The sequence below is a fragment of the Ziziphus jujuba genome, chromosome 6 (genome assembly GCF_031755915.1).
Source record: "Ziziphus jujuba cultivar Dongzao chromosome 6, ASM3175591v1".
In the NCBI taxonomy this organism is placed as follows: Eukaryota; Viridiplantae; Streptophyta; class Magnoliopsida; order Rosales; family Rhamnaceae; genus Ziziphus; species Ziziphus jujuba.
The window spans coordinates 5841002-5913090 of NC_083384.1; the positions used below are offsets into that span (position 1 = coordinate 5841002).

The following is a 72089-nucleotide window of genomic DNA, read 5'->3' on the forward strand; positions in this document are numbered from 1 at the left end:
CCGAGCTCACACAATCGACAACTCACTGGGGCACTGATCTGATACGGATGAAGACTGGACCGATCACTAGGGCTCAAGCTAAGAGGTTTAAGGACAACCTTGCTGCCTTTATCCAGAGAGTAATTCATTCTCAAAAGGGATTGTCCATACCTGAAGATAAAAGACCTGTTTTAAGTATCCAAGTGGTGGAAGCTGATACATCGGATACCCATACATCGGACATTTTATATCAGACACCCTTGCCTCGGACATCGGAGCCTTGCCTCGGACATCTGATCTCAGACTTCGGACATCGGATGTAACTTAGCTCGGCCAGACATAACTTAGCTCGGACAGACATCAGTTAGCTAGGCCAGACACAAGTTAGCTCAAACAGATATCAGTTAGCTAGGCCAGACACAAGTTAGCTTGGACAGACATCAGTTAGCTCGGATAGGCCATAAGTTAGCTCGGACATCAGGCAGACATAAGTTAGCTCGGTTGAAGACATAATTCAGCCTAGATGTCAAAGTCAACTTGTTACCTAATTTGCGATTGACTTTATTTCTTTTTGGATTTTTATTTATTTATTTTCTGGACAAATAACTTTAGGAAGGTTTTTATTTTATTCTTTCCATTTTAAATTAATTAATTCCTAATTTAATATAAAGGAATTAATTAATCAAACTTAGATTAGGAAAGGAAGTATAGTTTCGGCCAACTAGGTTTCTTTATGTGTGTGGCCGGTTTTACCTAGGGTTTTTTAGGGGCTATTTTGTTTCTTTCAAAGCCTATTTAAATGCTTATTTTTCAATATGATTACAACTTTGATTTGATCAAGAAAATACCTGTGAGATTAATTATCTCTTTGTTCTTTGAGAACACCTAAAACACCATTAGAGAATTGGTTGTTTTAGCTTGACTTATCAATAGGATCTCCATCCCCTATTGTGGCGTCTACATTATACCAAGGTTTCTAACCACAGGTTGATTAGGGGTTGAGGTCAATTCCATTAGAACTTGAACTTAATTAAGATCCGGGTTAATATAATATGGGTTTAGGAGCAGATCGTCCTAGGTTCGTATCACCACCCGCATGCGATATTGTCCTCTTTGGACCTGAGGAATCCTCTTACAACCCAACCCTCAAGGTTTTAAAAGGCCTCACAAGGGAAAGGTATCCACATTCACTTATATGGAGTGTTTCGTTCCCCTTTCCAACCGATGTGAGATTTCACAGTTAGCGACTAGGAAGGTGGAGTTGTGTTTTCCTAGTTTTACGTTCAGTTGTTATTATGCTTATATTAAAGTTGTTTTAGGATTAATAAACATATACAAGTTGAATCCAGAGTACTTTCCTTCCCTTATCTTCCCTCTTCCTTTGTCTAATTTCACTACCCAACAAAGGAACACATTAAGCAGACAAGATAACTATTCTCACCTATCTCCATTTGCTTGTAGCTTGTAGAAATAAATCTTTCAACTCCATGTAAAATACTTCGCTAAAAGTGCTGCACAACATTATCTATAATTAGAATTTAGTCAAAATAACCATTGCTCCATACTACCAGATGTTACATTGCAAAAATACTCCTAAAGATTAAAAATGCTGAAACATAGTTAATATTAACTAACATTCTAACATCATAAAGCTTGGGAACTACACCTTAGCTTCCCTTGTAGGGTTGTACAAATTTTGAAGTTGTTGGTGGCACAAAATTTCAGCTTCATCAACCATAACAGTATCATTATCTAAGCTTCCCAATGGTCTCAATACTGCCTGCAAAACAATGAACATCGAAATCAAATTCAAAACTTATGATGCCTAAAGGTCATATTTGGCATGCCATATTAGACGGTATAAGGACTCTGGATCCTTCTAATACTTTTTGTCATAACAAACAATCATGTGTTATAAGGACTCTAGATCCTTCTAATACTTTTTGTCATAACAAACAATTATGTGTTTGGTATGACAAAAAGTATGCATGAGCTAATAGACCCAACTCAATACAATCCAATCTATATAATAATAGTAATTAGTCATTAATTCATTCGATGGAAAAAGAAAGGCTAAGGATCATAGCAAAACGCATATATATCTGGTAAAATATCGAGTAGTTACAAATAACCCCTCAAAGTACGATACATTTCCCGCATTCTATAATGTAAAATTTCTTTATGATCAAAATCCAAACTTACGTTTAAAAGAATATATATATTCCCTCATTCTAGTGTTGCCAGCCTCTTTGAAAACTAGAAAATTTGTAACATTTACCTCTTAGCACAGCCAAAGTTTGAAATGTTTAATTATTATTCAAGTAATATAAACTTATATATGTGATGTAGACATTATCTCTGCAAGATCTTAAATATTTCATGACATATAGAAAATTTTAAGTTTAGTATAACAAGTTATTTTGTATGATGTGTGGATGTGATCCAACGATGTATTTAATTAAACCAAACTAGTTAATGTATAGATTAAACTGAAATAATCAGTCTCCCATGAATATAACATTTTATTTAAACAATAAGTGAAAATAAATGAAAGACAAAATGACCCAAGAAATAAAAGGTTTTATTTTAGTCATGGTTTCTATAAAACCTTATTCCTTAAAATACATATATAGTTTTTTTTTAAATAAAAAAAGAAAAGAAAATACATTATTCACTCATTTTTCAGAGTTCATATTTTCTAAAATATAAGTGCTACCACGCATAAACTGATTAAGTAGCATTATTTTCCTTCTTTAATGTTTCACCGTATCCAAGCATTTTTAAGAGTCATTATTCCCTCAAATATCGGACAAATACTATTGGCCGTGTTCACATCTATAACATCAGAGTAGCCGGTAATCACACTTGAATAGCATCCATTCCACATGTCGTTGCTATATTGATAAAACTTGCTCAACTTGTAATCATAAATACTGCTCCAATTAATTCCTTTGTAGTGATCAGCTACACGAATCTCAGTACATACCTACAAAATTATCCAAAGGATCATGGTGTATGATTATATAGTCCTGCTATAAGTCTATAATTTTTCCACGAAAAATTTTATTTATATAAACAATCATTATTTAAAATAAAAAAATTATCTTGTATAAAATAAAAAGTCCTAATAATTGTCACATCTTCTCCCAAAAAAAAAAAAAAAAAAAGCGCTACCTACACGGTTGTGGTCGAGCGCTCTATCCCATGGATTGTACCAAGCCAACATCCAGTCAGAAGCATCACCATTCTCATCCTGGCCACAATATATGGTGGTTCCGATGGATCCAGTAAACGATGGAATATTTTGGACGTGAAGAAATGCATTCCATTGACCATTTTCGAGCACCAATGGGTATGGAGAATCCCCAATATGCCCTTGCCAATCATGGGACCCAACATATGTTAATCTGTTTCCTGTTGCGTTGTAAATCAAGCAAGCCGTGGTGACTACTAGAACACCATATTTTGGCTTCAAGCTCTCAACGAATTTCCGGGCGTTCACATCTTTGTCGTCTGCATTTTTCATTAGCAGAGCCTCATAAGCTCTGTCTGTTGCCGTTATCTCCTTCCCTTGATATTTCGGCATCGCCTCTAATGTCTGGTTCGTGATGGGGATGCCAAACACGTTGGAAGCCATTTTAGCTTTTTGAGGCTTTGAAACTCTCAAAACTTTTATGAAAGCTTGGAAGTTGGAATGCTTTATATGACAATATTGGAGATCGTTTGTTTATATATGAGAAGAACCAAAAGGGCAGCATGATCTAACGTCTGTTTACACAATTACAATACAAAAAGTCAATTATTGTTTAGTCTTTCTTTTATTATGAAATAATGTTCTAGTTTTTCAAATTTTACATAGTAAACGCGCATGATGAATATAAGGTCGTCATATCAAATTTATAGTCATTGACTTTTTCTTTTTTTTTTTTTTTTTTTTTGGGTCTTTGGCCGCTCATTGTTCGAGGATAATAGCATCATTCTTGATTTTTCTGGCTAAACAAAATCATTGGGGTTGCAGTTAACCAGCCCTTTATTGGTGAATTTGCTAATTTCTAACAAATTTTTTTTTATCCAAAATTCTATAATATATAGTTTATAAAGCACTTATACAATAAATACTAAAAAATATTTAAATAGTACTTTTAAATGTATTTTTAAATAAAATAAGTATCTTTTCTTAATAATTACTTAAAAATCTTTAAAAAAACAATTTTCCACATAAAATCATGAAAGTAAACTTGAAAAAGAAGTTTATCCTTTCAAATATTTTTAAAAGGACAAACATTTTAAAATATATGTAAATTATTTTTTAAAAAATTATTTTTAAAATTAAATGTCATTTAATAAATTTTCTTTTTACTTCATTTAATTCTTTATTAGACAAAAAATATTTTTTTATAATTTTCTGGAAAATTATAATACAAAATTTTATATATATATATATATATATATGTATTTTAGTTTATATTCTCTTACCAAATTTCAAAGATTTGGTTTTAAATTCAATCTTTAAATATGGTTTTCTATAAATATTTATTATCTATTTGGTGCCCAATAAATCCATACCTACATTAAATATATTATACATGTTCAAGTAAATAAATATTATTTTGATAATTTTATTTATCTCTTCTTAAATAAAAAAAAAATGAAGATTAAAAATACAACCTTAAATAAGTATGTATTTAGTAATAGCATTTTATTAATTAAAATTTGATCATATTTAAAATTATAATTTAAATAGTCATAATCGTATTAGATTGGTTAACACATTTGTTAAATATATTAATTTTGAATTAAATAAGTCAACTCAAAAAATGATATGTTCAACAATTGTGTTATATGAAATGATTTTGGATTTGACTTCAAATTTGATTTGAATCCAATTATAATAAATCCAAAGCCATTAAACATATCTTGAATTCAATTAAATTTGGGTGAAATCCCATCCATTTTAATTTAGAATACATTTTAATTTTTGTAAAAAAAAAAAAAAATTTCTAAGGTTTATATGTTTGTGTATATAGATTAGGGTGCTTTTTTTATTTTTATTTTATTTTGTTTTATTTTTCTGTTTTGTATAATAGGGAGTGTGTTTATATGTGCTACAAGAATCATTATTTCTTTTAGGGAAAAAAATATAAAAAAAAGACTTAACAGCTGACATGGTAGTTAAAAAGAAAAACAAAAGAGTCTTTCACAGACCTGTAAATCGGGAGTAATTAAGCAGACGACTTTGAAAAATAAGTCTTTTTTTAATTATAAATTAATAAATTAAGTTTTGGGGAAAAAATCCTATGTTAAATTTAAAAAATTGATGATTGATAATGTAACACCTCGTACCAAAAAAAAAATATACATGATTAAACAAGTTTGACCAAGTTGACTAAGTTTGACCAAATGAACAATATGTGCGTCTAAGTTGACTTTTTCAATAGCCAATATTTTTTGTTTGAATGAGGTACCATCGTGTAGATTTCATCGATACGAGTTCATAGACTGGTAGCATGCCAAATTCTGAGTTACAGATAAAAAATTTTGGTTCTAAGAAGTTTTAATCATAAGTTTTATATCAGTGTTCAAGCCAATATCTAGTTTTTGTCTGTTAGTGACCCAAGGCTTTATATAAGCCTAGGTAAACGTGTCAAACAGGAAATAAAGCCCAAAATACCCATTTTTTCTCCAAAACCTGATAAATTCTCCCCTCAGACCTATGGGTCCGAACTGGATCGTTTCGAACCCGTTTACCGTCAAACCGGATCACCGCCATTTTGCCCATTTCCAGCAAACCACCACTTACACTAGCCAGCCAACTAGAAAGGTCACTTGAAGGCGAGCTCAGCCGTGAAATTTCATGGCAAGAAGCGGCCGGACGCGCCCAGATCGGGCCGGCAAAATCCGCGGTGGCCGGCGAGGTGGGTCACTGGATTTTCTCATTTCTTGGCCGTTTTAGGCCAACCCATACACCTTTCCCATTATTTTTGACCCCTCTGAGCTCATTTCCCTGGTTATTTTGTCCAAATTCCTCACCATTTGAAAGATATGACAATGGGAAATTCGGCCGATGCTTCAATAGTGTTTTCCGGCCACCGGAGGAAACTTTGGACCAATGTGAGCATACTGGTAGGTTCCTTGTCTCTTGGGCTTTCTGTCAATATAAAGTTTGTGAATTTTGGAAGTCGTTTGATAATTTTTCCATTTTTGGGTCAATTAGTTAATTTTCGGATAAGTTGGAGACTATGTTTGGACAAAATGAGTCAAATTAGTTAAAATTGGAGTTGAATTAGTGAAATTGCATATTATTAGAACCCATTAGGTGGTTCGATTTCAAAATATTAGGCTTCGGGTGAAATCCCCAATTTTAAGTATCGGGTCCTAAGGACATGCGGTATAATTGGATTGTCCGGTGTCCAATTTATGCAATTTTGTAGTACTGTAAATCATTTTAAGACATTTGGGCTATACAAGTGTCTCTGGTTTAGTTGTTTGGAACCTGAGAAATATTTTATTATATTATAGGCACTCGAGTTGAGCTTGGAGGTGATCCTGTAGAGGAGCAGGCGTGAGCATCTACAGTATTGTGTGTGGTTATATCATTTTTAAATATTTTGGGTATCTAGTATAATATATATGTGGTTTAAATATTTTACGTATATACCATTTGATTGAAATGTTGTTTTATACATATATAAATATTTGGCTTCACATATATGTGTTATCATTTTATATGACTTTTGATAATATTTTAAGTGATTTCCAATTTTAATGGGTTCATAAATGGACTTGTGGTATTTAAATATCTTGGTAATTAAATTGAGATTTTAAATCATTTTGGATACTATTTGGTTTGAAAAACCATATTGAAAATCATATGATTTTAAGCATGATCAAATATTTTATAATTTTATGTGTTTAAATTTGGTTTATGGTGAATATACTTCATTGTGGTATTTCTGGTTTTCGTATGAAATGATGTTTTGAGATTTTTGAAGTATTTAAATAAGCGGTGGAAGTTTAAATGTTAAATTATGATTTATGATACAGTATCGTTTGGAAAAGTATATATATAATCTTACAAGATTGTTTCAAAGATACTGTATTGGTTATTTTTAAATTGATGATCATGTAATACCAATACCTTGGATCAGTATTATATTATATTATATTACAGCGCACTGGGTTTACCACGGTGCCGTGAGGTTGGTTTCATCCAACGGTTATCTATTATTACCACGGACTATGAGGTCGGGTTTATTCGACGGTTTATTATTATTACCACAGTGCCGTGAGGTTCGTATTATCCAACGGTTTATTATTACCACGGACTGTGAGGTTGGGTATGTCCCGACGGTTAATTGACATTTCCATGACACCTTTTGTACATTGAAGGTCGTGAGATGGTTGTCTCCTACGGTTTACAGATTGGTACATCGTTTGGTACATTGTGTACGTTTGAACATATTGTTGATTTACAGATATTGTGGTGATTTCTGCATTTTCATATTTATTTGATGGAACTATATTTATTATATTTTATGCTCAAATATTTATATCTTGATTTGAGACATTTTATAATATTACAATGATCATTCATTTTATATTTGAGCATCGGTTTTATGATATAGTAAATTGGGATACAAGTTTGGATTTTATGAAATGATTTTTAAATGGAAAACTTTTCAAACGAGTGAAACGAGAGGCCTTGAGAGAAAGATTTTTCAGAAATAAATTGTTATTTTTCTATTATACTATGCCACTCACTGAGATTTCTTTATCTTACGTTTTATTTGTTTTGAATTCGTTCTCCTAGGCCCAGGCAGCTAGTAGCAGTCTACCTCGCGCACAGCTTATCGCTTGTTTTCTTCCACTACAGCAGCCGTATTATTCCTTTCTTTATCTATTGTTATGTTCTGGACTTATTTATTACTTATTTGTACTCATAGATTTCGTTGACACTCTTAAAATGCTATGATTTTAAATATGGGACTCAGTAGTGACTATGGTACTTATGTGTGTAGTTATGGCCTGTAGTACAGTAGGCCGGTTGTGGACTTTATGTTGTTGTGGACTTATTTATATATATATATATATATATTGAGGTATTAATGTTAATGCTGGTGTTTGATTATCTACGTTTTAAGGTAAGGTTTTATTGGAAATTTTCTAGGGATTGTCCAGTGGAACTTCATTAGACGGGATCATCCGGAAGATCTTGGGATGGTTCCGAGGACAGATCCTGTCAGATAAATTTAGAATGTGCATTGCATTTGGATTTTGAAAAACATTTTAAGTTTTTATAATGACTTTTTTTATAGAGATTTTTTTTATTCTTAGTTTTCTATTATTTTCCTGATGTCTTTTCATGAATGACATGTTATTAAAAGAGACAAAATAAATGTGCATTAGAGAAATCAATTAATACGAATGAGGCTGTGAGTTTGAACGTGGCAAGCTTTATTTGTGTTTTATGGTGCTTGTCATTTTGCGAATAGCAAATGATAAAAGGGACTACAAAGATTATATATTTCTAGTTTAGATCTTCATAGGATTGTAAAAAATGATTAGAAATATATTCATCCAAATAGTTTCTGAATTGATAATTTACTTTTTTTCTTTTTTTTTCTTTTTCAGGTTCAAAACCAGATAAGGTTTTGCTAAGATTTCTTTTTTCATTTTTTGGGCAAGATTTTCATAAGATTCTATATTTCATACAAACATTCATGCTAGAAACAAGTATCAAAGAGAAATAAAAAAAAGCAAAAAATAATAATAATAAATCATACCAGAAAGAGACATCCTAATTGGATTAGCACAGAAAATAATAATAATACTTGCGTAAGTTGCAGGCTTTTTTTTAATTTTTTTTTTTTTTAGAATGAACGGACGGGTTACTGTTAACAATTGATGTTTAAGTCTTTGTATAATATTTATAAAAAAAAAAGGAAAAAAGGGAAAAAAGTCTTTGTATGATAAGCAATCGAGATAAAAATGATGTTCAAGTCCTTTTTATTATTTTTTTTATTTTGTGATCGTTGTTTGTTTTCCTTGTACTAGTTTTCATTGGTCTGGATGTTATCCCCTTGTTTAACTGGATGAAATTTTTTTAAATGAAAAGACAAATTTTCCGCATTAATGTACTTTTGTAAAAAGTTAATTTTTAATAACAATCTCCAATCTATTTTGTATTTTAACGTCACTTTTTCCCCAAACGGTCCCTACTGTGCCAAGCATGCAAAATCTGCGTCACAGAGTTGCTGACTCCGAGACGGGTCAACTCGTTCCAACTCGTCAGGGACAAGGAGGTGAACAGGATGTTTGATTGGATGCGAAATCAGTCCGGGTCGAAGCTGAACTTGAGCAAGGCGTTCTTCAGCTTAGCGAACAATATACTATGCCGCGTGGCATTCGGGAAGAGGTTCGGGAATAATGGTGATCTGCTGAATGTATTAACAGAGACTAATGTTTTGATTTCTGGGTTTTGGATAGGTGATTTTTTCCCCGACTAGAAGTGGGTCAACTCGGTGAGTGGGAAAAGGAAGAGGTTGGACAAGAACTTGAATGATTTGAGAAAAATATGTGATGGAATAATCAATAAGCGTCTACAAAATAATGAATCAAAAACAACAACTGGTAATGGTAGGGAAGATTTTTTGGACGTTCTGCTTCGAATGCAACAACGAGACGATTTGGAGGTGCCCATCATACATGACAACATCAAAGCTTTGGTTCTGGTTCGTGTCTTTTTTTTTTTTTTTTTTTCCTCTCTGTACTATTTTTTTTTTATCATTTTTATCACAATTTTTTAATTTGCGTTTCTCAAATTAACAATTTCATTTAAGTTTAGGTATCAAGAGCATATGAACTGAGTAAGCAGCCTATCTCTATACTTAACAAAGTGAATTAGATCTTTTATATTAAAACCTAATTAAAAGGATATAGCCAAATAAGATATGGATTCTATCCCTGATAAGTACCATTTTTCATCAACTTTAATATATATGTATTTTCTCAAACCTTAAATATTCTGTTTTAAAAATTAAAGTATACTGCGTGTAATAGGATTGGATTGCTTCCCACCCAGCAAACCTATCAGGATGGTTGTCACCCAACATACAATTTCAGGCCTACTTATTTGTTAAAATACGTTTTAATAGTTTTACTTAGCATATAAATTAATTTCCAATACTTAGATTCTTTTTATATCTCCAAATTAATATAAAAATTAACTTCTAACGATCGATGTCCTGATAATATTTCATTTTATTACGTATAGGACATGTTTGAAGGAGGAACGGATTCAACATTGGCCATCCTAAAATGGACAATGATTGAGTTGGTGAGGCACCCAAGAGTGATGAAGAAAGCACAAAAAGAGGTTTGGCTACCGGAAAAGTTAACGAGGCCCATCTTCAACACCTTCATTACATGAAAGATATGGTGAAGGAGACGATGAGATTGCACCCACCAGCACCTCTACTGGCTCCTCGCGAATCCATGGACAAATGCATTCTTGATGGTTACAAAATACCTGCGAAAACTCGGGTTGTGATAAATGCTTTTGCCATCGGAAGGGATCCAAAATCATGGGAGGATCCTCTAGTTTATAATCCAGAGACGTTTATTAATGATCAGGATAATAAGAATGGTAGTGTTGTAGATGTTGATCATGTCAAGCATCAAGAATTCAAGTTTGTACCGTTTGGAGGAGGAAGAAGAGGTTGCCCTGGTTTTGCGTTTGGATTAGCAACCATAGAGATTGCACTTGCTCGCCTCTAGTACCATTTCGATTGGGAATTGCCTCCAGAAGTGCTTGGGCCTCATGATGTTGACCTCGATGAGATTTTTGGGCTTGCCTCCAGAAAGAAGTCTACTCTTGTTCTTGTCCCGAAAACCAATAAAGATTTCCCAGTCGTCCACATTTGAATCAAATTGTCCGATGGGAAATAATGATGAAAACAGGTTTCGGTTTCATCATTAGCAAGTGTTTGTTTGTTGTTTAATTCCACACGAATTGTTTCGTTTAGTCCAAAGTGTCGTCGTTTTGTTTTGTTTTGTTTTGTTTATTTTGTGTCTGTTGTGTTAAAGGCCGGTTGTTCTGGATGTAAATGGCTAGTATATAAGCCATGGTCGTCTTCTCCACTCTCCTGCTCCCCAAACCATAGGAAGATAGATGTTTCGTATTCCCTATCACTTCTGATTGTATTTCCATTCCAAATAAGAAAAACATGTATGCATTGGGCTATTATTATTATTTTTTTGGTTATTTACTTTTCCATTAACTCATATATTACTTCGGATATTTGTCCCACTAGCTCGAGTGCATGGGTATCATTCTGCACTACATTATACATAAAATGCTACGCTAGTTTTGAATATAATTATGTGTTCTACATTTTAATATTCTTCTCTTGTAGGTAAGAAAATGGGTTCAAATTGAGAGTCTACAACATCTGAATAGCCAGTTATTACAGTTGAGTAGCATCCATTCAACTCGGCACTGCCATAGTAGTGATCAAATTTTCTCAACTTCCTCGATATGTCATCATGGATACTATAAGCTTCACAAACCTCGGTATAAATCTACAAATTATATAAAGATCAAGATATGTAATTATATATAAAAGATCGAAAAATACATTCACATTCAGCATAATCATTTAAATTAATATGATTTAAAACTAAAAACTCATATCGGAAAAAACTTTCAATATTTTACCAAATCAATATGGATTTTTAAAAATTAGATTTACTAAGGCAATCGTTGTCATTGTATGGATTGTACCAAGACAACATCTAGTCAAAAGCATCTTCATTCTCATCCTAACCATGATATATCATAGCTGCAATGGATCCAGCATATCGAGACTCCTGGACGTGAAGAAGTGCACCCCATTGACCATTTTTTAGCTGCAACGGGTATGGACAATCCCCAGTTTTTTTTTTTTTTTGGGTTTTTTGGGTCGTTCATGTTGAAATATAAACTTGATTTTTTGGGTTATTATTTTGTGGGCCTTGGTTACTTAGGGTCCAAGTTTTCTTAGAGTCCAAGTTTTAGAAACTTCTTTTAGGGTAATTTTATGATGTTTTATATAGGTAAGGGTTAAGTATTAGTATAAATATTGTTATGTTTTTTTTTTCTTGGGTGTGCTGTAAGCCACAAAAGCTGAGAATCATTCAATAAACCAGCACCTGCAGTTTTCTTTCCTTCTTTCGGGTTTTTCTGTCTATTTTGCTGTTCTGTTTTATTTTGTTTTGCTTCTGGTTATTGTTTCCATTCAACAAAGTGGTATCAGAGCTTGGTTGAACAGTTTCATGAACAGTAGCAACGTAAACAGTATCATAAACAGTAGCGATGTAAATAGTAGCGTGAACAGTATCGTAAACAGTAGCGACGTAAACAGTAGCGTGAACAGTAACATGATAAAAAAAAATGGGCAATAATGGTATGGTCCCTTTCCAAGTTCCAACACTCAACAAGAATAACTATGACAACTAGAGTATCAAGATCAAGGCTCTCCTTGGCGCCCAAGACGTATAGGAGATAGTGGAGAAAGGCTACGTCGAAACAAAGAATGAAGTTAGTTTATCTCAAAGTCAAAGAGAGAGTTTGAGAGACTCAAGAAAGAGAAACAAGAAAGCTCTCTATCTAATCTATCAAGGATTAGATGATGATGAATTTGAGAAGATCTCGGAAGCCAAGTCGGCTAAAGAAGCATGGGAGAAGCTTCAAATCTCTTACAAGGGTGCTGATCCAGTCAAGAAGGTACGACTTGAAACCTTAAGGGCCGAGTTTGAAACGCTGCATATGAAGGAAGGAGAACTCATATCTGATTATTTTTCTAGAGTTTTGATGGTGACCAATCAATTAAAAAGGAATGGTGAAAAATTAGATGATGTTAAGATCATGCAGAAAATTCTTAGATCATTAGATTCAAAGTTTGATCATATTGTTGCCATTATCGAAGAAACAAAAGATTTGGAAGCTATGTCATTGGAGCAGCTCTTGGGTTCGTTGCAAGCCTATGAAGAAAAGAAAAAGAAGAAGGAAGTAATAGTGGAACAATTGTTCAAGACCCGAATTGATGCAACTAAAGAGGAAACCAATAGTGGTTACAATGATCGAAGCCAACAAGGACGAGGCCGTGTGCTAGGACGTGGCCACTGGCAAGGACCTAGATGGGGCTGGAAGTTTGGTGATGATCATAACAGTAACTTTCAAAGAGGAAGAGGATCAACAAGAGGCCGTGGGAGAGATTTTTCAGCACCAAGGTATGATAATAAGTCCCATGTAAAGTGTTACAAATGTAGGAAACTCGGTCATTATGCTTCCGAATGTAGAACCCCTGGCTACAATAAAGTTGAATAGAAGGCCAACTATGTCGAAGAAAGAAGTCAAGAAGATGGTACCTTGTTGTTGGCTTACAAAGATAATGAAAGAAGTGAAGACCATACATGGTACTTGGATACCGGTGAAAGCAATCACATGTGCGGAAGGAGAGGCATGTTTGTGGAGCTTGATGAATCCGTGAAAGGCAATGTATCTTTTGAGGATGAAGCCAAGGTAGCAGTAAAAGGAAAAGGTAGCATCCTCATTCGGTTAAGGAGCGGAAAGCACCAGTTTATATCAAATGTATATTATGTGCCGAGTATGAAGAGCAACATCTTGAGTCTTGGACAACTTTTGGAGAAAGGTTATGATATTCATCTAAGAGACAACCATCTTTGTATAAGGGACAATGCAAGCAACTTAATAGCCAAGGTGCAGATGTCAAGAAATAGAATGTTCATGTTCAACATTCAAAATGATGCTACCAAGTGTCTCAAGGCATGCTACAAAGATGGGTCTTGGCTTTGGCATCTTAGATTTGGGCATTTAAATTTTGGAGGTCTAGAGTTGCTGTCCAAAAGGGGGATGGTGAGAGGATTACCTTGCATTTGTAATCCGGATCAAGTTTATGAAGGGTGCTTACTTGGAAAGCAATTTAAAAAAGGTTTTCCCAAAGAGACAACTTCAAGAGCTCGAAAGCCACTGGAACTTATACATGCAGATGTGTGCGCTCCGATGAAGCCTAGTTGACTTGGTAAGAGTTACTATTTCCTTCTTTTCATTGATGATTTTTCGAGAAAGACGTAGGTATATTTTTTGAAAGAAAAATCAGAGGTATTTGAGAATTTTAAAAAGTTTAAGGCTCTTGTTAAGAAACAAAGTGGCTGTTTGGTTAAAGCTATGAGATCTGATCGAGGAGGAAAGTTCACATCAAATGAATTCCAGAAATATTGTGAAGAACATGGAATTCGAAGGTTTTTCACAGTACCAAGATCCCCCCAACAAAATGGTGTGGTAGAAAGGAAGAATAGAACAATCCTAGATATGGCGAGAAGCATGCTTAAAAGCAAGAGATTGCCGAAGGAGTTTTAGGCAGAGGCGGTTGCATGTGCTGTCTACCTATCTAATCGATCTCCAACAAGAAGTGTGTGGGGAAAAACACCTCAAGAAACTTGGAGTGGAAGGAAGCCCGGTATTTCATACCTAAGAGTGTTTTGGAAGCATAGCTCATGCACATGTACCTGATGAGAAAAGAAGCAAATTGGACGACAAAAGTGAGAAGTATGTCTTCATTGGCTATGACATAAACTCCAAAGGGTACAAACTTTACAATCCTAAGAGTAGGAAAATAATAATCAGCCGGGATGTTATATTTAATGAAGAAGAAGAGTGGAATTGGGAATCACATGATGAAAGCTACAATTTTCTCCCATATCTTGAAGAGGAAGAAGCGGAACAGCCAGGTATGGAGCTAATAAGAGAGGAGCCGATCACCCCACCAGCTTCACCAACAGCAGGTCTTCAAGAAGGCGGAAATTCAAGTGAAAAGGCCCCACGGTTTAGGAGTTTACAAGAGGTATATAAGGTAACCAAAAACCAGGATGATCTCACTTTGTTTTGTTTATTTGCTGATTGTGAACCCGTGAACTTCCAAGAGGCAATGAAAGACAAAAATTGGAAGAATGCCATGGATGAGGAGATAAAAGCAATAAAGAAGAACAAAACTTGGGAACTAGCTTTACTTCCACAAAAATCCAAGGCTATTGGTGTGAAGCGGGTGTATAAAGCCAAGAAGAATGCTAAAGGTGAGGTTGAAAGGTATAAGGCAAGGTTGGTAGCGAAAGGCTATAGTCAAAGGGCTGGTATAGACTATGATGAAGTTTTTGCACCTGTTGCATGACTAGAAATGGTAAGGTTAATCATCTCATTGGCAGCTCAACACAATTGGAAAATACATCAAATGGATGTCAAGTCTACGTTCTTAAATGGAGTTCTTGAAGAAGAAGTTTACATCGAACAACCACAAGGATATGAAATCAAGGGACAAGAAGACAAAGTCTTAAGGTTGAAGAAAGCACTTTATGGGTTGAAGCAAGCACCAAGAGCTTGGAATGCTAGAATTGACAAGTATCTCCAAGAAAGGAATTTTATCAAGTGTCCATATGAGCATGCACTTTACATTAAAATTAAAAGAGATGATATATTGATTATGTGCTTGTATGTAGATGACTTAATTTTCACGGGTAGCAATCCAAGTATGTTTGCCGAGTTTAAGGAGGAGATGATGAGGGAGTTTGAGATGACAGATATTGGGCTCATGTCTTACTATCTCGACATTGAAGTAAAGCAAGGAGGTGAAGGCATATTAATTGCTCAAGAAGGGTATGCTAAGGAGGTACTTAAGAAGTTTAAAATGGATGATGCAAATCCGGTTGGTACACCAATGGAATGTGGAGTCAAGTTATCAAAGCATGAGGAAGGAGAAAAGGTGGATCCAACATTTTTTAAGAGCTTGGTTGGAAGTTTAAGATACTTGACATGTATAAGGCCAGATATCCTCTATGCTATAGGAGTTATAAGTTGATACATGGAGAATCCAACAACAACTCACTTGAAGGCAGCAAGAAGGATTTTTCGTTATCTAAAAGGTACAATAAGTTTTGGTTTGTATTATTCAACTTCCGATGATTACAAGCTTGTTGGATATAGTGATAGTGATTGGGGTGGAGATATAGATGATCGTAAAAGCACAAGTGGCTTTGTGTTTTATTTGGGAAATACGGCGTTTACATGGATGTCAAAGAAGCAGCAAATTGTTACTCTTTCAACATGTGAAGCGGAGTATGTAACTGTCACCTCATGTGTTTGTCATGCAATTTGGCTTCGAAACTTGTTAAGGAGGTTGGGCTTCCACAAGAAGAACCAACCAAGATTTATGTGGATAAAAAATCAGCAATAGCCCTTGCCAAGAATCCTGTTTTTCATGATCGAAGCAAACATATTGATACGCGTTATCATTATATTAGAGAATGTGTTATCAAAGGAGATGTACAACTAGAGTATGTGAAGACTCATGATCAAGTAGCCGATATTTTTACCAAGCCTCTCAAGCATGAAGTCTTTGTTAAATTGAGAAGTCTAATAGGAATAACTAATCAAGTTTAAGGGGGAGTATTGAAATATAAACTTGATTTTTTGGGTTATTATTTTGTAGGCCTTGGTTATTTAGGGTCCAAGTTTTCTTAGAGTCCAAGTTTTAGAAACTTCTTTTACGGTAATTTTATGATGTTTTATGTAGGTAGGGTTAAGTATTAGTATAAATATTGTTATGTTTTTTTTCTTGGGTGTGCTATAAGCCACAAAAGCTGAGAATCATTCAATAAACCAGCAGCTGCAGTTTTCTTTCTTTCCTTCTGGTTTTGCTCTCTGTTTTGCTGTTCTGTTTTGTTTTGTTTTGCTTCTGGTTTTTGTTTCCATTTAACAGTTCACTTTTCTGTTTTTACTCATATTATTTCAGATGTTTATCTGGTTACACTATTCTATCTCCAATGAATCTTAACATGATACGTCCGTTTGTATTAGAAATAAGGCCTCTTTTCCTCCAATCTTATGGTTCTCGAGCTACTCATATAGGCTAGCTGATATTTCTCCAAGTTAAATACACCTTTTGAACACATCACATGTCTTTGTGCCACAAACAAGACATCCGGAACCTGCAAAATGGTAACAGTTCAATCAAGTCCAAGAATTAATAATAGTACTGCCATCAAATTTGGAGAAGTCGAGAAATTGCCAAGTCAATGGAATACTACCATATGGTAAAAGGCACATGATACTTACTTGAGAAAGATTTTATTGTGGACATACCAAAAAAAAAAAAAACAAAAAAAGAAAGGAAAAAAGAAGAAGTTAAAGGCTTATCTTTAATTATTTCTGTCTCTGTTTTCTTAGTCGTCAGCCGATTTTTATACACTAAATCTAATTCAGAGCCACAAACCATAAACTTATTGGAAAAAATGGTAATAATAAACATAAACATTTTTGTTAATACAAAACTCATAAGAAAAAAACACAAAAACAAAAAAATAGAAAATAAGGATAGAACAAAGACTTGTAAGACCCATTGTTAAAACAATTCCCATTTAATTACCTTGTTGTGTCTCTTTTCTTCATCTGAGCAACTGCAAAATGCATAGCCGCACCTTAGGAGCTTTGTTAGAAATTTTATGGATCTAAATATACATAATAAATTTCATAAATCATAAATTACTAACTTCCAAACGTAAAGTTAATCCCAAACGTAAATTACTAACTTCATAAATTACTAAATTTTATGGATCTAAATATACATAATTAGATCTTTAATCCTGCAAAATAGAAACAACGTAAAGTAATGCCTATGGACACACTACTCTCAAACCACTCTCAGATTTCTGAAAACCCTAATCTCCAAATACTGTATGGTATTCTTAATGTCTGCTTGCCCTAGACCCTTTAAATAGTCTCTGCAAGTCAGATTTATCCATTAATCTTGACACACATAAAATAATAATAATTTGATAATATAATCATATTAGAAAAATATGGATAAGTCAATGGGCTTATAAAGAGAGTTGGTCCTCCAGTCCAATGGGCCAACTGGAGTCTTATAGAGAATGTGTGACCAAGGATCCTACTATAAAATAATAAAATAAACCAATTCCATTAATAACATAAATAGACCCATAAAAAAATAATTAATTATGCCAAATACACAAATATTAATTCATTTAACAAGCTTCACTATTTATTTTCATCTGTTCTCTGTGGATGAAAGAGGAAGACGAATCAAACTTTCAAATCATTCACTGCCAAGCTTCCTCGTCTGAGTGGAGGGGATTTACAAATGACGACGCGTGGAGTGCAGAAGAAAGGGAACAAAACTAAGGATTCAGATGCATTGGAGAGCGAGAGAACGGGGAAAGGAGAAGACGTGTGATTCACCATTTAGCAAAAAAGATATAAATGAAATAATAAAATGATATAAATGAAATAATAAATGCCAAAAAATCATTTATCTTTTCATTTAACATAAATCTTAATTATTTTTAAAAACAAAAAATTCTTTATGTCATTTATAACAAATGTCTCATAAATGCTGAAAAATCATTTAAGAATAATTTGTAAATGTAATTTAATAACATTATTCATTAATGTAAGTCTCAAAAATCATCTCATAAATACCAAAAATTGCATTTAATATTTATAATATATTAGTGGCATATTTACATAAAATGTCACCTTAATTTACATTTGTAGAAGTAATTTAGTAACGCTTTATAAAATTGTAACTAAATTGGATTTTATTGATGTCTTCTCAAAAATGTCATTAAATATAAATGATAATGCATTGAAGAAGGCTTTAAAGGAGCGACATTTTTAAACAAATGATACTAGTGATCATTTTATGGCAGTTTCTATTAAATTGACATTAAAATGAATGTCACAAAAATAGGTTTTTCTTGTAGCGGCTCGAGTGGGTAATTTCTGCACTATATATATATATATATATTAACTAGTGTGGCTGGCCCCAGGCTTCTCCACCAACCCCAACACCCCCCCCCCCCCCCCCCCCCCCGCCGCGGCGTGTCACAAAAATAGGTTTTTCTTGTAGCGGCTCGAGTGGGTAATTTCTGCACTATATATATATATTGTTTTTTTTTTTTTTTTTTTTTTTATAGCTAGTGTGGCTGGCCCCCAGGCTTCTCAATACAAATCTTCTCCTCTTGTCTCCAATAATGTAATATAATATTTTAGTCAAACAATAAGTGAAAGTAAATGAAAGACAAAAGGACCCGAGCAATAAAAGGTTCTGTTTTTCCCTAACCAAAAAATAAATAAATAAATAAATAAAAGGATCTTTTTCATTCATGGTTTCTAAAAAACCTTATAGTTTTTTTTATTTTATTTTATTTTAGATACATATCTAGAATGTAGTTTATTCAATCATTCTTGAGAGTTCATATGTTTTCAAATACAAGCGCTATTATGTATCAATTGAAATTCCAATTGAGCATACCCATATTTCATTCCTTGTGTTCATTATATCCATGCATTTTTTAGACTCATGATTCCCTCAAAAATAGGAAAAATCTTACTGTCGGAGTCTATATCATCTGAGTAGCGAGTTATCACAGTTGAGTATCATCCATTCAACGTGGCACTGTTGTAGTGGTTATTAAACTTTGTCAAATAGTTGTTACAATGGATACTACTCCAATCAATTCCCTACAAATATCATGATATGTAATTATATATATAAAAGATGGAAAAATACATTCACACTCACCACAGTCATTTAAATTAATATGATTTAAAACTAAAAATTTATACCGCTGCACCAACCAAACCAAACACAGTTTAGCACTATCTTTTGAACAACAACCAATTACTGCTTTTTTCCTTTTTTCATTTTTTTTTTTTCCATTGATCAATATGATGTTGTGGATGGTAAATCGCATATGTGAGAAATTACTATGAGAGGCTTAGATAATGAATGAAAATTTTATGTACTGTTCCAGAGAAATACCTCGTGGAACAACGCATGGATCATGGCGACCTAAAAAAATTAATATTTATCACATCAATACCAATTTTTCAAAATTAGATTTACTTACGCCGTTGTTGTCGTTCCATACATTCTGCCAAGACAACATCCAGTCAAAAGCATCCCCACTCTCATCCTGACCGCGATATATGGTGGCTGCAACGAATCCACGATATGGAGACGTCTGGACGTGAAGAAATGCACCCCATTGACCATTTTCGAGCAGCAACGGGTATGGACAATCCCCAATATGCCCTTCCCAATCATGGGACACAACAAATGTTAATCTGTTTCCAGCTGCGTTGTAAATGAAGTAAAGTGTGGCGACTAATGAAGCACCATACTTTTTTTTCAAGCTCTCAACGAATTTCCGAGCGTTCACATCCTTGTTGTCCGCATTTTTCATTATCAGAGCTTCATAAGCTCTGTCTACTGCCGTTATGACCTCGTTATATTGATATTTGGGCATCGCCTTTAATGTTTCGTTCCCAATGGGTTTGCCGAACACGTTCAACGCCATTTTTTTAAAAATTTTATTTTTTTATTTTTTTGCCGAGGTTTGAGAAATTCCAAAAACTTTGAAAGTTAAATTTTACCAAAGTTAATTGGGAATTATGCTATGTGAATGGAAATTTGATTTATAGCGTTTATACACATTATATATGGCATGCCATATAAAATGCCTTCATTTTCACGATTAGAGTAACTGTTTTTGACACTGAAATTAGATTGATCTTTTTCTTTGTTCCTTGGCTTTCCCTTTTTATATATCGCCCTTCCCCACGCAATGTAGTTATTCCATGGTGATCGTAGCCTTCCACTTGTCTATTTATTTTACCTTTGTCACTTGTCTTCATGTCTTCACCAATAATGCCAACAAATTTGCCTTTTTCAAGTACACGTTAGACCTTTATTCCACATACTGCCCCCTGTTTCACCTTTATTCCATATGCTCTGACTACATGGAGACTTTTTGGCGATGTCATTTTGTTCTTTCCATGATTGCCCTCCATTGCCATCTTATGTATGTTGTCCCCATCAATAACAAAGTGGATAAGAATGACAAAATTGTTACATTTTTTTGCTAATGAATAACAAAAAATAATCTAGTTAATTTTTCATTAATTTTATAGTGTCACTCCGAACGGGTTTGATGAATACATAAAGTCAACAACTATGGTCAGCCTCTCTCTAAGTTTGGAAATTAATTATATGCATCACTTACCACAATGTCCAAGTTTAAAATGTTTAATAATTGTTCTTTATGTTTTTTTTTATAATTGGGGATAAGGAATTTTAGTCTTAGATCATCACTTACCATAAATAAATTATCTATCTTCTAACAAACAATAAACAAATGCAATTTAACAAATAATGAGTATTTATAATATATTGAAAAAAAATATATACAAAACTTATATTAGACTAGTTAATTAGGTTGGAATCGAAGGGAGTTTTGGATCGGCCTGATAGATAGTCTAATGGATTGAGTTTTGGACTGGATTTATACTAAAACTTAAGAGTACGAGTCTAATCCAAATACAAATTGAGTAGGCTTGGACTTGGATCAGATCGGATTCGAACTTTTTTCGACGAGTTTAATTGGATTTGGATTATCTGATTTTTCTTTTTTTTTTTTTTTTAGATCCTCATGTTTCACTGTATCCAATATTTTTGAGAGTCATTGTTCCCTCGAATATGGGACAAATCCTATTGGTCTTTTTCACATCCATCACATCTGGGTAGCCGGCTATCACACTTGAGTAGCATCCATTCCACGTGTCACTGCTATATCGGTCTAACATGCTTAACTTGTCATCATTGATAATATTCCAATCCATTCCCTCATAGTGATCAGCCTAAGGAATAATTTTCAGTATTTACCTACAAAATTATATAAGATCATGGTATATAATTATGTAGTCCCGCAATGTTTATACAATACTTACACTTAATGATCTAAAATTGGAAATTACCTATATGGCATAAAATAAATTTTTTTAATATTTTTAGGTCAATATTCATTTCAAACAATAAATAAATAAAACATTTACTTAAAAAGTAGATAAAATAATTAATGAATTATCATATTATTTGTCATATTACATTTTTAAAATATTACAATAGTTTTAATTTTTTGAACTATAAATATAAATGACTTATCAACTAAATTAATTTATTTGATATTTATCATATTATGTTATTATTTGATGAATATTTTGATAACTTTAATATTATTCATTATCTTAGTGGCTGTTACTGTCGAACACTCTATCCCCTGGATTGTACCAAGCCAACATCCAGTCAGAAGCATCTCCATTCTCATTATGACCATGATATACAGCAGCTGCAATGGATCCAGTGCTAAACGATGGAATATTCTGGACATGAAGAAATGCACCCATTGACCATTCTCGAGCAGCAAAGGGTATGGAGAATCCCCAATATGCCCCTGCCAATCGTGGGACCCAACAAATGTTAATCTCTTTCCAGTTGCAATGCAAATCAAGCAAGTTGTGGTGACTACTGTTGGAGACAGAGGACTAAAGGAGAAACCAAGAAAATTGATTTTTATTAATATAAAACAATTGGTACACTCTCACGTATAAAGAGAGCAATACACTCACACAAATGAGCAACACACATTAACACACTCACACTCACTTGATTTTTGACTTACACTAGGACACAAAACACCTTTTCACACTCTTCTCACTCAAATGACACACACTCACACTCACACTCACACGTACAACACTCTCTCTTTTTTCTATTGCTATTGGACATAACACTTAACTCATACATCACCACCTATTTATAGAAAAGAAAGTCGGCTATGGATACTTCTAGAAATATTTAATTATAGATATTTTTCTCATCACTTCCAAGGCACTAGTTGTTCTCCATTTTTAAAAGAGAAAACAAGATAACTCTAGATTCTTCTAGGGAGCTAAGTCGGCATTGATATTTATCAATACTCCCCCTCAATGTCGACTCTCTTGATTGATTCTCTATTCACCATGTTGAGCATTTCTCTTAACTTTGTAAGCTTGGTAATATTGAGTGCTTTAGTGAATAAGTCTGCCGCTTGATCTTCCGTTTTAACGTGTTGCATTTTAATTTCTTCTAGCAGTACTTTTTCTCTGATAAAATGATAATTATCTCCACATGTTTTGTCCTTGCATGAAATACCGGATTCTCCGCCAATTGTATTGCTGATTGGTTATCACAATGGAGAGAAACTACATAGTCAACTTGTTGATGTAAATCTTCAAGTAGTTGTCTTAACCACATACCTTCTTGGCCTGCCATAGCAGCTGCTCTATATTCTGCTTCTGTAGTTGACAGAGACACAGTTGGTTGTCTTTTACTGCACCAAGATACTGCTCCTGAACCAAGGCTGAATATATATCCAGTAGTCGATCGTCGTGTATCATGATCTCCAGCATAGTCGGCATCACAGTAACCAACCAACTTGCATTCCTCTCCTCTTTTATACAGAAGCTCCAAGTTTATAGTGTCTTTAACGTACCTTAATATTCATCGGACTGCTTCCAAGTGAGGTTTCTTTGGACTTTGCATATACCGACTTACAACTCCAACTGCAAATGAAATATCTGGCCGCGTCAGTGTTAAATAGATAAGACTTCCTACCAATTGTTGGTACATAGTAGCATCCTCCAAGTCTTTTCCTTCATATGCAGATAGCTTAGCATTCACCTCCATTGGAGTTGATATTGGCTTGCAGTCCAACATTCCAAATTTTTGTAATAGATTCTTTGCATACTTTTGTTGACCAAGAAATAAACCTTTCTTTGTTCGGTCAACTTCGAGTCCAAGGAAGTGCTTGAGCTCCCCAAGTTCCTTCATCTGGAAGCGAACTGATAAATTTCTCTTTGTTTGAGAGATTTCATCTTCATGATCTCCTGTGATAATTAAATCATCCACATATACTAGCACTATTGCTAGTTTTGTTCCTTCAGTCTTCACAAATAAACTAGAATCTGCAGAAGATACTATATATCCACTTTGAAGAAGGAACTCTGCAATCTTACCGTACCATGCCCGCGGAGCTTGTTTTAGACCATAAAGTGCCTTCCTTAGCTTGCACACGTACTCTGGATTAGTTTTGCTTTCAAAACCCTTTGGCTGTATCATATAAATTTCTCTGTCTAGATCTCCATTCAAGAAGGCATTCTTCACGTTCATCTGCCACAACTTCCAGTCTTTACTTGCTGCAAGTGCTAGTAGAACACGTATGGTAGTGATCTTTGCTACTGGACTAAACGTCTCACCATAGTCTAGTCCATATTGCTGTGAGAATCCTCGTGCGACTAAATGAGCTTTATATCTTTCAATTGATCCATCATGATGAGTTTTTATCTTGTAAACCCATTTACAGGATATGGGTTTTACAGTTTTAGGTTTAGGCACCAAATCCCAAGTTTGATTTTGATTTAATGCAGAAATTTCTTCTTCCATAGCCTTTCTTCATTCATGATATTTAGATGCTTCTTCATATGATGTAGGTTCTTTTATATCCTCCATTTCTGTTATTACTACATTAGCGTACTTGGGATTTGATCTTCGTTGTCTGCTCGATCTTCTTGGTTATGGAGTTGTCTCTTCGTCATTTTGTTGAAGATTCGACCCGATGTTCTCTGGTATTCCTTTATGTACACCAGACCGCCATGGACTTTGAGATCATATCATAGGCTCGTCTGCTACAGTCGGCTCGTCTTCTCCTTCATTTGTTGGCTGGCATGCTTCATATTCTTGCTTCCTCATATTTTGTTGCAGCTTGACCTCAATCTCCTTTGAATTTGGCAACTCTGTATTTTGAGGTGTCCACCAAGAAGATGCTTCATCGAACACCACATTTCGTGAAGTATAACATCGTCCAGTATTAGGGTCACAACATCTCCACCCTTTTCTTTGGCTATCATATCCGACAAAAATGCATCTTATTGCCTTCTTATCAAACTTCATGCGTAAGTGAGAAGGCAGAAACACATAACAAACACAGCCAAAGATTCGAAAGTGGCTTACTGTGGGTTTTATGTTCCACAGTTTTTCAAAGGGTGAGAGGAATCCTAACTTTGCTTGAGGGAGCCTATTAATCACATGAGCTGCTATATTCATGCACTCAGCCCAAAATCTTCCTGGAACAATTTTTGCATGTAGCATGCTCCGACATGTTTCTGCAAGATGTCGGTTCTTTCTTTCCTCAATACCATTTTATTACAGAGTATTTGGGCACGTCAATTGATGTCTTATTTTGTATTCTCTTAAATATTGTATAAATTCTCTTGAGGTATATTCTCCCCCATTATCTGTGCGTAGGCATTGTATCCTTTTACCTAATTCTCTTTCTACTTTTTTCTTAAATTGCTTAAATTTTGAAAAGGTCTCAGATTTTTCTTTCATAAAGAATACCCAGACGTACCTTGAAAAATCATCAATGAATGTCACCATATAATGCATGCCTCCAATTGATGACTGCTTGATACGCCCGAAGACATCAGAGTGAATGAGTTGCAGAGGCTCTTTTGCTTGGAACTTTGAATCTTCAAATGGTAGTTGATGTGCTTTGCCGTATTGACACCCTGCACAGATTGTGTCAACACCGACATCGAGTTGGGGAAGACCCTTGAGCATTGACTTTTGCATCATCACCTTCAACTTTTTGTAGCTGACATGTCCTAACCGTGCGTGCCAAAGGTCTGATGTCTCATTCCTTCTTGTCTTGTTTACATAGGTAGACTCTGCTGACATCACATAGATAGATTCCAATCGCCGCCCCTTCATTGTTGGTGTACTAGAGATTTTAAGGTCTCGATACACCTTAACATCCTCAGGTCCAAACAATACATAATTTCCTGAAGATGTTAGTTGAGCTACTGACAGCAAATTCTTCTTCATTCCTGGCACATGAAAGACATCTTGCAGTTGAACTTGATGGCAACTAAAACGAGGCATGATTGCTGCCTTACCAACGTGAGCTATCGGCAATCTTGAGTCATTTGCCGTCACCACCATACGCCCTCCTTTATACTCTGTCATGCTTTGCAGCTTCTCTTTATCTCCCGTCATATGATTTGAACTTCCAGAGTCTATAATCCAATCATTTTTATAATCAATGCGTCTAGGGATAACCACTGCAAGTGCCGTTTCCCTTTCTTGCATTGAACTTGAGCCATCCATGAGCTCAGCAGTAGCCAAAGATGCTTCAACATCCCATTCATCTTCACTTATATTATTTTGAGGCTCTGGGATAACTATATTACTTTCTGTAAATTTCTTCCTTAGTCTACAGTTTTTAATATAATGTCCTTTTCTTCCACAGTTGAAGCATCTTCCATCATCTCTTTTATTTTCAAAAAATCGTCCATTATTTCTTTTATTTTCTAAAAATTGTTGTCTATTTCTATTATTCCTTTGTTCTCCTCTAAAATCTTCTCCATGTTGATTTACCTTATTAAATTTTTGTTGTTTGGGTCGGCCTTTTCTTCTGCCGCTAAAGAGCGCTTCTTCATCGCTCTTTAGTGAGACCCCAGCCATTTGTTTGATCATATTTTCTTGATCAATAAGTAAATTTTCTAATTCAATCAATGAAGGTTGGACTGGCCAACCTTGAATGGCTGAAATAAATCCTTTAAATTCGGGTCTCAACCCATGTAAAATTATTCTCCTCATTCTAGATTCTGTAATAGGAGAACTAGGATCTAACTCAGTAATTTCGCGACTAAGAGTTTTTACCTTGTTGAAATATTTCTAGATTGTCATGTCGTGCTGTGTTGTTGACAGCAATTCACTCTCGAGAAGCTGCAACCTTGTGTCGTTCTTCCTTGAGAAGAGTCTTGCAAACGTGTCCCAGGCCTCTTTTCGAACTTCAATATCCCGTATGTACTCCAACATCTCTTCTTCAATTGTAGATTTAAGGGCAAACATTGCCTTACCAGCTTTAATATTCCACTTCTTCAAAGCCTCAGCATCCTGTGGTTGTTCGACTTCACTGCCAGCTATGATCTCCCAGAGATCTTGGCCCTTCAAATATGACTTCATGCACGTTGACCACGTGCCGTAATTCTAACTGTTGAGCTTCTTAATACCTCCACCAACTTAAAGGTCTCCCATTATGGTTGCTGAAAATTCCCGCAGCACTACGTAAACTTAGTCTTGACTGCGTGACCACGAACAAGAAGCTCCCACAAAGTCAAACTTGGACCAACCTGGCTCTGATACCAAAAATGTTGGAGACAGAGGACTAAAGGAGAAACCAAGAAAATTGATTTTTATTAATATAAAACAATTGGTACACTCTCACGTATAAAGAGAGCAACACACTCACTCACACAAATGAGCAACACAAATTAACACACTCACACTCACTTGATTTTTGACTTACACTAGGACACAAAACACCTTTTCACACTCTTCTCATTCAAATGACACACACTCACACTCACACTCACACGAACAGCACTCTCTCTTTTTTCTATTGCTATTGGACATAACACTTAACTCATACATCACCACCTATTTATAGAAGAGAAAGTCGGCTGTGGATACTTCTAGAAATATTTAATTATAGATATTTTTCTCATCACTTCCAAGGCACTAGTTGTTCTCCATTTTTAAAAGAGAAAACAAGATAACTCTAGATTCTTCTAGGGAGCTAAGTCGGCATTGATATTTATCAACTACTACTACACTATATTTTGGCTTCAAACTCTCAATGAATTTTCGGGCATTCACATCCTTGTTGTCAATATTTTTCATTATGGGAGCTTCATAAGCTTTGTGTACTGCCATTGTTTCCTTACCTTGATATTTCGGCATGGCCTCTAATGTTTGGTTTGTAATGGGGTTGCCAAAGACGTTGGACGCCATTTGTGTTTTTAGAGCTTGAAACTCAAAACTTTTATGAAAGTTTAAGTTGGAATGCTTTATTCGTCAATGGAGATCATATGTTTATATATGCAAACAACAAAAAAGGCAGCATAATATTTTGTCAACTTTTCATCAACTTTATTATATGGATTCTATTACCATTTTTCATCAACGTTAATATATTGTATTTTCTCAAACCTTAATTATTCTGTTTTCGAAATTGAAGTATACCCTGTGTAATAGGATTGGATTGCTTCCCACCCAGCAAACCTGTCATGATGATTGTCACCCAACATACAATTGCAGGCCTAATTATTTGTTAAAATACATTTTGATAGTTTTACTAGGCATATTAATTAATTTCCATTACTTAGATTCTTTTTATATCTACAAATTACTATAACAATTAACTTGTAATGTCGATCTCCTGATAATATTTGATTTTATTACGAACAGTACGTGCTTGAAGGAGGAATGGATACAGCGTTGGCCATTCTAGAGTGGACAATGATAGAGTTGGTGAGGCACCCAAGAGTGATGAAGAAAGCAAAAGAAGAGGTTCGGAAAGTCGCATCGGAGACAGGAAAAGTTAACGAGACCCATCTTCAACACCTTCAGTACATGAAAGCTGTGGTGAAGGAGACGATGAGATTGTACCCACCAGTACCTCTACTGGCTCCTCGAGAATCCATGGACAAATGCATTCTCGATGGTTATGAAATACCTGCGAAAACTCGGGTTGTGATAAACGCTTTTGCCATCGGAAGGGATCCAAAATCATGGGAGGATCCTCTAGTTTATAATCCCGAGAGGTTTACTGATGATCAGGATAGTAAGAATGGTATAGATACTGATCATGTGAAGGATCAAGAATTCAAGTTTGTACCATTTGGGGGAGAAGAAGAGGTTGCCCTGGCTTTGCATTTGGATTAGCAACCATAGAGATTGCACTTGCTCGCCTCTTGTACCATTTCGATTGGGAATTTCCTTCAGAATTACTTGGTCCTCATGATGTTGACCTCGATGAGATTTTTGGGCTTGCCTCCAGAAAGAAGTCTACTCTTGTTCTCGTCCCGAAAACCAATAAGGATTTCCCAGTCATCCACATTTGAATCAAATTGTCCGTTGGGAAATAATGATAAAAACGTCCTCGTTTATGCTTCATCATCAGCAAGAGTTTGTTTATTGTTTAATTCCACACAAACCGTTTCGTTTAGTCCAAAGGTGCTGTCGTTTTGGTTAGTTTTGTTTTGTGTCTGTTTAAAGGTCGGTTGTTCTTGATGTAAATGGCTAGTATATAAGCAATGGTCGTCTTCTCCACTCTCCTCCTTACGAAACCACAGGAAGATAGATGTTTCATATTCTCTGTCACTTCTGATTGTATTTCCATTGCAAATAAGAGAAACATGTTTCCATTGGGTTATTATTATTATTTTTTTGTTTATTCACTTTTCTGTTAACTCATATCTTACTTCAGATATTTATCCCACTAACTCGAGTGCAGGGGTATAATTCTGCACTATATTATACATAAAATGCTATGCTAGTTTTGAGTATAATGATGTGTTCTACATTCTAATATTCTTCTCTTGTACGTAGGAAAATGAGTTGCAATTGAGAGCGAGTTATGTCGATATTGGGACATCTTGTGGATAAGGATGAACCACTTGTCCGGAGAAGGTGCAATATATAATGGTAATTTTTTTTTTTTTGGCAACATTTGAGTTTTTGGACTTATCTGCTTTCTTTTTTGGTTGAAGTATTCTAATCCAGATTTAGATGCTATCAAACAATGCTTGGAAATTAGCTTTATATGTCTGTACACACAAGCATTGTTTACTATCAAACCATCCAAATCTTCTGCTCTTGTCTCCAATAATATAATATTTTTGTGGAGTTTCATCCTCTGCTTGGTCTTTCTCTTGCAGATAAGAAAATGGGGTTCCAATTGAGGGCTACAGAATTAAGCGTATGTCGATATTAGGACCTCTTGTGGATAAGGATGCACAACTTGTCTGCACAATTCCTATACATGGTATAATTTGACTTATCTGTTTTCCTTTTTGCTTGAAGTATTATAATCCAGATTTAGATGCTATCAAACAAAGCTTGTGAATTAGCTTTATATGTCTGTACATACAAGCATTGTTTACTATCAAACCATCCAAATACTCTGCTCCTGTCTCCAATAATATAATATTCTATTTAAACAGTAAATGAAAATAAATGAAAGACAAAATGACCCAAGCAATAAAAGGTTCTGTTTTTCCCTGACCAAAAGAATAAAATGTTCTGTTTCATTCACATGGTTTATAAAAAACCTTGTTCCTTAGAATACATATATAATTTTTTTTTTTTTTTTTTTTTTTTTTTTTTTTTTTGTAATACATATCTAGAATGTATAGTTTATTCAATCATTTTTCGGAGCTCATATTTTCTCAAATACAGATGCTACTTTACATCAATTAAGATTCCAATTGAGTATACGCATATCATTCCCTTTCAACGAATGTATCTTTGAGAGTAATTATTCCCTCAAATATAGGAGAAATTCTATAGTCAGAGTCTATAACATCTGAGAAGCCAGTTATCACAGTCGAGAAGCATCCATTCAACATATCACTGCTATAGTGGTTAAGAAACCTCCGCGTTTCCCACTTGCAATTATTAAATTGATCAGCTTCACGAATCTCAGTATAAACCTATAAATTATATAAGGATCATAGTATGTAATTGTATATATAAAAGATCGAAAAATACATTTATATTCACCACAATCATTTAAATTAATATGATTTAAAACTAAAAACTTATATTAGAAAATAAAAAAACTTTTAGTATTTATCACATCAATAGGAAATTTTAAAAATACTTACGCGGTTGTCGTCGCCATTCCATCGATTGTAGCAAGACAACATCCAGTTTAAAAAGTCTCCAGTCTCATCCTGACAGCGATATACGGTAGCTGCAATGGATCCACCATATAAAGATGTCTAGACGTGAAGAAATGCACCCCATTAACCATTTTCGAGTAGCAACGGGTATGGATAATCCCCAATATGCCCTTCCCAATCATGGGACCTAATAAATGTTAATCTGTTTCCAGTTGCGTTGTAGATTAAGCAAACTTTGGAGATTAGCGCAGCACCGTATTTTGGCTTCAAGCCCTCAACAAATTTCCAAACGTTCTCAGCCTTGTTGTCTGCATCTTTCATCATCAAGGCTTCATAAGCTCTGTCTACTGCCGTTATGACCTTCTTATCTTGATATTCCGGCATCGCCTTTAATGTTTGGTTCCTAATGGGTTTGCCGAACACGTTCAAAGCCATTTTGTTTTCCCTAGCTTTGAGAATTCCAAAAACTTTGAAAGTTATAATTTTATCAAAGCTAATTGGGAACTATGCTTTGTCAATGGAAATCATTTGTAGTGTTTATATACATGCATATTATATATGGCACGGGCATATATGATGTCTGTTTTCACAATAACTGTTTTGACACTGAAGATTGATCTTTTTCTTTGTTCCCTGGTTAACTTTTCCTTATATACTTGTATATCCTCTTTCATCACGCATGGTACTTATTCCATGGTGATCGTAGCCTTCTATTTGCCTATTTTACCTTTGTCACTTGTCTTCATGACTTCACCACCTGCCTGCCCATATAATAAATGCCAACAATTTTCTGTTAGGATGTAACAGCCCAGTCCAAACCAAGTCCAGACCATCTACATATAGATATTGTCCTCTTTGGGTCTAAAGAATCCTCTTACAATCCAGCCTTGAAGGGTTTAAAATGCGTCTGTAAGGGAAAGGTATCCACATACTTATAAACCATGCTTCGTTCCCCTTTCCAACTGATGTGGGATCTCACAATCCTCCCCTCTTGGGGCTCAGCGTCCTCGCTGGCACACCGATCCCTTGGATTCCCCTTTCCAACCGATGTGGGATCTCACAATCCTCCCCCCTTGGGGCTCAGCATCCTCATTGGCACACCAATCCAAGTATTAGCTCTGATACCATCTATAACAGTCCAATCCAGACCACCCACATGTAGATATTGTCCTCTTTGGGCCTAGGGAATCCTCTTACAACTCAGCCCTCAAGGGTTTAAAATGCGTCTGTAAGGAAAAAGTATCCACACGCTTATAAGCCATGCTTCGTTCCCCTTTCCAACTGATGTGGGATCTCACATAGGACCCGTCCAATATCCCTCACCGGAACCCTAGACAAATCCTGATCTCAGGGAAATCCTACCGGACTCTTCAATGGAAAATTCGATAGAACCTCCCCTAAGGGTTGAACTTACCACAAAATTATCCTGCACGAAAAACACTTCTAAATATATCCCCTTATTCCTCCCACCTTACTACAACATATTTCCACAGATTTACAGCACTCCAAGTAAATGACAGGAAATCAATAAGCAATCAAACAAATATCTGTCCAATCCGTATATAGAATATTATACAAATAAATATGAAATTAATACAATGACAGATGAAGCAATACAAGATGGAAAGGAAAAAGGGAGGAAATGCTTCTTGGACTTTCGGCAATGAACTGAGACGTCGGGCTCGCCATGAACGATCAACGTCTCTCAACCTGGGCCTAGGGGAATGGAATTTAAAAACATAAGATGCTAATCATCTCAGTGAGTAACTCAATATACAATTATAATAGTAATAATAATTATAATATACTTGATTAATTAAAAATAAATAAATAATAATTAATTGGAAATAATATTTTCTCTCAAAACCCTCATCATTCACTCCGTTGGAAAGGCTTTCTTTTTTAAAATATTTTCGCAAAACCCTATCTTTTATGCCCCAAAAATCAAGGAATAATTAATTTAATAAAAATTTAAATAATCCAAATACGAATAAAATATAATAAAATAAATTTATAATACTTGCATTAAAGAAATATAACATAAAAGCGAAATTTAATATATAATTTATAAAATTTGATTTAATAAATCAAAATAAATAGTATCAAAAATATAATTTAAATAATTACAAACAATCATGTAACATAAGTGGTAGAAAAATACTATAATATTCATTTTGAAATATTCAACCAATCTATATAATATTTTTATGGCAAGATGCATTTTAAAAACATTAATTTAAAATAAGTGACATAAAATATGAATAAGTACATTTTAGAAAATACTAATTGAAAATAGGTGATAAAACAAATTAAATACATTTAATTTAAATGCTGCTTTAAAACTTTAGGATTTGAAATTTATATCTGAAAAATAATACTTGACACACCACACTATATACCAGTGATGTTCTACGATACCCAATGTCCCAAGCACCGTCCGACGGGAGGTTAAAGAGAGAAACTTGCATACGGTCGCTTCGGCATCCCGACAGTGCCGCTGCTTAAACTGTCAACCCAGCCATGGAGGAGGACGGCTTATGGCCAATATCAAACTTGCCTGCCCTGGGTCCGATGGCAACTCACGGGAGACATTATAACTTGCGCGCTCATCCACATACACAGTACAGAACACCAGTACTGTATGAGTGCATCTAAAAAAAATAACCATATTATTTTAAAAAATAATAATTTTTCCAAAACTCACTGTGGGAATCATACCATTTTTCAAATTCACCATCTCACATTTTTCTTTAATATCACCAACATAAATCTATTGATAATATATAATTTTTCTCATATCATAAAATCAACTAGATAATATTTCAAGTGCATAAATATATATTTTGAGAGCACCATAACTTAAATCAATATTTTTCTTGAAATCTTTAAAATCAAGTCATACAAAAAATAATATTAAAACCACATGAAATTCATATATTCTTAAAATAATAAAAAACGCATTTATTATGCATCATAAAATCAACATCAAACTCAACAATAATTAATTAAAACCTTAAACCATAATTCCTTTAAAATCCCAAATACATTTTTCGCAACAACACATATATTAAAACCATTATAAATCGGCATTGTAAAATTAAATGGAAATTCCTTCAAATATTAAACATATATTAAAATTCACATGAAAACTTTCTAATTACACAATATTCCAACAATAAAATTTAACAATTATTAATAAAATTCCATATCCATAAAATTCTTGAAATCAAAATATTTTTTGATGCACAAATAATTATAATTCATTCAATTTTTGCATCAAAATTCCAAATATAAATTTACTAAATATTCAACACAAAAAACATATTCTTTAAATAATACGCAATCCAACCAAGATCCTCCATAGGATCCATTCCACAACCCACACATGTTCCTAGAACAATGATATTACATAGCTTAAATAAATTAATATTTTATTCGGGTAAATAATACCCAGTACCCGGGGGTTTAACACAAATGGTGTCCAAAATTCGTAAATAAGGTATCAACGGAAATCTAAGGGGACAAGGAATATGTTACCGATCTCCGTTAGACTCAATTTGATCGGCAGGGACCGGCAGAATAGACAGAAACTTTTGACCGAATTTCAACTTGTTGTATCTCCCAAACGACAAGGAATTGAGCTGAATGGACCTCAAAATCGAGCTCTGGAGGTCCAAAATAGGTGGAAAGGAGTATCAATTTTGCCCGGTGGTGGCCGGATAGCCGATGGAGCCAATCTTGCCGTTGTCAGCAACGAAGCCCGATCCGGCCACATCCGACGACAGTTGGCCACCATTTTCCGGTTGCTGGCCGAAATCTTCCCCCTCTTCCTCCCCATCAGGCGCGTGTGGCTTCATATAATCAAAAAAAAGAGAAACGGGGTGAAGCCGAGAGGGAGAAGGAAGGAAGAAGGAAGAAGGAAGAAGGAAGAAGAAGAAGAAGAAGAAAAGAAAAGAAAAGAAAAAGAAAAAGAAAGAAATTTTCATGGGTGTTTCCCCCACGTGAGGAAAAAAGAAATTTTTTTTTTAAATAATAATAATAGTAAAAAAATAATAAAAATAATAAAATAATAAAATAAATAAATAATATTAAAATAATAGTATTTAATATGGTTGACATGTGGCATCTCCTTATTGTGACATATGGCACCCTTATTAAGTCACATGTGGCACACTGTTCATATATTTAAAAATAATAATAAAATAATACTGTATTTGAAAAACCGCTAGTCTACGGACTCGTACCGATGAGTAATTCACATTCGTACATGAGTCAAAGCTCATATCCCCAAAATATAAAAAGTCAACCCGGCACCCTTGGACAATTTGGACCTCAACTTGTTTTGCTCATAACTTTCAAACCATAGCACCGTTTTCAACGTGCTATTAGTCTATGAACTCATGCCAACGTGTACTTTGTAACGGGACCTCGATCAATGTGAAATTCCACCGGAAGCAAAAGTCAACATTTGATCCCTTCTCGGTCAATGATGGTCAAACCTAGTCAATCTCGGTCAAATTTGAAAAATTTTCGGTGTACTTCGGGACGGGATGTTATACTTTCCCTCTTTCAAGTGCTCGATAGACTTTAATTTATTCCATATATTGCCCCCTCTTTCACCTTTGTTCCATATATTCTAATTACATGGATACTTTTTGGTGATATTAACCTGTCTATTCATTTTGTTCTTTCCATGTTTGCCATCCGTTGTCATATTATGTATTTTGTCATATATTAAACTGTCTATTCATTTTGTTCTTTTCATGTCTTGCCCTCCTTTGTCATAATATATATTTTGTCCCCATGAATGACAAAGTCAGAAAGATAACAAAACTATTATTGATCTTTATTTATTGTGGAAAATCTAATCTAGCCAATTTTTCACTAATTTTAGTGTCACTCCGAAGGCATTTGATTTGATAAATACATAAAGTCAATAATTATGGACCGCCTCTCTCTAAGTTTGAAAATTCATTATATGCTATGCATCACTTACCACAACCTAAGTTTGAAACGTTTAATAAACTTTGTAATTTTTTTTTTGCTAAACTGGGGATAAGAGATTTTAGTCTGAGGTCCTCAACCTACGATCTGAAATTATCACCATCAATGATAATTGTTAAATGACGGTTTGATAATTATTCCATTAATATAAACTTGTATAAATTAAATTTAAACATCATCCGCACATGGGTTCATATTTTCTAAAATAAAAGTGCTACCGTAGATAAATTGTGATCCCAATTAGTATGTAATATTATTTCATTCCTTAATGTTTATTGTGGAAAAAATAATCTAGCCAATTTTTCATTAATTTTAGTGTCGTTCCAAACGCATTTGATGAATACATAAAGCAAATAATTATGTCAACATCTCTCTAAGTTTGGAAATTCACTATATGCATCAGTTACCACCACGTCCGAGTTTGAAATGTTTAATTTATATATGTATATATATATATATATGTATTTGATAAATTGGGGATAAAAGATTTTAGAAAATTATTATCAATAATAATTGTCAATTGAACTCCTTCAAAGAGCTGCAATGTTTCATAATAATTAGTCAAATAATATAAACTTGAATAAATTAAATATAGACATTATCTGTAATCAAATTTGTTGAAAATACAATGCTACCATATCTAGCTTATTAATTCATTTTCCAGAATTCTTATGTCCTAAAATACAAGTGCGTGATCCCAATTAGTAGCTTTATTTCATTACTCGATATTTCATTGTGTCCATGCATGTTAAAGAGTTATTACTTGGAAATTTTCAACGCATTCCAAATGATGGCAAAATTTAAATTAAAGCAATTCCAACAAAAATAAATAAATATATAAAATTGTTATGGCCATTACTTTTGCCGAATAGATATCTTTTGCATCATTTCAGTTTTGACATAATTATCTATTTGCTTTTTTTTGTTGAAGTATTATAATCAAGATTTAGATTCTATCAAAGAATTAGCTTTATATGTTTGTACAAGCATTGTTCGCTAGCAAGCCATTCAGATCTTCTCCTCTTGTCTCCAATAATATAATATTTTATTTAAACAATAAAGTGAAAATAATCCCTGATCAGAAAAATAATAATAATAAAAATAAAAGGTTCTGTTCCTCATGGTTTCCAAAAAAAAACTTTATTCCTTAAATACAAACATATATATACATATATATATATTAAGTTGCATATATATCTAGAATATAGTTTATTAATTCACTCATTTTTCAGAGTTCATATTTTCCCAAATACAAGTACTACCATATATCAATATGCCATTCCTCTTTTTTTTGCTATGAGTAGCATATGTCATTCCTCGTTTTCATTGTCTCCATGCATTTTTGAACAATATTATTCCCTCAAAAATAGGACAAATCATTATTCCTTCAAAAACAGGACCAGTCCTATTGGCAGCATTCACATCTATAAGATCTGACTAGCCAGTTATCACAGCGGAGTAGCATCCATTCAACGTGGTGACTACTACTATAAAGAATCCCCAATATGCCCTTGCCAATCATGGGACCCAATGTCAGGACCCGTCCAGAATTTCTCCCCGGAACCCTAGACAAGCCCCGATCCCAGGAAAATACCACCGAACCTTCAAACGGAAAATCCGACAGCACCTCCCCTAAGGGTAGGACTAACCAAAAAATTACCTGCACTGAAAACACACTTCTAAAAACATCCCCTTATTCCTCCCACATTACTACAAATTGATTCCACAAATTTCAGCACTTCAAAATAAATACAGTAATCCAGTGCAAAATAAATACATAAGTGTCCCATACAGTATACAGAGCTTTATGAAGTACTACTAAGTATAGAATACAGCAAGAGTGAAAGAAATATTACAACTGCAATAAAAGAAGAACAGGGTGCTGCACGAATTAAAACAGCGAGGAAGATCAAGTCCGCTCCGAATAACACCGACAACCTGGTACCTAGAGGAACGGAACTTAAGAGTGTGAGATGCTAATCATCTCAGTGAGTGACCCTATCTACTATACAATATAATACCATGATAATACAGTAGATAGATAATAATTAATTGGAAAATAATAATTTCTCTCAAAACCCTTACAATTCTCCCAGTTGGAAAGGTTCCCCTTTTAAAACCTTTTCACAAAACCCTTTGTTCGTATTCCCCGAAAACCAAGACATCAAATAAATATCAGAAACGGTAATAATTATATTTTTAATCCCAATACAGCTTTAAAACATTTTATTTTTAAAACACAGTTCTGAAAATCATTTGATGCACCCACTATATACCAGTGGCGCCAACAGTACCCAGCATCCCAAGGTACCGCCAAACAGGAGGTTATAAAAAGAAACCGGCATACGGTCGCGTGGCGTCCCACTGCGCCGCTGCTAACCTGGTGTCCCGGCCATGGGGGGTGGCCACCCTCATCCGATGGCAACCACAGGACACCCTCATAATATCACCTGCGCGCTACTCACACCCACCTACGCGCTAATCATATCCATGTGCACAATATCCATATCACATATAATCAGAATACCAGTACGTGCACGGTGTATCTAAAAATCATAAAATCCACAAATTTAAATTATATATCACAACTCACATTTTTTACATAAACATAGTGGGCATAGTCCATCCGTTTGAACCGGGAAATTCTCCACAATTTCTTTATAATCAATACCATAAATTCCATGATTTTCAAATCCACCAACTCCCAAATCCATCAATTCAAATATCCACATTTTCCCAATAGCATATATAATTCTAGAAATATCATAATCAAATCTCATAATATTCCATGGGCATATTTTATAAAAATTGAAATCACCAACATAACCAAATATTTTCTTTGAAATATTTGAAAATCAAATCATGCCCAATTTAATATTAAAACCAAACCAATTTCAAAATCCTCAAAACCATAAAATAATTTCACATGGCATAATTTTGTAAAATGCACATTTTCTTAAATCCAATAAATTCACCAATAAATCCACGATAAATCAAATAATCATTTGGCACATAGAAATTATATTCCAAATATTTAAATCACACATAATATATTCACCAATTAAATTCCCAAAATTAATTTGAAGGTGGGTCACTCACCTGGAGCATGCAATTAACCCACGATCCACTATGGGATCAATTCCATGACTCACCCGTGCTCCAAATCGAAGCTTGAGCGACGAGGATTACTAATCCGGTCTCCATCGACCCCAATTCTGCCGGAGGTGGCCGGAATTTGGCCGAAAAGCTTCGGCCGGTTTTCAATTCCTCGTATCTCGCAAACCGCTTCGAATTTTTGAGATTGGAGGCCATTTTTGAACTTAGAGGACCCAAAAAAGGGGGAGAGGAGATTTAATTCGGACTGGGCTGGCCGGAAAACACAAGAAAAGAGGAGAGAGAAATTTTACCGATCGGCGCGAGTCTGGTACCTCAGTCAATCTACCAGTCTACGAACTCGTGCCAACGTGTACTTCGTAACGGTACCTCAGTCAACCTAGAATTCCAACCGGATCAAAAAGTCAACGTTTGACCCCTTTGGTCAACGGTCAACAGTCAACCTCGGTCAACGTGCAAAAATTCCGACATGGTTCAGGACGGGGTGTTACAACCTTCCCCCCTTACAAAAATTTCGTCCTTGAAATTTCTTACGTCGCTAAAACGCATAAGAACATCAGTCGCGGATTTGTGCATCGAGCTTCCGCGTCGCTTTCTCGACTAGATTAATTCACCATGAGACTCTGAAAGGTCTTCGATGTCCTTTTATAGCATCAACACGTGAATTATGCTGCATGCCGATGTCTGCTTTCCCGCTTCCACTTGTCGGTAGCGTAACTTAGCAAGTATAATAGAGGCCTCATCCACTATCACTACACTACCATCACGCCTAATAGTGACTTTAACTTTCCTCTTGTGCAACTTTCCTCCTCATGCCCACTAATTAAGGATATTCAAATTAGTCCACGAGAACACGATCGGCAAGTCTTGGTCATAGTCGAGCGCTAACGATAAAGTGCTTCTAAAGCATGCATCCTTAAACCAACAACCAACTCTCGTAACTCGATCAGCAATTCAAAAGGTAAGATTAGAACTTAAGTCTAATTTCCTCAAATACTGGTATCACCAAGTTAAGGTTGAGATTAATTCACTTGTCTTCAATTACCCTCCTAGTACTTACAATCATAAAACCCTTGCTCCTCATTGATTAACCAATAGTCTTAACCTCAACAAACATCAATCTTTCTTTTAACTAAATTCATCAAGGTCATGAATAAAATTTCTCAACATCCAAATACCATTCTTGAAAACCCTAAGTTTCCCTCATTTCAAATAAATTCCATGAATCCACACCTCAAGCAATAAGGAATTTAAATCTTAATTCTAGCATCACCACCAATACTATGAACAAATCACTAGATCCTTAACCCATAAAAGTATTCCACACTTATTAAATTCTAACTACGTCCCAAAAATCATACTCCTTATCATTGTAAATTATCACCAACAATATCAACCACCTTGAATCGATAAAGCACCACCAATACGAACCTTAAATCTCCAAGGAAATAAGATATCAAGATCTTAGCTTCTAGAATGAAAAGAACCATGCTTAAACATCTAACCATGCCTAAGGGATCATCCTCATCTCATTAACCTCATCAACCACCAAGTAGAACTTTAGTCGCTATCCGGATCTTGCTTGATTCTCTAAACGCTGTTGTACCTTCTCTTTGTGAATGATAATTTAAGCACGAAATCCATGTTTACATCTCCCTACTTTTACTTGTCGGTGACTTAAGTACCTTTATTCGGATCTTGCAACTTCCTTTATCGTGTCAAACCACAATGTCATCTAGTGAGCATTCCATACATCTTTGTACCCTTGGGGTGTATCATATACATTGAATCGCATGCTTCCTTTAGGATCTCCTTTTTGAACTTAACGATACCCTACTTTGGATTCTCAACTGGCGATACTTAACCCTTAAGTCGCTCTTGGAAAAACCATAACATAAAACAAATAATGAAATATATTTTTCAAATATACCTAACTTGCATAGGCAATTGTTAAAACTCCACATTGGAACAATAATAAAAACACGGATAAATGCATAAAATCAGGTCTTAAAATCCATAGCATAAAATAAAATATGCACGCTTGTAATGGAGGTACGTACGACACCTTCTACATGCTACGTAATCCATGTTTCCAACTGTCGCCGACACTCTGCTACCAATACAAACCAGGGTGGTTGCCTATATTGGCCGTCCAATCCCCTGGACTCGTAAGCAACATGATCATGGGGCTAGCTCTACATGGACCACATTGGTTCGCCGCCTCCATATAGTGCAGTATAATATCAAACAACATAACATCCAAATACATGTACGAACACAAACCAAAAATATTTGAATAAAATACCCTTAAATTTCAAATACCACTTTGAAAAGCATTTAAATTTTGATAATCGATCGGAAAAATATTTTGACGCCTTGAAATCGATCGACACACATCCTTAGGCAATCATCCTTCTTCTCCATGAACGAAACGGATACCATTCACGATGATAAGCTTGACCTTCAACAAGAAAAGGCATCCTCGACCATCGACTAGGCCATAGGAATTCCCCGTTAGGCTAGATGATCCTAATTGACACCCTCGAAGATTAGAGTTATTCAAACTCGGGCAACGAATTTACTTCGAGACAAACGGAAAGAACGCTTTCACACGGGTAAAACGAGAGATTAGACATGGATGGGACACACAACAATGCACAGTCCCTTAGGAATACTAGAACCTAGATCTCTGATACCAACTGTCAGGACCCGTCCAGAATTCCTCCCCGGAACCCTAGACAAGCCCCGATCCCAGGGAAATACCACCGAACCTTTCAACGGAAAATTCGGCAGCACCTCCCCTAAGGGTAGGACTAACTAAAAAATTACCTGCACTAAAAACATCCCCTTATTCCTCCCACATTACTACAAATTGATTCCACAAATTTCAGCACTTCAAAATAAATAGAGTAACCCAGTGCAAAATAAATACATAAGTATCCCATACAGTATACAGAGCTTTATGAAGTACCACTAAGTATAGAATACAGCAAGAGTGAAAGAAATATTACAACTGCAATAAAAGAAGAATAGGGTACTGCACAAACTAAAACAGCGAGGAAGATCAAGTCCGCTCCGAATAACACCGACAACCTGGTACCTAGAGGAACGGAATTTAAGAGTGTGAGATGCTAATCATCTCAGTGAGTGACCCTATCAACTATACAATATAATACCACGATAATACAGTAGATAGATAATAATTAATTGGAAAATAATAATTTCTCTCAAAACCCTTACAATTCTCTCAGTTGGAAAGGTTCCCCTTTTAAAATCTTTTCACAAAACCCTTTGTTCGTATTCCCCGAAAACCAAGACATCAAATAAATATCAGAAACGGTAATAATTATATTTTTAATCCCAATACAGCTTTAAAACATTTTATTTTTAAAACACAGTTCTGAAAATCATTTGATGCACCCACTATATACCAGTGGCGCCAACAGTACCCAGCGTCCCGAGGTACTGCCAGACAGGAGGTTATAGAAAGAAACCGGCATACGGTCGCGTGGCATCCCACTGCGTCGCTGCTAACCTGGTGTCCCGGCCATGGGGGATGGCCACCCTCATCCGATGGCAACCACAGGACACCCTCATAATATCACCTGCGCGCTACTCACACCCACCTGCGCGCTAATCATATCCGTGTGCACAATATCCATATCACATATAATCAGAACACTAGTACGTGCACGGTGCATCTAAAAATCATAAAATCCACAAATTTAAATTATATATCACAACTCACATTTTTTGCATAAACATAGCGGGCATAGTCCATCCGCTTGAACCGGGAAATTCTCCACAATTTCTTTATAATCAATACCATAAATTCCATGATTTTCAAATCCACCAACTCCCAAATCCATCAATTCAAATATCCACATTTTCCCAATAGCATAAATAATTCTCGAAATATCATAATCAAATCTCATAATATTCCATGGGCATATTTTATAAAAATTGAAATCACCAACATAACCAAATATTTTCTTTGAAATATTTGAAAATCAAATCATGCCCAATTTAATATTAAACCCACACCAATTTCAAAATCCTCAAAACCATAAAATAATTTCACATGGCATAATTTTGTAAAATGCACATTTTCTTAAATCCAATAAATTCACCAATAAATCCACAATAAATCAAATAATCATTTGGCACATAGAAATTATATTCCAAATATTTAAATCACACATAATATATTCACCAATTAAATTCCCAAAATTAATTTGAAGGTGGGTCACTCACCTGAAGCATGCAATTAACCCACGATCCACTATGGGATCAATTCCATGACTCACCCGTGCTCCGAATCGAAGCTTTAGCGACGAGGATTACAAATCCGGTCTCCATCGACCCCAATTCCGCCAGAGGTGGCCGGAAAGCTTCGGCCGGTTTTCAATTCCTCGTATCTTGCAAACCGCTTCGAATTTTTGAGATTGGAGGCCATTTTTGAACTCAGAGGACCCAAAATAGGGGGAGAGGAGGTTTAATTCGGACTGGGCTGGCCGGAAAACACAAGAAAAGAGGAGAGAGAAATTTTGCCAGTTGGCGGCTTCTCCGGCCCGATCGGCGTGCGTCCGGCGGCCGGTGACCGTGAAAATTGGCGGCTGAGCTCGCCTCCTTCCTCCGCTCGTCACTGGCTGGCGCGTGCATGGTTCCAGTGGCCGAAAAAAGTGCAGCAAGAAGAGAGAGAGAGAGACGGTCGGGAGAGAAAGAAAAGTCTGCGTGTGTGTGTTTTGATGGCTCGGGGAAGAAGAAGGAAAAAAAAGAAAAAGAAAAGAAATAAAATAAAAATGATTAAATAATATTAATAATAACATTAGTATTTAAAATAATAATAAAACAATTTGATTTTTACACATGGTTGACATGTGGCATTTCACCATGGTGACACATGGTCACCTTCATTAAGTCACACGTGGCACATCGTTACACGTTCAAAAATAATATTAAAAATAATTTTAAAATAATACGGTATTTGAAAAACTCTACAGGTCCATAACTTTCAAACCACATGTCCAAATCGGACGTGCCGCTAGTCTACGGACACGTATCGATGAGCACTTCACAACCATGAATGAGTCAAAGCTCAACCTTGCATGAATAAAAAGTCAACTCCGACACCCTTTGGACAGTTTGGACCTCAACTTGTTTTGCTCATAACTTTCAAACCGTAGCTCCGTTTTCAACGTGCTACCAGTCTACGAACTCGTGCCAACGTGTACTTCGTAATGGTACCTCAGTCAACCTAGAATTCCAACCGGGTCAAAAAGTCAACTTTTGACCCCTTTGGTCAACGGTCAACAATCAACCTCGATCAACGTGCAAAAATTCCGACATGGTTCGGGACGAGGTGTTACACCCAACATATGTTAATCTGTTTCCAGTTGCGTTGTAAATCAAGCAAGCCGTGGTGACTACTGCTGTGACTGCAGTAGCACTATATTTTGGCTTCAAATTTCCCGGCGTTCAGATATTCGTTGTCTGTATTTTTCGTTATTTCTATATATCGAAGTTAGTATATTGGGAATTATGCTTTGTCAATGGAAATAATGTGTTTTTTATATACATACACATATATGGCATGGATTGTCAACCACCACAAGGCAGCATATGGATTATGTCTTGTTTCACAAATAGAATAACTGTTTTGACGCTAAAAAATTGATCTTTTTCTTTGCTCCTTTGGTTTTAACTTTTATATTTCCCCTTTCCTCACGCATGGAAGTTATTCCATAGTCTAGTCGTCGTAGCCTTCCACTTTACTATTTTACCTTTATCACTTGTCTTCATTACTTCACCAACTTGCCCATATAATATTTGTCGATCTTGAACCTAAGACCAGGAGTTATCATTAATAATAATTATCAACTGGGCTGTTCCAAGATAACAAAATGTTTACTAATTATTCAATTAGTATAAACTTGTATAAATTAAATATAGACATAATCTATCTATACACGATTGTAAATATCCATGATAGAAAATTTGAGTTTAATAACAATTGGTGTGATGTATGGATGATGATACATTGATATTGAACGACGTATTCACTATTTTATGTATGATGAATGATGTTATAGCAATTTGTTAGGTGTAGTGATATTGGAAATAGTTGATTATAATTGATTTAAATAGTTGATTATAATTGATTTAGCAGTAAAGAAGTTAAAAAAAAAATGTAAAGAATGAAAACAAATTGTAAAGAACGACCTAGATATTTTCTATACACACATATATGTACATATATATATATATATATATGCAAATTAATCGAAATGAAACCAAAATTTAAATAACAATTATAAATATATATATATATATATATAAAACAAACACGCTTAATAGACTTGGTTAACAAGTTGTTAATTAATGGTATAATCAAATGATCAGTAACTGAGTTTGGAACAAAGTTATAACAAGAATTGTAATGGATATATTATCAACTTGGAAAATTTCCAACACATTTCAAATGAAAGAAAATTTTAAATTTGAACAGCCAAAAAAAAAATAGTAAAGTAACTCTTAATAGACCAAAAAAAGAAAAATAAAAAAAAAGAGGCAGATATATTTAAAGGCAATGTGTTTGGCAGCACCAAAAGGACAAGTATGTCAAAGGCTATGCCTGATTATGCAAAAAAGTTAATAACGCATAAAGACAGATCACCGAGCACATGTAGCACTTGAAAAGTCCAGGGAATGATCAGAAGTAAAGTGCAAAACAGTAAATGCATTTTAAGAGCACTTTGAGGATCAATTTGAAATTTTGGACCGCATCAGATTAAATTTAAAATTTTAAAATAATAGTATATTCAATGCATTTAGCATCTTAAACGAGTAATGCTAAGGATATCAAATATAAAATAATACTATGGATTGCAACAATTTAATTAAGGTGTTTACCAAGAGATAAAATGTTATTATTTTGATTGAAATATTATTATAACCTAATAAATAATGTTAGAGTAATTAAAATATTTACTAAATTTATTTGTGAATGATATAATAGATGATGTGGTAATTTACTTGGTTTGTCTTTTTCATTACCTTATTCATTTAAATATTTATTTATCTATATTTATGTTATATGTATATGCCAACCAATATTAGTATCTTTAACATGTATAATTTTTTAAATAAATTTAGTAACATATACCTTTAAAAAAATAAATATAACTAAATACAAACTCATCAAAAAATAACACCTCATCCATTGATAAATATCTTGATCTTGTTAGGTTTCATAGCACCCCCATATCAATCTTATGCAAATAGTTAAGAAATTAAAATAAGTACATGTTATTCCCCTAAACTATACTATTGCTTATACTGCACCACCCATACACAACACTCTTAACATTCATTATTTCAGCTATTATTTTCCTATCAGTTAAATCCAATCATGCAGTTTGACTAATGAATTTGATGACAATCAAACCTATATAATTCATTTAACTTTGTTTAATAAACTGTTTGATTTTATTTTATTTTTGTCAGGACCCATATAAAATTCCTCACCGAAACCCTAGACAAGTTCTAATCCCAGGAAAACCCTATCGGACTTTCCAATGGAAAATCCGGCAGAACCTCCCCTAAGGGTTGGACTTACCACAAATTTCCTACAATGAAAATACACTTCTATAAACACCACCTTATTCCTCCCATCTTACTATAATTTGTTTCCACAAATTTACAGCAGTCCAAAATACTAACAGGAAATTAATGCAGTATTTAATATAATGTGTCCAATACAGTATACAGAGCATTATACAAATAAATATGAAATTAATACAATGTCAGATAAGGAAGCAATACAAGATGAAGTGGAAAAAGGGAAGAAATGCTTCTTGGACTTCGCCAATGAACTGAGACGTCAAGTTCGCCCCCGGACAATCAACGTCGACTAACCTAGACCTAAGGGAACGGAATTTAAAAATATGAGATGCTAATCATCTCAGTAAGTAACCCAATCTACTATACAATAATAATAGTAATAATAATTATAGTACACTTGATTAATTAATAATAATTAATTAATTAATTAATAATGAATTAAAAATAATATTTTCTCTCAAAACCCTCACCATTCACTCCGTTGGAAAAGTTCCATTTTTAAAACATTTTCGCAAAACCCAATATTTTATGCCCTAAAAATTAAGTAATAATTAATTAAATAAATAATTAAATAATCCAAATACGAATAAAATATAATGAAATATAATAAAATAAATTTAGAATACTTGCATTAAAGGAATATAACATAAAAGAGAAATTTAATATATAATTCGTAAAATTTGATTTAATAAATCAAAATAAACAGTACCAAAAATATAATTTAAATAATTACAAACAATCCTATAAAATAAATGGTAGAAAAATACTATAATATTCATTTTGAAATACTCAACCAATCTATATAATATTTTTATGGCAAGATGCATTTTAAAAACATTGATTTAAAAACAATGACATAAAATATGAATAAATACATTTTAGAAAATACTAATTGGAAATAGGTAAATAAACAAATTAAATACATTTAATTTAAATACGGCTTTAAAACTTTAGGATTTGAAACTTATATTAGAAAAATAATACTTGACGCACCACACTATATACCAATGATGCTCTATGATATCCAGCGTCTCGAGCACCATCTAGCGGGAGGTTAAAGAGAGAAACTTGCATACGGCCGCTTCGGGGTCCTGACAGCACTGTTGCTTAAACTGTCAACTCGGCCATGGAGGGGGGCGGCTTATGTGTACCATATAGAACTTGCCTGCCCTCGGTCTAATGGCAACTCATGGGGGACATTATAAGTTGCGTGCTCATCCACATATACAGTACAGAACACCAGTACTGTATGAGTGCGTTTAAAACAAATAACCAAGTTTATTATTAAAATACCCAATTTTTTCCAAAATTCACCGTTGGAATTATACTATTTTTCAAATTCACCATCCCACATTTTTCTTTAATAACACCAGCATAAATCCATTAATAATATATAATTTTTCTCATATCATAAAATCAACTAGGTAATATTTCAAGTGCATAAATATATATTTTGAGAGCACATTTTAGTGTCACCCCGAATGCTAATGTGTTTGATGAATACATAAAATCAATAATTATGGACAGCCTCTCTCTAAGTTTGAAAATTCATTATATGTTATGCATCACTTACTGCAACGTCCAAGTTTGAAATGTTTAATAAACTTTTTTTTTTTTAATAAATTGGGGATAAAGGATTTTAGTTGATGTCAGAACCCGTCCAAGATCCTTCACCGAAACCCTAAATAAGCCCTGATCCCAAGAAAATCCTACCAGACCCTCCAATGAAAAATCTGGCAGAATCTCCTCTAAGGGTTGGATTTACCACAAATTCCCTGCACTGAAAACACACTTCTATATATAGGACCTTATTCTTCCCACCTTACTACAATTTATTTCCACAATAATCAGCACTTTCATAAATTAAACAGGGAACTAATGCAATATTTAATAAAATAGATCCAATATAGTATATAGAGCATCATAAAGTACAATTAAGTGTGAAAGTTATACAACATAGGATGAAAAGAAATATTACAAATAGAAATAAATGAAAAGAAAAGAACTTCTCGAAACACAACAATAACGAAGGTTAAGCTCGCTTCGGACTAATGTCTACCAATCCTTGTACCTAGAGGAACGAATTTAAAAATGTGAGATACTAATCATCTCAGTGAGTGACCCTATCCACTATACAATTATAATAGTAACAATAATCATAGTACACTTGATTAATTAAGAATAAATAAATAAATAGATAATAATTAATTGAAAATAATATTTTCTCCCAAAACCCTCACCATTCACTCCGTTGGAAAGGTTCTCCTTTTTAAAACATTTTTGCAAAACCCAATCTTTTATGCCCCAAAAAAATCAAGGAATAATTAATTTAATAAATAACTAAATAATCCAAATACAAATAAAATACAATAAAATAATTTTAAATACCTGCATTAAAGAAATATAACTTGAAGGTGAAATTCAATAAATAAAATTTGATTTAATAAATCAAAATAAATAGTGTCAAAAATATAATTTAACTAATTACAAACAATCATGTAAAATAAGTGGTAAAAAATATTATAAAATTCAGTTTGAAATATTCAACCAATCTATATAATAAAAATATGGCAAGATGCATTTTAGAAACATTGATTTAAAATAATTGACATAAAATATGAATAAACACATTTTAGAAAATACTAATCGGAAATAGATGATAAAACAAATTAAATACATTTATTTTAAATACGGCTTTAAAACTTTAGGATTTGAAATTTATATCTTAAAAAAATATACTTGATGCACCACACTATATACCAGTGATGCCCTATAATACCTAGCATCCTGAGCACCGTCCGGCGGGAGGTTAAAGAGAGAAACTTGCATATGGTCGCTTCGGCGTTCCGATAGCGCCACTGCTTAAACCGTCATCCCGGCCATGGATGTAACAACCTGTCCCAAAGTGTAACGGAAATTTTCCAACTTTAACCGTTGACCGTTGACTTTGACTTTGACTGTTGACCAAGGGGTCAAAAGTTGACTTTTTGTTCCGGTTGGAATTCTAGGTTGACTGAGGTACCGTTATGAAGTACATATTGGCACGAGTTCATAGACTAGTAGCACGTCGAAAACGGAGCTACGGTTTGAAAGTTATAAGTAAAGCAAGTTGAGGTCCAAACTGTCCAAGGGATGCCGAAGTTAACTTTTTATTCATGCAAAGTTGAGCTTTGACTCATGCATGGTTGTAAAGTGTTTGTCGATACGAGTCCGTAGACTAGCGGCACACTTAAATCGGACACCTGGTTAAAAAGTTATAGACGTGTGAAGTTTGCCGGAAACCATAATATTTTATTATATCTAGCTTACGTGCACAGTAACGCCACGTGTCGACACCAGTGTCACCCACGGTGGCTTTTATTTGGCAAAAACGATGGGGAAGAGAGAGAAAGAGAGAGAGGAGAGAGAGAGAAAGAGAGAAACGGCCGGCTGCCGGAATCGTCACATTTTCCGGCCGATCCTTGCTACACGCGCCGGCCAGACGAGACCCCCTCCCCATTTCCGGCCAAACCCCAAAATCTCACGACCGCCAGTCGCCGAACGAGCCCAGATAGAGCCGGCGAAGCTCGGCTGCGATTTTTCCCCTCCATCGCTGGCCACCTCCGTTTGAGCCCTTTCCGGCCATTTTCAGGCCACACGCTCCAGCCACCCCTAACCACCTCCTCATTTTAGGCCAGCCCACCAAATTTCAAGGCCACGGGACCTCCGACGCGTTGGGATCGGAGCATTTTCCGGCGAGGCGCCGAAAACCTTCAAACCCCGATTTCTTCGTCGTCCGGCCTCCATTTGCCTCACCGCCTGTCCCGTTGGAACCCTTTCCCCTCGATCTACAAAACTGCCAAAAATCTCAGCCAACGACCACCGCACGTGCCGCCGCCGGCGACGGTTGCCGGTGACTGCGGCAGCTCGCCGAAAATCACTGTTCTGGCGAGTACCCAGTTGCACCGCCAATCCCTCTCCATTGATTCCGACCCCCTAAATCCAAATCTGGGATCCTTTTCCACCAATTCGTGATGGATTGAGAGAATCGAAGAGTTGAATCCCGAAAGCTTTCCGGCGAGATTCCGACCACCACCGGTCCGATCTCTGGGAAGTAAGACCGGATTTGTAATCCTCGTCGCTCAAGCTTCGATTCGGTATATTGCTCGTCAACTTTGGTTAACGTTTGTGTTTAACCCCCCGGGTACCGGGTATTATTTACCCGAATAAAATTTTAATTTATTTGACTGTGTACTGTTGTTGTTCTAGGAGCACGGATGAGTCGTGGAATTGATCCCATGGAGGATCTTAGGTTAATTGCGTGCTCCAGGTGAGTGACTCACCTTGAAAACTATTTTGGCCAATTAATTATATTTATGTTGTGTTAATTTGATATCTGGAATTTATGCTCATGTGGCGTATTTTAAATATAATTGGGAAAAATATTATTTTATATATATATTTACCCATTAATGCTAAACGAAATTTTGGGTTGTTAAGAAATTCTCGATATTATTTTATTGTGATTTAATTGTATTTATTACACATGAGCAAGTATTTTCAGTAATTCATTGTGGTTGGATTTTATATTATTTTTGGGCATAATTGGTTTAAATATTTTAAGGAAAATATTTGTTTAATTTGGTGGTTTAATTTTTATAATTATGCCGTGGTATATTACTTGTTGGATCTCGTGTTACGAGAAAAATTATTTTTATATTGTTATCGATGTTTTCGTACCAGGTTGTTAAAGAAAATATGTGGGATGATAAATGTGAAAATTGGTATATTTCCCACGGTGATTTTGGAAAAACAGTACGGTTATAATTAATTAAATAATTACTTTAGACGCACTCATACAATATTAGTGTTCTGGAGTATATGTGGTTTAGCGCGCAAGTATTATGTCTCTCGTGAGTTGTCATTGGACCAAGGGCAGGCAAGTCTTATATATTGCACATCAGCCGCCCCCCTTCCTTGGCCGGGATGACGGTTTCAGCAGCGGTACTGTCGGGACGCCGAAGTGCCGTTTGCAAGTTTCTCTCTTTAATCTCCCCGCCAGTCGGTGCTCGGGACGCTGGGTATCGGAGGGCATCACTGGTATATGGTGTGGTGCGTCAAGTACAAATTTTTCGGATAGAAATTTCAAACCCCAAAGAGTACAAAAATTATTTATTATAATTTGTTACATTTTAATTATATTTGGGGTATTTATTTATTTGTTGTTTATTAAATTATTTGATCCCTTGGTTTTCGGGAAATACGAATATCGGGTTTTGTGAAAATGTTTTAAAAGGGGAACATTTCCAACGGAGTGAATAGTGAGAGTTTTGAGTGAAATTATTACTTTCAATTGTTTATTATTATTTATTTATTTAGTTGTCGGAATTAATTAAATTCCTTTATTTGGTATATTATTAATATTAAAGGTGTTCAGTAGATAGGGTCACTCACTGAGATGATTAGCATCTCACGTTTTTAAATTCCGTTCCCCTAGATCCAGGTTGGGAGACGTTGATCGTCCGGGGTAAACCCAACGTCTCAGTTCGTTGCCGAAAGTCCAAGAAGTATTTCTTCCCTTTTTCCTCTCCATCTTGTATTGCTTCCTTATCTGTCATTTTATTAATTCCACATTTAATTGTATAATACTCTGTATACTGTATTGGACGTGTAGATACTATTATTTATGCACTGGATTGCTGTTATTATTTTGAAGTGCTGAAATTTGTGGAATCAAATTGTAGTAACGTGGGAGGAATAAGGGGATGAATATAGAAGTGTGTTTTCAGTGCAGGAAATCTGTGGTAAGTCCTACCCTTAGGGGAGGTGCTGTCGGATTTTACGTTGGAAGGTTCGGTGGTATTTCCCTGGGATCAGGGCTTGTCTAGGGTTCCGGGGAGGAATCTTGGATGGGTCCTGACAATGGAGGGGGACGACTTATGTGCACTATATAGAATTTGCCTGCCTTTGGTCCGATAGCAACTCCCGGGAGACATTATAACTTGCGCGCTCATCCATATATATAGTACAGAACACCAGTACTGTATGAGTGCGTCTAAAACAAATAACCATATTATTTTAAAAATAACAATTTTTCCAAAACTCACTGTGGGAATTATATCACTTTTCAAATTCACATTTCCGCATTTTTCTTTAATATCACCAGCATAAATCCATCGATAATATATAATTTTTCCCGTATCATAAAATCCACCAGATAATATTTCAAGTGCAAAAATATATATTTTGAAAGCACCATAACTTAAACCAATATTTTTCTTGAAATCTTTAAAATCAAATCATGCCCAAAAATAATATTAAAACCACATGAAATTCATATATCCTTAAAATCATGTAAACGCATTTATCATGCATTATAAAATCAATAATAATTAATTAAAAACCTTAAACCATAATTCCTTTAAAATCCCAAATACAGTTTTGGCAACAACACATATATTAAAACCATCATAAATCGGCATTGTAAAATTAAATGGAAATTTCTTCAAATATTAAACATATATTAAAATTCACATGAAAGCATTTCTAATTACACAATATTCCAACAATAAAATTCAACAATTATTAATAAAATCCCATATCCATAAAATTCTTAAAATCAAAATATTTCTTAATGCACAAATAATTATAATTCATTCAATTTTGGCATCAAAATTTCAAATATAAATTTACTAAATATTTAACGCATGAAATATAATTTCCAAATATATATTCAACACAAAAATATATACAATTAATCAATCCAAAATAATTTTGAAGGTAGGTCACTCACCTCGAACATGCAATTAAACCAAGATCCTCCATAGGATCAATTATACAATTCACACGTGTTCCTAGAACAATGACAATACATAAACCGATTAAATTAATATTTTAATCGGATAAATTATACATGGTTACCCGGAAGATTTAATACAAAAGTTAACCAAAATTTGTGAGTAATATACCGAAATGAAGCTTATGGAGCAAGAATCACGGATTGAGGCTTACCTCCCAGAGATCGGACCCGTGATGGCCAGAATCTCGTCGGAAAGCTCTCGGAATTCAAGTCCTCGATTCTCTCAATCTGTCATGAATTGGAGAAAACTGACCTCAGATCTGGGTTTAGGGAGGTCGAATTAGTGGGGAAGGATAGGTGGGGTGATTGGAAACTCACCGGAATTGGGTTTTTCGATGAGCCACCGTGGTCACAGGAATCCACCACCTCCGGTGGCCATTGGCTGTGAAACTTGGTGAAGTGGTAGATCTGGTGATGGGTAACTCAACGAGACTGGCGGTGAGGCAAATGGAGGTCTGGTTTTGGGAGATATCGGCTAGAGAATGAAATCGACCACTCAGTGAAAAATGCCCCGATCAGAGCGCATCGCCAGGCGATCTGGCCGTGATTTTTGGCTGGCCGGCCGGTTTTCAGGTGGGCTTCAAGCTGGAGTGGCATGTGTGGCTTAGAAAAGATTGGACGACAGTCAATGGTGATGGTCGGTGGTGGTGGCTTCTCTCCCTCTCTCTCACTCTCCTCCCCTCTTTCTCTCTCTTCTCCCCCGGCCCACATGTCTTTTGGCCAAAATAAAAGCCACCCGTGGGTGACACTGTTTAATCACGGGATTGGCTGAAAACACAACAAGTGGCACATACTGTTCACTTAAGTCAAAATATATTAAAATATTACTGTATTTGGAAAACTTTGCAAGTCCATAACTTTCAAACCACATGTCCAAATCAAGCATGCCGCTAGATTATGAACTCGTATCGATGAGTACTTCACAATCATGCATGTGTTAAAGCTCAACTTTACAAAAATAAAAAGTCAACTTGGAGACCCATGGATAGTTTGGACCTCAACTTGTTTTGCTCATAACTTTCAAACTGTACCTTTGTTTTTGACATTGATGTGATTCCGCCCGAGGCCGCTCAACCGATAACCCGCTGGGGTGCTGACTTGACACGGATGAAGACTAGGCCAATCACAAGAGCTCAAATTAAGAGATTTAAGGACAACCTGGGAGTATTTATACAGGGGGTAATCAATCTCAACAGAGCTTGTCCATACTTGAAGATACAAAGCCTATTCTAAGCATCCAAGTGGTGGAAGCCGATATGGACTCGGGTGACGGTTTTGGTACATTTTTGGAGTCCGGGAAGCATGAAATGGTTCCAATGCTTTATGGGTTCAATACATATGCCTAATAGGTCATGGAATCAAGTTAAAGCAGCCTCAAATGCAATAAAAAAGGGCTTGTACGGACAGCTTCAACAATTTGGCCGAATTTGCTGTATTGCTTGCTGGCTTTACTGTATTTTACCGTATTAGCCTTTTCTTATTTTTCCAAGCATGGGCAACGTGTGGGCCTTCATATTCAGCTTATTTGGCACCCTACAAAGCATCTAGAAGCTGATTTGGAGCTCAATTTGGTCAAAGATTGGTCAAAGTCAACCTAGTCAATAAGCTAGTATTATAGTTTCCTAATTTGATTCTACTTTTTGTTTTAGGAAACTTCCATTACTTTTTAGTTTTTATTTATATATTTGGTTGACAAATAATTTTAGAAAAGTTATTAATTTATTATTTCCATTGTAAATTAATTAATTCCTAATTCAAAATAAAGGAATTAATTAATCAAATTTAGTTTAGGAAACTTAGTTTAGGACATATTAGAATTCGGCCAAGTTTCCTAATTCCTATAGGAGTCTGGTTTTGAATTAATTTTTTAGGGTTTATTTTGTTTCTTTCAAAGCCTATTTAAAGGCTTATTTTTCAATAAGAAAACAACTTTGATTTGATAAAGAAAATACTTGTGAGATTAATTATCTCTTTGTTCTTTGAGAACACCTAAAACACCATTAGAGAATTGGTTGTTTTAGCTTGACTTATCAATAGGTTTTCCATCCCCTATTGTGGCGTCTACATTATACCAAGGTTTCTAACCACAGGTTGGTTAGGGGTTGAGGTCCATTCCATTAGAACTTGAACTTAATTAAGATCCGGGCTAATATAATACGGGTTTAGGAGCAGGTCGTCCTAGGTTCGTATCAGACGTGCTACTAGTGTACGGACTCGGATCAATGTGTACTCTGCAACAATGCCTCAGCCAATGCCAAATTCCATCCAGAACAAAAAGTCAAAATTTTGACCTTCTCGATCAACGGTCAACCTCGATCAACGTGCAAAAATTCCTATGTACTTTAGGATGGGATGTTACAATTGAGCTCCTCAAGCTAGGATTTGAAATTATCATTGTTAAATGACAGTTGAATAATTATTCCATTAATATAAACTTCTAGAAATTAAATATAGACATTACCTATATACGATTTTCAAATTTGTTGAAAATACAAGTGCTACCATATGTAGTTTATTAACTTTAAAAATAGTTTATTTACTCATTTTCTAGAGTTTATATTTACTAATAGGGTGTTTAGGTAATGACAAAGTTATTGGAATCTAAAATTCTTTAGAAAAATAAAATTTTCTCTTGTTTGGATAATTTTTAAAAGGAAGAATTTGTGAGTTACAGGTGAAAATAAATCCCACAATGTGGGAAACTGAGATGGAAAGTGAATTCTCTCAAAGAAATATTATTTTAAAATTGCTTGGAAAACTAATTTTACGTATTTTTTTAAATATAATTTTACCTTTTAATTTTAATGTACAAACTTATTTAATTATTTGTAAGTTCTATTTTCTTCTATAATTAACTTAACATTATAAAAAGAATCTTAAGAAAACTCAATTCTTAAAAAATTGAATCCTAAAAAATTAATTTTTCAGAATTAGTTTCCTTCGATACTTTCTTTTTTACCAAACAGATCATAAATTACAAGTGCTACCATATATCAATTGTGATCCCAATTAGTAGCATTATTTCATTCCTTGATATTTCACTGTATCCATGTATTTTGTAGTCATTATTCCCTCAAATACGAGAAAATCTTGTTTGGAGTGCGGTACTAAGTCAATTAAGACCATGTTAAATGGTTGAATGCCATGTGTTTAAAAGTGTGCCATGTTATATAATTTTTTTTTTTTTTTGAAAAAATAGATATTTGCACCATTGTATTCTTCGTCATCTACAGCTCCGTTTCTTCTTTCATTCACTATGGCTTGCTTCTCCATAATAAGAGCTTCTGTCATTTTAGTTGTTCCATAGGGAGGCATTTAGAAGTGTCCCAAAATTGTTTGATCTGAGGAGAGACAAAGAGAAATATATCTTAACTCTTTTTAATTGTTGCTGTGATTCAAAGATTTTCTCATTGATGGAAGATATTCTTGGTTGCAGATAACTATAATGAAGTGGTTTTGAAACCTCTCATTGATGGCTTTACTTAAGAGAGATCTTGTAGTTAGATGCTCTAAACTTCTAGGAATAATGGTGAATGAAGATCGGTTTCTAGATTCATCCTTGCATTGATTCAATCATAGATGTACCCAAGCTCCTCTCAAAACATTGATTGAATTAAAAAAACCAATGTTTTATCTTTTGAAAAGAATTAAATATATATATATATATATATTCATCAGGCACAAGGTTGCAACTGGTTATTTTTGTCCATGATGGTGATGGAGAAGACAAGCCACAGCCAAAGGAAGAAGAAGAAACGGCGCTCCAAAAGGCGATGAAAATGAGGATGAAAATTTTTATGCTTTAGAAAAAAAAAAAAAGGTGGTGAGCTGGTTTTTTTAAGATGACATGGCATATTTTAACCATTTGAAGTAGTACAACTGCACAGTTAAGACCTCTTCATATAAGATTTTCTCCTCATATATAAGACACAACCTATTGAACGTTTTCGCATCTATCACATCTGACTAGGCTGTTATCAGGCTTGAATAGCATTCATTCCATGTGTCACTGCTATATTTGTAACACCCCATCTCGAAGTATACCGGAAATTTCTCAAATTTCACCGAGGTTGACCAGGTTTGACCATCATTGATTGAGAAGGGGTCAAATGTTGACTTTTTGCTTCCGGTGGAATTTCACATTAACCGAGATCCCGTTACGAAGCACACGTTGGCACGAGTTCATAGACTAGTAGCACGTCGAAAACGGAGCTACGGTTTGAAAGTTATGAGCAAAACAAGTTGAGGTCCAAATTGTCCAAGGGTGCCGGGTTGACTTTTTATTTTTGGTGATATGAGCTTTGACTCATGTACGAATGTGAATTACTCATTGATACGAGTCCGTAGCCTAGCGGTACACCTGATTTGGACATTTTGTTGAAAAGTTATGGACCTGTAAAGTTTTTCAAATACAGTATTATTTTAACATTATTTTTAAATATGTGAACAGTGTGCCACGTCTGTCAGGACCCGTCCAAGATCCCTCACCGGAACCTTAGACAAGCCCTAATCCCAGGGAAACACCATCGAACCTTACAATGGAAAATCTAGCAGCATCTCCCCTAAGAGTAGGACTTACCACAAATTTCCTGCACTAAAAACACACTTCTATATACACCACCTTATTTCTCCCACATTACTACAATTTAATTCCACAAATTTACAGCATTCCAAAATAATAACAGGGAATCAATGGAGTATTTAATAAAATGTGTCCAATACAGTATACAGAGCATTATACAAATAAATATGAAATTAATACGATGTCAGATAGAGAAGCAATACGAGATGGAGAGAAAAAAGGGAAAAAATGCTTCTTGGACTTTCGGCAATGAACTGAGACTTCGAGTTCGCCTCGTATGATCAACGTCTTCCAACCTAGGCCTAAGGAACAGAATTTAAAAATATGATATGCTAATCATCTCAGTGAGTAACCCAATCTACTATATGATAATACTAATAATAAAAGAGTAAATAACTTAGTTAATTGATTAATAAGAAATAAGTAAATAAATAACAGGCAGTTAAAAATAATATTTTCCCTCAAAACCCTCACGATTCACTTAGTTAGAAAAGTTCCCTTTTTAAAATATTTTACAAAACCCGCCATTTGTATGCCCCCCAAAAACCAAAGAAAACAATTAGACAGCTAAATATCAAATAAAGTATAATAAATCAAGAATCCAAAATTTATAATGAAATAAATTGAAATAAAAATAACTTATAACAAATACTAAATAATTAATGCATGACATAACAATTAATATCGAAATATTAATAAAACTCACGTTAAAACAATTCATGAAATAATTAAATAATTAAAATAAATCAATTTATTGAACAATTAAGCAAAGGAAAAATTAAATCAAATTAAAACTTCCAATTGAAATAAATAATAAAAACAACATTAAATATATTCTTAATTTAAATACAATTTCAAAATATTTATTTTGAAAATCACGTTCCAAAAACCACTTCATGCACCCACTATATACCAGTTGATAGGACCCGCCCCGGGGACCCTCCCAGGACCTCCTGGGTGATTCCGCCTAGTGAAGTCCTACTGGACAAATCCCTAGAAAATATCCAATGGAATCACACCTTAAAACGTAGATAATTGAATACCAGCATAAACATTAATACCTCAATATATATATATATATATATATAAATAAGTCTACAACCGGCCTACTGTACTACAGGCCATAACTACACACATGAGTACCATGGTCTCTACTGAGTCCCATAATTAAAATCAGAGCATTCTAAGAGTGTGGACAAAGTCTATAAGTAAAAATAAGTGATAAATAAGTCCAAAAGATAACAATAGGTGAAGAAAGGATAAATACGGTTGCTGTAGTGGAAGGAAACAAGTGATAAGCGACGCACGAGGTAGACTGCTACTAACTGCCTGGGCTTAGGGGAACGAATTTAAAACAATAAAATGTGAGATAAAGAAATCTCAGTGAGTTGCATAGTATAATAGAAAAATAATGATTTATTTCTGCAAAATCTTTCTCTCAAGACCTCTCATTCCACTCGTTGAAAAGTTCCCCGTTTAAAAATCATTTCACAAAACCCAAACTTGTACCCCAATTAATATCATAAAAACCGATGCTTAAAAGTATGAATGAACGATCATTGTAATATTATGAAATGTCTCAAATCAAGATATAAACATTTGAGCATACACTATAATAAATGCAGTTCCACCAAATAAATATAAAACTGCAGAAATCACCCCAATATTTGTAAATCAACAATATATACAAACATATACAATGTACTATATGATGTACCAATATACAAACCGTGGGATACACCCACCGCACGACCCTCAATATATGAACGGTATCATGGAGATAATAAATAACCGTCGGAACGTACCCAACCTCATGGTTCGTGGCAATAATAAACCGTTGGATGATACCAACCTCACGACACCGTGGTAATAATAATAAACCGTCGGATAAACCCGACCTCACAGTCTGTGGTAATAATAGATAACCTGTAACACCCCGTCCCAAATCACACCGGAATCTGTGCACATTGACCGAGGTTAACCGTTGATAGAGGCGGGTCAAAAGTTGACTTTTTGTTCCAATTGAAATTTCGAGTTGACCAGGGTACCGTGGCGAAGTGCATGATGCCCCGAGTTCGTAGACTAGTATCACGTCGAAAACGGAGCTACGGTTGAAAAGTTATGGGCAAAACAAGTCGAGGTGCAAACTGTCCAAAAGGTGTCGGGAGTTGACTTTTTCTTGTGGTGTAATTTTGTTTTGACTCTTGTATGGTTGTAAAGTACTCATCGATACGAGTTCATAGACTAGCGGCACGCTTAAATCGGATATTTCGTTAAAAAGTTATGGACGTTTGAAGTTCGCCGGATACCGTAATATTTTATTATATCTGGCTTAAGGGCACATTAACACCACGTGTCATCACCTGATTGGTCCATGTGGATGAACAGTATCACCATGGTGGCTTTTATTTGGCAAAAACGCCGGGGAAGAGAGAGAAAGAGAGAGAGAAAAAAAACCGACCGGCCGCCGGAATCGTCCAATTTTTAGGCCGATTTTTGCTACATGCGCCGGCCAGACGGGAGTGGCTTCCCATTTCAGGCCAAACCCCAAAATCTCACGGCCGTTGGTCACCAGACGCGCCCGGATCGAGGCGGCGAAGCTGGGTGGCGATTTTCCCTCCACCGCCGTTTGCCCTGTTTCTGGCCATGTTCAGGCCACACGCGCTAGCCACCCCTCACCATCTCCTCAAGTCCAGCCTACCCACCAAATTTCACGGCCACCGGACCTCCGACGCGCCGGGATCGGAGCGTTTTCCGGTGAGGGGCCGAAAATCTTCAAACCCCGATTTCGCCGCTGTCCGGCCTCCGTTTGCCTCACCGCCGGTCCCGTTGGAATCCTCTCCCCTGGATCTACAAAACTGCCAAAAATCTCAGCCAATGGCCACCGCACGCACCGCCGCGAGCGACGGTTGCTGGTGACCGCGGCGGCTCGCCGGAAGTTACTGTTCCGGCGAATACCCAGTTGCACCGCCGGTCCTTGTCCACTGTTTCCGACCTTCTGAATCCAAATCCGGCATCCTTTTCCGCCAATTCGCGATGGTTTGGGAGAATTGAGGAGTCGAATCCCGAAAGCTTTCCGGCGAGATTCCGAATCCGTGATCCTCATCACTCAAGCTTCGATTTGGTATATAACTCGTAACTTTTAGTTGTCGTTTGTGTTCGCTCCCCGGGTACCCATTTGGGAGTTACCCGATTAAAATATTAATATATTTGGTTGGTATACTGTGGATGTTTTAGGTGCGCGTACGAGTAGTGGAGTTGATCCTGCAGAGGATCTTAGCTGATTTATGCGCTTAAGGTGAGTGACCCACCTTTAAAAATATTTTGGGCAATTAATTATGTTTAATTGGTGTTTAATTGGTATTTAAATTATGCTCATGTGGAACAATTTAATTATGATTTTATTGTGATTTAATTTATTTATTATGCATGAGCAAAGTATATTTCGGTAATAATCGTACGTGGTTTTAAGTATTATTTTTGGGCATAATTGGTTTAAATATTTTATGAAAATATTTGTTTAGAATGGTGGTTTAATTTTATAATTATGCCCACGGTATTTTATTTGTTGAACCTCATATTACGAGAAAAATTATGGTTTTATTTGTTATCGATGTTTTCGTACCGGATTGTTAAATAAAAATATATGGGATGGTAAGTGTGAAATTTTGGTATATTTCCCACGGTAATTTTGGAAAGAACGGTACGGTTGATTAAATAATTATTTTAGACGCATTCATACAGTATTGGTGTTCTGGTATATGTATATGTGGTTTAGCGCGCAAGTATTATGTCTCCCGTGAGTTGCCATTGGACCGTGGGTAGGCAAGTTTGTTATTGGCCATAGCCGCCCCCCTCCTTGGCCGGGATGACGGTTTCAGCAATAGTACTGTCGGGACGCCGAAGTGCCGTTTGCAAGTTTCTCTCTTTAATCTCCGCCAGTCGGTGCTCAGGACGCTGGGTATCGGAGGGCATCACCGGTATATGGTGTGGTGCGTCAAGTGCAAATTTTTCAGATAAAGTTCCAAACCCCAAAAGTGTTCAAAGTTATTTATCATGATTTATTACATTTTAATTATATATTGGGGTATTTATTTATTTATTATTTATCAAATGGTTTGATCCCTTGGTTTTCGGGAAGTACGAATATTGGATTTTGTGAAATTGTTTTAAAAAGGGAACATTTCCAACGGAGTGATTAGTGAGAGTTTTGAGGGAAAATTATTATTTCCAACTGTTATTATTATTTACTTATTAATTGTTGGTTTTAATTCAATTCCCTTATTTGTTATATTATTATTATTATTATTAAAAGTGTTCAGTAGCTAAGGTCACTCATTGAGATGATTAGCATCTTGCGTTTTTAAGTTCTGTTCCCTTAGGTGCAAGGGGTGATAGACGTTCTTCCGGGGCGAACTAGGTCTCCGCCGCTATCGTGTTTCGAGAAGTACTCTTGTACTCATTCCTTTCAGTTGTATTATTTCTTTCATCTTTGTTGTATTTCTATTGAATAGCACTCATAAAGCTCTGTATACTATTTGGACACTTATGTTTTATTTATGCACTGGTTTACCGTTATTGTTGTGAAGTGCTGTAAATTTGTGGAATCAATTTGTAGTTTTGTGGGAGGAATAAGGGGATGAGTATAGAAGTGTGTTTTCAGTGCAGGTAATTTTTGGTAAGTCCTACCCTTAGGGGAGGTGCTGCCGGATTTTCCGTTGGAAGGTTCGGTAGTATTTCCCTGGGATCAGGGCTTGTCTAGGGTTCCGGGGAAGGAATTCTAGGCGGGTCTTGACATAACCGTTGGATGAAACCAACCTCACGGCACCGTGGTAAACCCAACGCGTGGTAATATAATATAATATAATACTGATCCAAGGTATTGGCATTATATGGTACATCAATTTAAAAATAACCAATACAGTATACATGAAACAATCTTGTAAGATTATATATATATACTTTTCCAAACGATATTGTATCATAAATCATAATTTAACATTTAAACTTCCACCGCTTAATTAAATACTTCAAAAATCTCAAAACATCATTTCATACGGAAACCAGAATTATCACAGTGAAATATATTCACCATAAACCAATTTTAAGCACATAAAATTATAAAATATTTGATCATGCTTAAAATTATATGATTTTCAATCTGGCTTCTCAAAACAAATAGTTTCCAAAATGATTTAAAATCTCAATTTAATTACCAAAATATTTAAATACCACAAGTCCATGTATGGACCCATTAAAATTGGAAATCACTTAAAATATTATCAAAAGTCATATAAAATAATAATACATATATGTGGAAGCAAATATTTATATATGCATAAAACAACATTTCAATCAAATGGTATATATGTAAAATATTTAAACCACATACATATTATACTATATGCCTAAAACATTTAAAAATGATATAACCACTCACAGTACTGTAGATGCTCATGCCTGCTCTTCTACAGGATTGCTTCCAGGCTCAACTCGAATGCCTGTAATATAATAAAATATTCCTTAGGCTCCAAACAACTAAACCAGAGACACTTGTATAACCCAAATGTCTCAAAATGATTTACAGCATTACAAAATTGCATAAACTGGACACCGGGCAGTCGAATTATACCGCGTGTCCTTAGGACTCGGTACCCAAAATTGGGGATTTTTACTCGAAGCCTAATATTTCGTAATCAAACCACATAATGGGTCCTAATTATATCCAATTTCACTAATTCAACCCCAATTTTAACTAATTTTGTCCAAACACAGTCCCCATTTATCCGAAAATTATCTAATTGATCCAAAAATGGAAAAATTATCAAACGACCTCCAAAATTCACAAACTTTATACTGACGAAAAGCCCAAGAGACAAGGAACTCATCAGTATGCTCACCTTGGTCCAAAGTTTCCTTCGGTGGCCGGAAAACACTGTTGAAGCACTCATTGTCGGATCTTTCAAACAGTGAGGAATCTGGACAAAATAACCATGGAAATGAGCTCAGAGGGGTCAAAAATAGTGGAAAAGGTGTATGAGTTGGCCTGAAACGGCCAAAAAATGAGAAAATCTGACGACCCACCTCGCTGGCTGTCGCGGACTTCACTGGCCCGATCTGGGCGCGTCCGGCAGCTTCTTGCCGTGAAATTTCACGGCTGAGCTCAGATTCAGGTGACCTTCCTAGGTGGCTGGCCTGTGTAAATGGTGGTTGGCCAGAAATGTGCAAAACGGCGATGACCCGGTTCGACGGTAAACTGATCGAAACAACCCAGTTCCGACCCACGGGTCTAAGGAAAGAATTTCTCAGGTTTTGGGGAAGAAATGGATATTTTGGGCTTTGTTTTCTGTTTGACACGCTTACCTAGGCTTATATAAAGCCTGGGGTCACTAACAGACAAAAACTGGAGACTGGCTTTGACACTAATTTTAAACTTATGCTTAAAACTTCTCAGAGCCATAATTTTTTATCCGTAACTCAGAATTTGGTGTGCCACCAGTCTGTGAACTCGTATCGACGAGATCTACACAATGGTACCTCAGTCAAACCAAAAATGTTGGCTATTGAAAAAGTCAACTTGAACCCATATATTATTCACTTGGTCAAACTTGGTCAAACTTAGTCAATTTGGTCAAAGTTGTTTAATCATGTATATATTTTGGTACGGGGTAAGGATACTGACTCCGCATTTTATCCTCTCGCTCCCAGGTTGCCTCCTCGACAACGTGGTTTCTCTAAAGAACCTTCACCAAAGCTATAGTCTTGTTACGAAGCCTTTTTTCTTCCCTTTCTAAATTCTGCACTGGCTGCTCCTCATAAGACAAGTCATCCCTCAATTCAATCTCCGGTGTCTCCAACACATGTGATGGGTCTGAGATATACTTGCGGAGCATGGAGATGTGAAAAACATCATGGACTCGAGAAAGCTCCTCCGACAAGTCAATCCTGTAAGCCACTAGACCTATACTCTCTACTATCTCATACGGTCCAATGTAGCAAGGACTTAACTTCCCTCGTTTTCCAAAGCGTACTACACCTTTCTAAGGAGAGAGCCTTAAGAATATTCGATCGCTAACCTCAAACTTGAGATCCTTCCTATGCACGTCCGCATAGCCCTTTTGCCTATCTTGTGCTGCTTTCAACTTGGCTCGTATAATATTGACCTTGTCCACTGTCGCCTGTACAATCTCAGGACCTAGAAGTTTCCTTTCACCTATCTCATTCCAACATAATGGAGTCCGACATTGGTTCCCATACAATGCCTCATAAGGTGACATCTCAATGCTCAAGTGATAGCTATTATTGTAGGTGAACTCTACTAAAGGTAGATACTCATTCCAATTCCCCTTGAACTGTAGCACACATGACCTCAACATGTCCTCTAAGGTCTGAATAGTCCTCTCAGATTGTCCATCGGTCTGAGGGTGAAAAGCGGTACTCAAATTCAACTTGACACCAAGTTCATTCATTAATCTTCGCCAAAATCTCAAAGTGAACCGTGGATCTCTGTCAGATATAATCAATATTGACACTTCATGCAAGCTCACTATATGATTCATAAAGAGTTCCGCTAACTTTTGAGGAGAAAACTTCTCACGAAAGGGTTGAAAATGTGCAGACTTAGTGAGTCGATCCATGATCACCTAAATACCGTCATGCCTTTGAACTATGGGGGGAAAGCTTGTATACAGAATCCATCGTGATGCGCTCCCATTTCCATTCTAGGATGGGTAAAGGCTGTAGAAGTCCAAAAGGCTCTTATCTCTCTACTTTCACTTATTGGCAAATGAAACACTTGGATACGTAATCAGCAACTTCTCTTTTCATCCCTACCCACCAATAATGCTTTTTCAAGGTATGGTACATTTTAATGCTACCGGGGTGCATGGCATATGCAGAACTATGCGCTTCATCCAGTACTTGCCCTTTCAGCTCTTCATTTGCGGGAACACAAAGCCTAGAACCAATCACCAATGCTCTATTGCCTTTGATAGTGAAATCTGACTTCCCCCTTGTTTAACTTTCCTTCTTATACTCATTAAGTAAGGGACTTCAAATTGGACCTCAAAAACACAATCCATAAGTATTGGTAGTAGTCAAAAGCTAGTAAAAAGTCCTCATGAAGTATGCATGCACAAATTAACACCCAACTGTGTAACTCAAACATTAAAGAAATAATGCAATCATATTCTTTGAGCAATCTATCCATCTCCTTTGTTTTAAGTTCAACTCCTTCTGAGTAAACAAATACTTAGTGCTCCTATGATCAGTAAGGGTCCGACAAGCAACTCTATACAAGTAGTGCCTTCAAGCTTGCAATATATAAAAAAAAAATCATTGCAACAATCTCTAACTCATGAGTCGGATAATTCAGCTCGTGCTTCTTCAACTGTCTACAAGCATAAATAACAACTCATAACTTTCTAAAAAAAAAAAAAAAAAACTCCATCCATCAATTCACAAAGAAGGCTTAGAACTTAAATTTAATTTCCTCAAACCAAATACTAGTGTCACAAAGTTAAAATGTAAATTATTCTCTTTGCCTCCGATTACACTCCTAGTACTTGCAATTATAAGATCAATGTTCCTCATTGATTATCCAATTTCCTTAACCTCGACAAACATCTTTCTTTTAACCAAATTCATCAAAGTCATAAAACAAAGTTCCTTATATTTATTCCAATGGAGAGCTTTAGATTGCTTATAAAGCCTAAGGAAATCCTCAAGATTGTCAACACCAAGAAATATGAAGCCAAAAGATCCAAGTCCGAGTCCTCTCATCATCTCAAATATCATTCTTGAAGATACCTCAAATTGTTCCAATTTTCAAACAAACTCCAAGAATACATACCTCGAGCAATAAGGAAATTTAAATCTTAATTCCAATATCACAACCAAATACTATAACTAGTTACTAGATTCTCAAATCATAAGAAACATTCATTACTTGCTTATATTCTAGTTATGCCCCAAAAATCATATTCCTTAGGAGATTAAGTTATCATCAAGAATATCAACCACCTTAGATCCATAAAACATCATCGATATAAAACCCTCAATCTTCAAGAAAACAAAATATCAAAACCAAGATCTAAAATCATCATCCAAAAGCAGATGCTACAAAACCAACTTATGAAATTCACCACTTAATTCTCAGTAAATTGTCCAACACAAGATCACCAAAATGCATAAACAAACTTTACCTATACTAGATTCTAATATTAAGAACCTTAATTTCCATGCAATGAAAATAACTACTCTTAAACACCTGACGAGGTTAAAAGAATCCTCTTATGGATGTGGAACTTTTTAGGTAACACCCCTAACGAACTTGAGTTATCTCGACTAGTGTAACATATTCATGTAAAACAAAAGAGTGTGTGACCCTTGAGCCAATAAAATATGTCCATCACTACCAAGCATAGATAATGTATCTGTCATAACATCAGACTGATCCTCCTAATTGATCATAACATATACCTTACCTCTGGTAAGTTGTCATCCCTTCTGACCTTTGCCTTTGGCTGTGGATGAAGACTATTGTCCAATGTTAGTAGCATCTCTTGAAGTCTGGCCTGTTTATGTATAATATACTTTGTACCTATCAATCAGTTGAAATTGTGCACCCGGTCGTAAACCTCTAGCATGACCATATTCTCGATAAGGTTAATCATTTTTAAAGTGTTCCGACTGCTTATAATGAAAGCATGATCCATCCCATTGGCACTACCCACCATGAAACCTGCCACATAAGCTACCTCGGACTGCAGATCTCTAGAAAAAAAAACAAAAAAAAACAAAAAAAAAACGAAAAACTGCTATCGTTGTTCACTGTCCATTGTCCTAAACCCTTAGTGGTGTCTCAACTTTAATCTCTTAATCTTAATAAAGGTTGGAGAACAAAGCTCAATGTGAAATGTAGTCTTAAACTATGTTCAAGGGTGATGTCTCCTAGTCCTTTCATACTTCCACCACTTCCTCGAGTTTCTTCTAGCATAAAGCTAACTAATGTGACCTTGTCCTCATCCGGACATTGCATAGGATCTATGGAGCCATCACAACCAACTGCTCCAAGTCTACAAGCCTACTTAATAGAATACCTAATAAACCCACTCCTCTCGAGTGATCAAGCCAGGTGCTCGACAAGATGCTCCTCATAAGTGGATGCACCCGTACCTCCAGTTATAGCATGCTGGCAACCACGTCTACCTCCTCGCGACATCAAGTAAAAGTTCATATGATAGAATAAGCCAAAATATACTTAACAACCAACAAAGGTAGGTATGGAAGGTAAAATACAGGATGAGTTGTACAGCAATGTATAACCCCAAGGAAGTTAGAACCTAAAGCTCTGATACCAAGCTAACAGGACTCACCCTGGGGACCCTCCCAGGACCTCCCAGGTGATCCCGCCTAGTGAAGTCCCACTGGACAAATCCCTAGAAAATATCCAATGGAACCTCACCTTAAAACGTAGATAATCAAATACCAGCATTAACATTAATACCTCAATATATATATATATACATAAATAAGTCCATAACCAGCCAACTGTACTATAGGCCATAACTACACACATGAGTACCATGGTCTCTACTGAGTCCCATAATTAAAATCAGAGCATTCTAAGAGTGTCGACAAAGTCTATGAGTACAAATAAGTACTAAATAAGTCCAGAAGATAACAATAGGTGAAGAAAGGATAAATACGGCTGCTGTAGTGGAAGGAAACAAGCGATAAGCTATGCACGAGGTAGACTGCTACTAGCTGCCTGGGCTTAAGGGAACGAATTTAAAACAATAAAACGTGAGATAAAGAAATCTCAGTGAGTGGCATAGTATAATAGAAAAATAATGATTTATTTCTGAAAAATCTTTCTCTCAAGACCTCTCATTCCACTCGTTGAAAAGTTCCCCGTTTAAAAATCATTTCACAAAACCCAAACTTGTACCCCAATTAATATCATAAAAACCGATGCTTAAAAGTATGAATGAACGATTATTGTAATATTATGAAATATCTCAAATCAAGATATAAACATTTGAGCATACACTATAATAAATGCAGTTCCACCAAATAAATATGAAAATGCAGAAATCACCACAATATTTGTAAATCAACAATATATACAAACATATACAATGTACTATACGATGTACCAATATACAAACCGTGGGATACACCCACCTCACGACCCTCAATATATGAACGGTGTCATGGAGATAATAAATAACCGTCATGACGTACCCAACCTTACGGTCCGTGGCAATAATAAACCGTTGGATGATACCAACCTCACGGCACCGTGGTAATAATAATAAACCGTCGGATGAACCCGACCTCACAGTCTGTGGTAATAATAGAGAACCGTTGGATGAAACCAACCTCACGGCACCGTGGTAAACCCAGCGCGTGGTAACATAATATAATATAATACTGATCCAAGGTATTGGCATTATATGGTACATCAATTTAAAAATAACCAATACAGTATACATGAAAACAATCTTGTAAGATTATATATATATACTTTTCCAAACGATATTGTATTATAAATCATAATTTAACATTTAAGCTTCCACCGCTTAATTAAATACTTCAAAAATCTCAAAACATCATTTCATACGGAAACCAGAATTATCACAGTGAAATATATTCACCATAATCCAATTTTAAGCACATAAAATTATAAAATATTTGATCATGCTTAAAATTATATGATTTTCAACCTGGTTTCTCAAACCAAATAGTTTCCAAAATGATTTAAAATCTCAATTTAATTACTAAAATATTTAAATACCACAAGTCCATGTATGGACCCATTAAAATTGGAAATCACTTAAAATATTATCAAAAGTCATATAAAATAATAACACATATATGTGGAAGCAAATATTTATATATGCATAAAACAACATTTCAATCAAATGGTATATATGTAAAATATTTAAACCACATACATGTTATACTATATGCTCAAAACATTTAAAAATGATATAACCACTCACAGTACTGTAGATGCTCATGCCTGCTCCTCTACAGGATTGCCTTCAGGCTCAACTAAAATGTCTGTAATATAATGAAATATTTCTTAGGCTCTAAACAACTAAACCAGAGACACTTGTATAACGTAAATGTCTAAAAATGATTTACAGTACTACAAAATTGCATAAATTGGACACTGGGTAGTCCAATTATGCCGCGTGTCCTTAGGATCCAGTACCCAAAATTGGGGATTTTTACTCAAAGCCTAATATTTCGAAATCAAACCACCTAATGGGTCCTAATAATATCCAATTTCACTAATTCAACTCAAATTTGACTAATTTTGTCCAAACACAATCGTCAACTTATCCGAAAATTAACTAATTGATCTGAAAATGGAAAAATTATCAAACGACCTCCAAAATTCAAAAACTTTATATTGACGAAAAGCCCAAGAGACAAGGAACTCATCAGTATGCTCACCTTGGTCCAAAGTTTCCTCTGGTGGTCGGAAAACACTGTTGAAGTGTTGGTCGAACTTCTCGTTGTCGGATCTTTCAAACGGTGAGGAATCTGGACAAAATAACAATGGAAATGAGCTCAGATGGGTCATAAATAGTGAAAAAGGCGTAATGGGTTGGCCTGAAACTGCCAAAAAATGAGAAAATCCGGCAACCCACCTCGCCGGCCGCCGCGGACTTTGTCGGCCTGATCTAGGCGCGTCCGGCCGCTTCTTATCGTGAAATTTCACGGCTGAGCTCACCTTCAGGTGACTTTCCTAGGTGGCTGGCGTGTGTAAATGGTGGTTGGCCGAAAATGGGCAAAACGGCGGTGACCAGGTTCGACGGTAAACGGGTCGAAACGACCCAGTTCAGACCCACGGCTTTAAGGGAAGAATTTCTCAGGTTTTGGGGAAGAAATGGGTATTTTTGGCTTTGTTTCCTGTTTGACACACTTAACTAGGCTTATATAAGGCCTTGGGTCACTAACAGACAAAAACTGGAGACTGGCTTGGACACTGATTTTAAACTTATGCTTAAAACTTCTCAGAACCATAATTTTTTATCCGTAACTCAGAATTTGGTGTGCCGCTAGTCTGTGAACCCGTATCGATGAGATCTACACAACGGTACCTCAGTCAAACAAAAAATATTGGCTATTGAAAAAGTGAACTTGAACCCATATATTATTCATTTGGTCAAACTTGGTCAATTTGGTCAAAGTTGTTTAATCATGTATATTTTTTGTTACAGGGTGTTACACCAGTAGTGCCAACGGTACCTAGCGTACCAAGGTACCGCTAGACAGGAGGTTAAAGAGAGGAACCGGTATACGGTCGCGTGGCAAACAGGTGTCCCGCCCATGGAAGGGCGGCATATCCTCATCCGATGGCAACCACAGGACAACCCCATAATCACCTGTGCACTCATCACATCCATCTGCGCACTAATCATATCTATGTATAAAGAACACCAGTACGTGTATGGTGCATCTAAAAATCATAAAATCAATGTATTTATTTTCAAATCTCAAAATCTCATAAATACTACCGGGTTTATTCCATCCAATTAAACCCGTAAATTTTCCACAATTCCTTTATAAATCATCGTCATAAATTCATCGCATAAATTCCATTAATTTTAAATCCATCAACTCTCAATTCCATCAATTTTCCAATCTACAATATTCAAATGCGTAAGTATAATTTTTAAAATAATATCCTTAAATCCTTAAAATTCAAGATAGGCATAATTTCATGAAAATCCCATAAAATTCCAAAGTACATAAATCCATATAAATGCATTTTTATTGATCAAAATAAACTCACAAATAAATTCCACAATAAGTCAATTACTATTAAAATCACAATTCCTTTAAATATCAAATTTCCATAAAATCTAAATTTCCATAATTTGTCAAAAATCATATATGATTTAATGCACATATACATTTCAATTTATTCAAATTGTGCCATCAAAATTTCAAATATAATTTTGCTAAATATTTAACACATAAATATTAAATCCAAACATTTAATTATCACAAAATAAATATAATTTAACACCCGAAAATAATTTTGAAGGTGGGTCACTCACCTCGAGCATGCAATTAATCCAAGATCTTCCATGGGATAAATTCCACGACGCTCACGTGCTCCTAGAACAACAATATTACACAACTCAAATAAATTAATATTTTATTCAGGTAAATAATATCCGGTACCTGGGGGGTTTAACACAAACGTTAACCAAAATTTATGAGTA

The 72089-nt window shown here is 35.2% G+C and overlaps 1 protein-coding gene and 2 pseudogenes across 1 annotated transcript; 1 reads left to right on the forward strand and 2 right to left on the reverse strand.

The window, feature by feature from the left end:
* LOC125418937 (SH3 domain-containing protein 1-like) overlaps positions 1 to 3616 on the reverse strand; it is an 18628-nt pseudogene extending 15012 nt beyond the window's left edge.
* A 5495-nt stretch (positions 3617 to 9111) lies between these two features.
* LOC125418936 (tryptamine 5-hydroxylase-like) lies at positions 9112 to 28897 on the forward strand (annotated as a pseudogene).
* On the reverse strand, positions 16885 to 20429 carry LOC132804177 (23 kDa jasmonate-induced protein-like). The gene is made up of 2 exons (XM_060818293.1): positions 19963 to 20429; positions 16885 to 17019 (listed from the first exon to the last, which is right to left on the reverse strand). Exons 1-2 carry the CDS (start codon positions 20410 to 20412, stop codon positions 16885 to 16887), a joined length of 585 nt encoding a protein of 194 aa, XP_060674276.1. The 5' UTR covers positions 20413 to 20429.
* Positions 28898 to 72089: the final 43192 nt, after the last annotated feature.

Bases quoted from the DNA above. Each gene is read 5' to 3' on its own strand.
- LOC132804177 (XM_060818293.1), bottom strand. From the start codon at position 20,412: ATGGCGTTGAACGTGTTCGGCAAACCCATTGGGAACGAAACATTAAAG. The intron at 17,020-19,962 runs GTAAGTAAATCT...ACCATTTTGCAG, and splicing joins TATGGAACGACAACAACGGC to GTTCCGGATGTCTTGTTTGT.